The 72089-nt window shown below is 41.9% G+C and overlaps 1 long non-coding RNA gene across 1 annotated transcript; it reads left to right on the top strand.

Moving 5' to 3' along the window:
• Positions 1-34511: 34511 nt before the first annotated feature.
• LOC140908709 (uncharacterized) lies at positions 34512-69321 on the top strand. Its single transcript, XR_012157967.1, has 4 exons — positions 34512-34794; positions 46717-46932; positions 49147-49346; positions 68862-69321. It is a non-coding gene; the product is annotated as an uncharacterized lncRNA (long non-coding RNA).
• Positions 69322-72089: the final 2768 nt, after the last annotated feature.

Genomic DNA, 72089 nt, shown 5'->3' with positions numbered 1-72089 from the left:
ATGGCTCAGTAGACTGTGACCCTTGTTTCTAGAGAAAGAAGGGTTACATGGAGGGTCACAGTGAGCCTCTGAGGCTAGAGAAATCTGCCAGGAAACGCGGGACCCACGGAGGCAAGGACAGAGCTTTGTCACAACTGGTGTCAGAAGTTGGATTTCATTCACAGCGTGGCAGAAGAAAGAGGTTTAAAAAAAAGAGCACTGGGGTTTTGGATTTTTTTTTTTGGTTTTTGTTTGTTTGCTTTGTACCACAATGGAGGAGGTGGTAAGAGCTCTGGTAGAAGCCACGGCGGCCCAGCAGGAGGCCACCTGGGTTCAGGCAATGGCACAATAGGAGTCTATGCGGCTACAGCAGGAAACCAATCAATTATTGATGAGCCAGGCAACCCAAGATCGTGCTCTCTTGAGAGAGGTGGTGGACCAGCTGAAGCTCCTCACCACCCAGGCCCGGGGGTCCGACGGGACGCGAACCCTGAAGGCCACTGGTTGTCTGCCAAAGATGACGTCAGGAGATGACATAGAGGCATATCTCCTCTCATTCGAAAGGACTGCTCAGCGTGAGGCATGGCCCCAGTAGCAGTGGGCCAGCATTCTTGCCCCTTTTTTGTGTGGAGAGGCCCAGAAGGCCTACTTTGACTTGCCTGCCGCAGATGCCACTGACTATACCCGTCTGAAGGCAGAGATCCTAGCACGACCAGGGGTAACGGCAGGGGTAAGGGCCCAGAGGTTCCATGAGTGGAAATACCAGGAGAACAAACCCCCACCTCGTCGACCTCATACACCTTGCACAGAAGTGATTACAGCCCGAGGTGTGCAGGCCGGAGGAGATTTTGGAGACCCTGGTCATCGACCATTACATGCGGGGACTGCCGCCAGATCTCCGCAAATGGGTAGGCCAGAACGATCTGTCCATATACGACGAGATGATCGCACTGGTAGAAAGATGGATGACAGCCAGGGAAATGACCTGACTACCCAAGGTAGGCCCCTTACGAAGCAAGCACCCGACCCCAACCCTGGAAGGTTGGGCAGCCAAACCCCGGGGAGTCCTAGGTGGAAGAAGGGGGGGGGCCCGAAAACCAGCGGGGACCCCAGAAGGAAGGAATTAGCCTGAGTGGGGGGAACCCCGGGACTAAACCCTCTAACCCCTGGGTTGGGGAGCTGATTAAAAGCAATTATAGATGTCATGCATGTGGGGAGTGGGGACACATAGCAGCACAGTGTCCCAGCACCGAGGAGCCTATGCAAAGTAACTTGGGGGATTGGGAGGTCCCATGCTCCCTTATCCACCTCGCGGGGGTTGCATTAGCCCCGCATAATTACACCAGGCCAGTGAGGATAAATGGAGCAGAGATTACAGCGCTTGTGGACTCTGGGAGTGCTATCACCCTCATATCGGGTAAGCTGGTAAAAAGTAGTCAGCTGCTACAAGCCAAATGCGTAGCAGTGACATGCGTGCATGGGGCTGTGAGCCATTACCCCACCATCCCAGTGGAGATAGAGGTTCAGGGAAACCCCATTGAGGTGACCGTGGGCGTAGTTCCTAAACTTCCATATCCTGTAGTCATTGGGAGGGACTATCCAGGGTTTGATAATTTACTTCCCCCGGAGAGGTGGAGGGAGGTGGAGGAGTGCTGAGGACAGCGACTTGTCACCGGGGGAATGCCAACCCCCAACGTTCGCTGAGATTTCTCAGGATTTGTTCTCAGCCCCCCGAAAGACCAGGAAGACAAAAAAAGAGAGGAAGGCTGTGAAGGCCATGGGAACCCTGATCCTGACCCAGGGCCAGAAGACCTCCCTAGTAGGCAGATGGATGCGAGCAGCCAACAGAGAAACTTCCACCACAGAAGGTGAGCCAGAAGCTCCCCCAGCCATGACGGCGGCGAGCTGTTGGAAGAAGCAGAAGCCAGCCCCTGGGAACTTGGGCAGGTTAGTCCCGGGAGAGAGACTTTTGGGCAGGGCCAGGCGGAGGACCCCAGATATGATAATGCCAGGAAAGAGGTGGCCGAGATCAATGGGACACCTGTGGATGGGAAGGTCCGGGGTCCGGGACCTTACTTTATAGTGAAGAAAGATCTCCTGAACCACGTGGTGCAAATGCAGGAGCAAGAGATACAACAACTTCTGGTGCCACGAAAACATCAAAACGGATAGCCATGGATCTGGTAGGGCCCCAAGAGAACACAGCTTGGGGCCACCAATATGTGCTTGTTGTACTGGACTATGCAACCCGGTACCCAGAAGCTGTTCCCCTGCGCAACACAGCTTACAAGACAATAGCTAAGGAGCTAGTACAGATCTTTGCCCAGGTTGGGCTACCCAAGGAGATATTGACTGATCAAGGGACACCTTTCATGTCCAAGTTGATGAAAGATCTCTGTTCATTGCTCCATGTACAAGCCCCTACGGACCTCTGTATACCACCCGCAAACAGATGGCCCTGTGGAAAGGTTCAATAGGACCCTCAAGGCCATGATCAGGAAAGTGGTGAGCTGGGATGGGAAAGATTGGGATACCCTATTGCCTTACCTCATGTTCGCCATCCGGGAGGTTCCGCAAGCCTCCATGGGTTTCTCTCCATTCGAACTACTATATGGGCGCCACCCTCGGGGCATATTGGATATAGCCAGAGAAGCCTGGGAAGAGGAGCCAAATTCCAGAAGGAACATAGTTGAGCATGTACTGCAGATGAGAGATCGGATAGCCTGAGTTACGCCCATTGTATGGGAGCACTTGGAGAGAGCACAGGAGACCCAACGAACCCATTATAACCACCAAGCAAAGCTTCGACGGTTCCAACCAGGGGATCGGGTGATGGTACTGGTGCCCATAGCAGAAAGTAAACTGTTGGCCCAGTGGCAGGGACCCTATGAAATAATCGAAGCCTTGGGAGAGGTGAACTATAAGGTGCGGCAGCCAGGTCACGGAAATGAGAGCAAATTTACCACATCAATCTTCTAAAACCTTGGCAAGATCGAGAGGCATGCTTAGTCATGCAGGAGACCCTTCCCCAGGAGGATACTTACACGAGCAAGTGAGCATATCATCTGACTTGACGCCGATCCAAAAGATCGAGGCAGCCGACATGATTAATCGCAACCGAGATGTGTTCTCTACAAAACCAGGGCGGACGACTGAGACCTATCACCATATCCACACGATCCCTGGAGCCAAGGTAACATTGAGACCCTACCAAATCCCAGCAGCCAAAAGAGAAGAAATCAAGGCCGAAGTAAAGAAAGTGTTAAAATGAGGGGTTATTGAAGAATCTTGCAGTCAGTGATCCAGTCCAATTGTTCTAGTGCCTAAACCTGACGGTACCACGAGATTCGGTAATGACTTTCGCCGACTGAATGAAATATCCCAGTTTGATGCATAGCCCATACCACGCATTGATGAACTGGTTGACCGACTGGGTAGTGCCCGATTCTTGACTACACTGGATCTGACAAAAGGGTGCTGGCAGATTCCTCTGACCAAAGAAGCTGAAGAAAAGACAGCATTCTCCACTCCGGATGGGCTATTCCTGTACACCGTCCTCCCTTTTGTGCTATATGGGACCCCAGCCACATTCCAGCGCCTCGTGGATAAGCTGCTGCGCCCCCATACTAGTTATGCAGCTGCATACCTAGATGATGTCATCATCTATACGCCAGACTGGGGAACTCACTTGGAGAAAGTTGAGGCAGTACTGCGCACCTTAAGGCTGGCTGGCCTCACTGCTAATCCAGCCAAATGCGCCATAGGGCTAGCAGAGGCTACGTACCTGGGATATATTGTGGGAAGGGGCATAGTGAAGCCCCAAATGAATAAGCTAGAGGGAATTCAAAACTGGCCCCGGCCGACCCGAAAGAAGCAGGTCCGTGTGTTCCTAGGCGTGGTAGGCTACTACCGACGGTTTATTCCCCACTTCACAGCTAGGGCAAGTCCCCTAATGGACCTGGTGAAGGCCCGAGGTCCATACATGGTAAAGTGGACAGACACAGCAGAGGGGGCATTTACATACCTTCGGATGGTCCTCTGCAATGACCCTGTACTCATAGCCCCAGACTTTCACAGGGAATTTATTTTACAAACAGACGCTTCCGAGGTGGGTTTGGGAGCAGTTCTGTCGCAAAGGTGGGAGAAGAGGAACACCCGATCCTCTACCTAAGCAGAAAGCTTCTCCCAAGAGAACAGAAATACGCAGTAGTCGAGAGAGAATGCCTTGCTATCAAATGGGGTATGGAGACACTGTGTTATTACCTCTTAGGCCGGCGATTTACTCTTGTGACAGACCATGCACCCCTCCAGTGGATGCAGCGGAATAAGGAAAAGAATGCAAGGGTCACCAGGTGGTTCTTATCCCTCCAACCATTCCAGTTCCGCATACGACACAGGGCTGGATGCCACCATGGCAACGCTGATGGTCTGTCACGAGCATACTGCCTGGCGTCCCAAGTTGCCCAACTCTATGGTGTTGATCAGAGGGGGGGGGATATGTGACAGGGCAAGGCCAGATGGCTATAGTAAAGTAGTGGGAGATAGATATATTAGCTCCAGGCTAAACAAATCCCTGGTACCAGGTTAAGTGAAATGGAAGCTGCTCCAGGTCAATTAAGACAGCTGGGGCCAATTAAGAACTTTCCAGAAGGCAGGGAGAATGCTAGGTTGATTGGGGCACCTGAAGCCAATCAGGAGCTGACTGAAACTAGTTAAAAGCGTCCCAGTCAGTCAGGTGGGGGTGCATGTCAGGAGCTGTGGAAGGAGGTTGTGCTGTTGAAGAGGCTGAGTAGTACACACCGTATCAGGCACAAGGAAGGAGGCCCTGAGGTAAGGGTGAAGTGGAGCTTGTGGAAGTGGGGGAAGTAGCCCAGGGAATTGTACATATCATGTTTCTAAAAGGTCAGCTACCATAGCTGATACTATTAGGGTCCCTGGGCTGGAGCCCAGAGTAGAGGGTGGGCCTGGGCTCCCCCCCTCCCCTTTTGCCTCCTGATTAATCACTGAGACTGGGAGACATCAGAGACTGTGCAAGGAAGACTAACTTCTCCTCACCTCCCTTGCTGGCTTATGATGAAAATGGCTCAGTAGACTGTGACCCTTGTCTCTAGAGAAAGAAGGGTTACGTGGAGGGTCACAGTGAGCCTCTGAGGCTAGCGAAATCTGCCAGGAAATGCGGGACCCACGGAGGCAAGGACAGAGCTTTGTCACAATTGTTACATTTTATTCTTTAAGAGGATGGGGGTGATGACAGAACAAGTAGTAACAGATGACAGAACAAGGAGTAATGGTCTCAAGTTGCAGTGGGGGAGGTTTAGGTTGGATATTAGTAAAAACTTTTTCACTAGGAGGGTGGTGAAACACGGGAATGCGTTACCTAGGGAGGTGGTGGAATCTCCTTCCTTAGAAGTTTTTAAGGTCAGGCTTGACAAAGCCCTGGCTGGGATGATTTTGTTGGGGATTGGTCCTGCTTTGAGCAGGGGGTTTGACTAGATGACCTCCTGAGGTCCCTTCCAACCCTGATATTCTATGATTCTATGATGGAGAGAGAAGAAAAAAAGCAACAAAAATATTTTGTGAGTGCAAGTGAATTCACACCATAGCAGGAGCTGTGCAGATGTCAGATGATTGCATTCCTGTAAATTGTGCCACCTCCTGTAATTTATGCACTATTTTCATCAGTGTCACAAATTGTGCATTGTTTTATCACTAATCTAGATCTTGGTGCAAATTCACTTGAAAAGCTTCATGACCTTTGAACAAAGCTTTCAGTTAATCTGGGCTGAGTTTCAAATTCCTAACAAAACCTTAAACCAGGCAAGATTCACATGGTATTTGTTTTGCAATGAACATTTTGTATATCCATCCATCATAAAATCATTATGCTTACTGCCAGCTGCAGAGATCTGTGGGTCTGATCCTTCTGTGATTGACGTCAATGGCAAAACTACCTTTAATTAGCCATCAGGCCCTAAATAACATATTTCTTTCTTTTCAAGATAACAAAAATAAAATAAAAAGAGTTGAACTTGACTTTTCTCATTTGTATGCTCCGTTGTATAGTATGGGGGAGGAAAGGTGAGCTAATGGATTCTCATTCCAATGCACTGTCTACTGGTCCATTCTTTTTCTCTACATTGTGTATCATAATGTACAAAGGAGAAAAGAAAAGGAGTACTTGTGGCACCTTAGAGACTAACAAATTTATTTGAGCATAAGCTTTCGTGAGCTACAGCATCCGATGAAGTAAGCTGTAGCTCACAAAACCTTATGCTCAAATAAATTTGTTAGTTTCTAAGGTGCCACAAGTACTCCTTTTCTCTTTGCGAATACAGACTAACACGGCTGCTACTCTGAAAAGGAGAAAAGGTGAGTTCATCTCTCTCTTGGCTTGAAAGAAAGAAAGAAAGAAAGAAAGAAAGAAAGAAAGAAAGAAAGAAAGAAAGAAAGAAAGAAAGAAAGAAAGAGTGTTATTTATGGTCTGATCACGTACCACAAAAATCAATGAGAGTTTCACTTTTGACGTCAGTGACACTAGGATCAGACCCTAAAATCCACGTAGTTAGCAGTAAGTGAAAAGATTTTATGATGTATGTATTGGCATGTGACTGATACTGAAATAAACTTCTATATTCACCACCTGAAATATGTTATAAGGAACCCAACTTTCAAACAGTCAAACACAGTTTGCTAAGTTTAACAAATACTTTAAGCTGTCAGACTGAACCAATAACTTTGACTCTGACCAGAGTGGTATAAAGCAGGCTTGAAATGTAGCAGCAGCATGAGTATTTCCTGGAGCAATATCCCTGGAGCAGCATCCCTGGAGCATCAGCATGAGTATTCAAAGTGAAAGCTGAAGTACAGCAAGATGGTATAATTGAGAAGTATTTTCATAGAATCATAGAATATCAGGGTTGGAAGGGACCTCAGGAGGTCATCTAGTCCAACCCCCTGCTCAAAAGCAGGACCCATCCCCAATTAAATCATCCCAGCCAGGGCTTTGTCAAGCCTGACCTTAAAAACTTCTAAGGAAGGAGATTCCACCACCTCCCTAGGCAACGCATTCCAGTGTTTCACCACCCTCCTAGTGAAAAAGTTTTTCCTAATATCCAACCTAAACCTCCCCCACTGCAACTTGAGACCATTACTCCTCGTTCTGTCATCTGCTACCATTGAGAACAGTCTAGAGCCATCCTCTTTGGAACCCCCTTTCAGGTAGTTGAAAGCAGCTATCAAATCCCCCCTCATTCTTCTCTTCTGCAGGCTAAACAATCCCAGCTCCCTCAGCCTCTCCTCATAAGTCATGTGTTCCAGACCCCTAATCATTTTTGTTGCCCTTCGCTGGACTCTCTCCAATTTATCCACATCCTTCTTGTAGTGTGGGGCCCAAAACTGGACACAGTACTCCAGATGAGGCCTCACCAATGTCGAATAGAGGGGGACGATCACGTCCCTCGATCTGCTCGCTATGCCCCTACTTATACATCCCAAAATGCCATTGGCCTTCTTGGCAACAAGGGCACACTGCTGGCTCATTTCCAGCTTTTTGTCCACTGTCACCCCTAGGTCCTTTTCCGCAGAACTGCTGCCTAGCCATTCGGTCCCTAGTCTGTAGCTGTGCATTGGGTTCTTCCGTCCTAAGTGCAGGACCCTGCACTTATCCTTATTGAACCTCATCAGATTTCTTTTGGCCCAATCCTCCAATTTGTCTAGGTCCCTCTGTATCCTATCCCTGCCCTCCAGCGTATCTACCACTCCTCCCAGTTTAGTATCATCCGCAAATTTGCTGAGAGTGCAATCCACACCATCCTCATGCATCCTTCATGAATTCCATCATGTGACATTTTTCTCAGAGACATTTTCATTTAATTAAGGCTATGGGAATCAGTGATAGAACACAATGAGTCATCAGGGTTAAGAGCATCCTAAGGGAAAAGCTGGCAACATCAGAGAATCAGCATGAGCAGACTGTGTTGCAGTAATTCTCTGGTGTAATGCCGTGTACCCTACTTGTTCCATGGTGCAGATGGTTTCTTTTCTGAATATCATGAAAAAGGAATCTGTCTGCATTAAGTCAGGCACAATTTTCCTACAAGGTAATAAAAACCAGCATCACTGCCTTATGTCTGTGTTTAAAATATACACACAGGCTTGGTCAATAAGCCCAATAGACACTACTGTTTGGACATGTATCTTGGAAATATTTTTTTATATGTTAATGCATATATAAACAGGAATTAATTCAGGGAAATTCTATGGACTGTGTTATATTGGCGGTCAGACTAGATGATCATAATGGTCCCCTCTGGCTTTATAATCTATGAATCTATGAAAATGAGCTTCTGATTGCACTGACTAGAGCAATGCATAGTACAGGCAGGCTTGTCAAGCCTACCAATATAAATATGTGTCTGACCCCCAATCCTGAGGAACAATATCCATGCACACTGAATCCATCATTCTAGTAACAGGTTGCTTCTGATTAAATCTGGCAGCTCTTCTGAACAGCATGCTAAATTTACAGTCTGAACAAAGGTGTACTAGGTTTTCATCTGAAAAAAAAACCCATCGCTGTTCAACTTGTAATCTGAAACAGACTTTAACTTGGCGTAAGGTAAATTTGAATTTTATAATAAATTATCTTGGTTTTCATCCCAACTTCATAGCAAACTAAGCCCAAACTTTTTTGAGATTTGAAAAAGAAAGTGACTTAAAAAAAGGGTTCTGGGTTTCAGCTAGTTTTTCTGACCTGATCAAAACTAGGAAGTACTGGAAATCTCATGTGATATCCTAGAATCGAGATTTCCAGTCCAAAATGATTCAGATAGGTTTCATAAGCTTTTGATTCATCCATTGATAATTTTAACCCATTGTTTCAAAGGTGAAATCTAATGCCCAGTTCTTGAACACAGTCCTGATTCAGTTTAGTCCTGGCCACCTGGGCCATCCAAACTATGCTATAACTGTGATTAACACATCAGAGGACAGGGGTGATGGAGAGAGAAGAAAAAAAGCAACAGAGTTTTTAATTTTCTGCTATGCTGAAGCCCAGTTGTTAATTTCATTTGGACAGAGCAGTTAGGCTGTTGACTATGGATTTTTGCATTCACTGGGCAACCTAGAACTTGTTAAGCCCCACTTGTCTATTTTTTTCACCAGAATTCACTGATATGTTGAAAGGCATATTCATGACACTATGTAAACAGCGTAAAGATCTGATCTGTGTCCCTGGTGAGGCCATTCAACGCTAAATTCATATTGGGAGTAGAATCTATCTGTCTATCTAAGGGAAGCAAGGATGCTAAATGAGTAGGCAGAGATAAAGAGGAGAATTAATTCAGGAGAGATTAAATAAATACCTACAGGAAAGAAGGATGAGGACTGGCTGATTGTGTAGAACTTGTCAGACAGAACAAGGATAGACACCAAAGAGACCCTTGGCCTTGGCCAAAAAGAGCTCATTAATAGAGCTGGGTAAAATTTTTTGGTCAAAACTATTTTTGGTAAAAGATACAAATTGAGTGACATCAAAATGTTGCCCAAATTCATTCCAGTTTGCTGAATTGTTCCAGTAAAAGAACCCCAAAAATCCTACTACAAATGTTTAAAATGTCAAAACATTTCATTTTGACATTTTTCTAAATGAAAACTTTTGATTTTTTGATACAAAATAACTTTTCATTTCAAAATTTCCTTTAATTTTATTAAAAAGGAATCAAAACCTTTAAACATAGTCAAAATTGAAGTGAAATGTTTCAGTTTTGTCAAAACAAAATGCTTCATTTGACCCCAAATAATTTTTTTCAGCTTTTCAATTCACTGAAAATGTTCTTAAAATCATTTTGGTTCAATCTGAAACAATTTTTTGATCTCTCTCTCTCTTTTTTTTTTACTTTCCAACAAAGAACAACAAAAACATCCTTTATTTGCATAGACCTAGCCCTTGTTGATAGCGCTTTCATCGGGGTTATCTGTCTAATTACTTCCTCAGAGCCAGTAATTATGATATGTCATTTTGCCAATGAAGGAAGCATATCAGGAATTAAAAAAAAATTGTGCCTTTTTCCTCACGTCGCTCTTGCACTGTAAATAAGCAAAGAGAGTTAGAATGCGTTCTGTTACTATTTTTCTCCCTCATTAGCGCATTAGTTTCTGCAGATGGCAATTTCAATTTCAAGGCTACAGTATGGAACGATATCGCCTCCCATTTTTTAAATTAATTTGACATCATTAGCAAGACTAAACAAACACATTTTAGTAATCTGGTAGGAAAATGCTACAAAATGAGTGACACTTAACATTATTTTCACATGGGAAGAAACTTGATCTGTAATTTTCACTTTTACCTTCACAGTACAAATTCGATTCAGATGGTAGGATCTATTTGGTAGGTACATCTAGCTGTGGTTCAGAAGAACTCTCCAAGGTGATAACAGAGTGCTACATTAATACAAAGTGCTTAGATGGAAATGTATGTAGCACCATTTGGCTTCAGTTAGCACTCAAGTTAATGCTTCATGTTATTACCTGTCATTTGAGTCCTGCTTGTGGCCTTGAGAGCCAAACACAAAGTTAACTTCTGCTCACAGCAATAGTGTAACTGCCAATGTCTGTTTAGGTTGTAGTACTTTCATTTGCACAACTAAAACTCTAACGGCCAATATATCATAAAGGAAAAAAATGTATTTTCTATTCATCCATTATACTTTACAGAGATTTTCATTACTGTTAGTTTCCACATTTTCCATGGAGTGTGCTTGAGTGGTTGTAAAATTATATACTTATGAACTGTTAAGCAGACAAAACCATGATTTTATAAAAACATAATATTATCAAATATCCTTTATGGAACTTATGGCATATATTCAGTTTATGTAACTTGGTGTCTCTTTTAAATAAAAAAGTTTGGTATTTTTTTCAGTTATGGAATGTGTATACAGAAAGGGTGTAGCTGGAGCAATTGCCTTTGCTGTCCTGTTTTTTAAAAGGGTACATCAGAAGCCACTTAAAAGACAGTTTACTTACAACAATGTTCTGACCAAGCTAATGTCATTTTGGTGAAATAAAGTGCAATGTAAGCATGACATCAAACATGATGCACTAGCATATAGTAATTTTATTAATACATCACTCTACATATTGAAATATTGGATCAAATTCATTCTGGCTCAGCATGAGGGGATGGACTAGATGACCTCTTGAGGTCCCTTTGAGCCCCACATTTCTGTGATTCTATTATTATTTTATTATTATTATTGTTTGTTATTTACTCTTTGTATTACCACAGACCTCAGGTCAGAGACCAGGACTCCATTGTGCTTCGCACTTTACATACACACAACAAAAAGACAGTCCTCAGTGAATTCAACATTTACAGTAAGAATGGATTTGTCCCATTAAATTTAAAATTAAATTTGAAAACAAAATATTAAGGAACTTTAATGAGTAAATGTAACAGAATAAGCCATGTATTAATTGAATGAATTCTTGTGGTTAGTTCTATTCTTCACTGTAGTGATGGTGACTTTGACATGTTCATATTTTTATATTATCACACCATTCCTACTCTTGTTTGCATCACACAAAAGGATTAATGGATCAAGTCCCTGAAGAAGGAGTTTTCCAGCATGGCTGGTAAATAAAGTAGACAAGACAATTAGTGTTTTGGTCTTGACTGGCTGATATATGTGTCCAACGTAGCTAGACTATCATCTGTGTACTCTTAACCATTTTCAGCTAGTTCTGTTATCACTTCTTAAGATAACAAAAGTAAAACAAAGTGTGATACTGTCTTCCCTGTTCAAGATCAGATGCTTCTGCTTACATTCAATCTGCTACACACATCTTATATTTTAAGATCTGAACCTGTGAGGTGCTGAGCACTCATAGCAAGAAGCCCTAAAACAGGGATATGCTTTACTTTCTGCAATTTCTTTTGTTTAGAATGGACTCCAAAAGTACTATTTAAACAGTATGGCTGGAGACCCTGCATGCTTTCCTTTCTGTTGACGGGAGAGCCAGAAGAGGGTGAGACGCTTCTGTAAAGCCCTTTTATCTTCAGGAACATCACTTCTGCATGTTGCTTCATGGCTGCTCACAACACATCACTGATGTCTGTAAAATGTGGTTCTTTTCCATCATCAGGGTCTGACTGTACTCACCCCAGTATGGAATGATAAGCAAAAGAACTTCCTGAACAAATGTAAATATAAAAATGTAATATTGATGAGATGTTTAAGATCATGAAATGAGTCACAGATCTAACACAATTCTTTTCTTCCAGGCACTTTGAAAGAGTCACAAGTGCAGAGTGTCATGGGGTTTGCTATGACCATTTTCTAACTGATGTTGATTTAAAATGAATCAATTAATGTTTGCAATAGAACATTGACATACAACAGCTATTGGAAATACAAGGGAAATACAAGGAAATACAAGGGAAGTACCGGAGCTCAACAGGTGCTCAGTACTTCCTAGGATTTGGCCCAGTGAGCTGAACTTCTGACTATACTCTGTGTTTTAGCTAGACCTTTTATTTTCTTGCCTTGCAGTTTAAATGCTCTATGCTTGAATTCCATAGCAGTTGCATAATCCACCACGATACAATTTTGCAGTAGCTCAGTGTTTCAAACGTCCCAGACATAGATGGATCTGGCTTTGACTCCCCACAGATCATATAGATTTGGCCGTTTGCTTTTTTGGCTGCTGCATGTTTAAATTCTGACAAGTTTAATTATACAAATCAGAGGTGGAAGAAAAAATGCTTGTCTTCATACTTTACTTGATTTCTGTTCTCTGAGCTGTAATATTCTCTTTCTTTCGTTCAATTAACTTTTCTTGTTTTTGAAAGAAGTTCAAGGATATCTGTACTTGGCTATGGTGTCCCTTCAGGGGAGTATCAACTTTGATAAATTCTGTGGGGCCAGAAGAAAATGATATTCATCTGCCTGGATCTACCCCTGACCTGGATCCTCCCTCATCTCCACTTCCTCCTTCTGGTCAGACCCAATCCAAAGAGGCACCCCCCACCCCAGGAATATTATTATCTCTGCTATTAATATATTTTCATTGTTAATATATTTTTCTTGTTAACAATAAACCAAAATGTTGAATTAATACGTATGATTATAAGTGTGGATACTTGCCAGATTCGAATTGTTATTGAACTCACTGTGAGCACTGTAATTCTTCATGACACTGAAGTATTTCCCATACCACTGATGACTTGTTCAAGTGAAATACTGGCCCCATTGAAGTCAATGAAAAAATTCCCATTGACTTCACAGGGCCCAGAATTCACCCACAATGCTGCTGGTACACTTTGGGCCTAAGTACTTCCATTCATAGAGTGGCTACGAAGTTGGGCCATCTTTCTCTGAATCTTCTTTCATAAAGTATTATGGTTTCTTTGTTGATTTTTTTTTAATAAGCTGTACTTAAAGGCTAGTTTCTAAACCCCTCATTTCTCATTGGTGAGAAGTTCTAGAGAAGTGAAGGGGACTGCTCCTAGGAGAAAACTGCATGCCAGTGAGAATAAAGGATTTACAATCTGGCACTAAATGAAAAAGTATAAGGCAAAACTCACAGTGACTTCAGTGGGACCAGGATTAGACCAAAAATGCTGCATCTTACCCAATGTGTTCATTATATCCCCTGCACTGCACATTGGTATCTAAGAAGGAAACCTTTTGTTGGAACAAAAATGCCTTTTGAAAAAAACATTCTACTTGTTGTAAATGAAGCAGGTAATACAGTTGTTGTTTGTCTTCAATTTAATTAGGTTATGCAATATTTCTTTTCAAACTGTGAGGAAATGTGCTGCAGCCTTTTTTTGTCCTTTTACATGAAAAGCTGACGTTCACTTCCTCTGTTGGAAAATATGCAACACCAGCTGGACAGGCGAAAATGTGAAATACAAAGTGAAGTTATCTCAGTTAGCTATTCTCAAACTCCAAAAACACAGCATATCACTAAAAGACACATTTCCAATACATTACATTTTGTCTTCCAGGGAAGCAATTTGGCACATGCTTTTAGAATAATACAAATCAAATGTGTTGTATACGTACAATAACATTGTATGCTGGAGACCACCTTGAAACTAAGGCTACTAATTTGGAGCATTATGCGGCTATGTTATCCATCTAACTTGAATTATATTGTAAATACAAGAGATGGAAACAATGTATTGGGTAATTCTTTCCCATCTCCCAAGGGATCATGCGGGATTTTTATAATGTATTCTAGGTTGTTTAGAACAATCCAGTTTTTAAGTGACTTAACTCATATGTAACTAAAACATTGTCCAGCTGTGACTTCCATTCTGTACATTTTTTATTCCTGCCACCCTATAAACTAGAATCCTCTGGATTCAGCTTTCAGGAGTTTTTTCAGTTTTTAGTAAAAATCATAAGCTGCAACACCGATTGTTCTCTGCCCCAGCTATTTCCCCCTTTCACTCTGTGATCTCTGCACCCTCTGTCCAGGGGTACAAGTAACTTAAGGGACTTACCGGTATGCAGCAAGGTGTGGGGGGTGGCTCAACCAGAAGGGGCGTGGCCTCAGATGGAAGGGGCGGGGTTCCGGCAGCAATTTAAAGGGTTCGGGGCTCTGGCTGCTGGAGCGGTAGCGGTAGCAGCAGCTGGGAGCCCCGGGCCCTTTAAATCACTGCCGGAGCCCCGGGGCTCCCGGCCGCCGCTGGTACGGTCAGCTGTGTACTGGCTCTTACCAGGACACCATACTGGACCGTACTGGCTTACTTTCACCTCTGCCTCTGTCATTGCTCGCTCTCAACCTTATCACTGATTCACTGCCACTGACAGTGGTCTCTGCCTCCCACTGGGTAGGCATAATTGCCTACCGATGTGCCTTGTAGTGTGCTACATGCATGTCTACATGGACTGTAAGCTTATCACCAGACAATAACATGGTGTGTAGTTAATGGGTTTAGCAGGGTCCTGTTCATTATAAGGATTATTTTCCTAACTTTGAAATGAAAGATGTTTTTGGCCTGAAAATTGACATGCTTATTCTCAGAGGAAAGGAGAGAATTTTTTTTAACCACTTGAGGGAAACTGACCTGCCATTCTGGAGTTAAAGCTAGTTAATAGACCGTCTCAGGATGAGATAGGTAGATGACGTGCCCAAGGTCACACAGCGAGTCTCTGTTGAAAATGGGGGTTAGAATCCGGGGCTCCTGACTCCCAGACTAATGTCTAATCCACTAGAGCGAAGTATGGGGCGCCCACAGGAGCTGTGCTGGCATGGGGTGCTCAGACAAGGCACCAAATCCCTGTGTTCCCTGGCCATGTCCACTTCCTGGCCAGTGTTACCCATTTTGTGGACAGAGCCTGCATTGTCTGGTATATTTAACCCTCACAAGTCAAGCCATGGTATGTTCCTTCCGCTTTATCTTCGTGATGAAATATGCAGAACCAGAACAAGCACACAAAAGCAAGGGGCATTTTTCACAGTACAGCTATTATTCTAATTACAAGTTTCACCATTAACGTCAATGGGAGCAGGATCACCTCCTAATAAGTTAGAGTATGTCATACTCACTCTAGCTCTGCTGCAGCTATTGCGCTAAAAATAGCAATGTGGCTGCAGCAGCATGGGCAGCAGCATGGGCTGGCCTCCAAAGAACAATCTTGCCCAATCCCCTAGGTACATACTTGAGGGGCTAGCCTGAGCCACTGTTCATGCCGCCTTGGCCACCTTGCTATTTTTAGGCACTCTCTAAGGCATGTATGTCTACCCATGCTGGGAATTACATCTTGCAGCTGCTGCGCAGATGTACCTTTAGGCCCTGTCTTCTGGAAAGTCTCACTAGTGTAGCACATGCAGATGTGCTACAATGGCACAAAGTGGGGCTAACACCATATTGCAGTTTAACCTAGGATAATATGAACAGCTGAATCCTGTAAATTGTACCGGTGTGAACCTTGCTTTGTGCCAGTGCAACAAGTCTACACTGGAGGTAGCTACATTGATGTAGCAACACCAATGAGAATTTCTTTAATGGAAACTGGACCTTAGGTACAGAGAGATAAGTGACTTTCCAAGGTCACACAGCAGGTCAGTGGAATAGCCAGGGGTAGATCCTAGGACTTTGGACACTCAATCCTCTATGCTACCCACTAAGTCAGGGATCGGAAACTTTTGGCACGTGGCCCATCAGGGAAATGCACTGGTGGGCTGGAACTGTTTGTTTACTTGCAGGGTCTGCAGGTTCGGCCGATTGCAGCTTCCACTGGCCACGGTTTGCCGTTCCAGGCCGATAGGGGGTGCGGGAAGCGGCACGGGCTGAGGGATGTGCTGGCTGCCGATTTCCGCAGCCCCCATTGGCCTGGAACGGTGAACCGTGGCCAGTGGGAGCTGCAAATGGCTGAAACTGCAGATGCTGCAAGTAAACAAACCGTCCCGGCCCGCCAGCGGATTTCCCTGATGGGCTGCATGCCAAAGGTTGCTGATCCCTGCAGTAGGTCATACTGCTTCTCAAGTGTTTGGAATATGCCAACCCAAATATAGTTTGGCCTTAAGAAGGGGGAAATGAAAAATTCCCTCCAATACAATGCATTTGAGATGAAGGCATCCGATTGTATTGTTTTCTCTAAATATATTTCTTTATTAGATATGATATTTGAATAGGTTTCAGAGTAGCAGCCGTGTTAGTCTGTATTCACAAAAAGAAAAGGAGTACTTGTGGCACCTTAGAGAGTAACCAATTTATTTGAGCATAAGCATCAGATGAAGTGAGCTGTAGCTCACGAAAGCTTATGCTCAAATAAATTGGTTAGTCTCTAAGGTGCCACAAGTACTCCTTTTCTTTTTGCGATATTTGAATAGATTGACAGATCGTAACCACACACTAATATTTTCCTCTAAAAGGGATATACATCTTAAGATATTTGGCACCAAGAAACTAACCCCAGTGTAACAGAACACATCATATGTTTTACAATCCTCTCTTGCTATTTTCTAATCCATCGTGGTCTAATTTTATGGTTTATGTAGACTTGTTCATTCTGACCTTATGAGTCCTTTTGTAGAGTTCTCTCTCTCTCTCTCTCTCTGTGTGTGTTTGCATTTGTTCTGGTACACTAAGTCTGCAGGAATTTGCCACATCCTGTCTGTACATATGTATCTTAGACCGATTTGTTTTTCTTTAACATTCTGTCCCTGTAGAAAGGAGAGTCCTGCCCCTAAAAGCTCCTCACATCTTTCTTCACAAGGACTTAAATTAAAAAAAAATATCATAGGAACATAGACATTGTCCTACTGGATTAAAGAGCTGGTTCACTTCGTCCAATATTCCATGTGACCAGTAACAGATGCTTAAGAACAGGGTAGAGCATGGAACATTTCTACCTAATCCTGTCAGAAGTGGTTGGTTTATGAATTTGAAATAGGAGAGTCTATAACACTAATAATTTTAGCTTATTTAATGTAATTGTGTTTGTTTGTTATCTGTATTGAGGGCCCACTGGGTGAAGTGCTGTGTGAGCACACAAAAAAAGATGGTGCCTATCCTGAAGAGTTTTCTTGCCAATAAGAAAAAAATGTCTTCGTCTGTAACACTTCCGTCAAGTATCTTACAGGTCTCTTATTGCCACTGTACTGAGCATTGCTATTAGAAACAGTAATTTTGCATAAGTTTCTCTGGTTATCCCACCACACAGTATTTAGACTTATTAAACTGCATAAAAGCAGAGCAGCACGCTAATGGAAAAGCATTTCCTTTCCAGCCAAACTCCAATTCTGAGAGGTGCTGAATGTTTCCTTCATGTTCTGAGCACCCTCATGTTCTATTACGTGAAAGATCAGGCCCTTATCGACAACACGGGGAAACATGCAAGGACAGATCTACCGTGCCCTTTCCAAGTGGTTTGCACTGCTCAAGTAGGATAAAGCAGTCAGAAAGCTGCCCTACGAGGAAACTGGGGATTCTCTTTGTGTAGGGAAAGCCCACATACATGTCTTTCCACTACCTGCTCCTGGCCTCCTAGCCTAAATTAGAGCAACCTTTAGGCTGTTCTAACTTGCATGAGGGCTGATCCCAGCATTGGTATGGCAAAAGTGTAATCATACTTGTAACTTTGCAACATCTCTCTTGTGATTTCTTGATCTTTCGTACTATTTTTCTCATCTAGTAAGGTATGCTTTCAGTTGAAAATCATTTTTAAAAAGTAGGAGAGAAGAAATATATTCAAGATGGGTATGGAATGAAGACACACGGCAGTTTTCATTCCAGTACTCAAAATTTCATGTGATACACACTTCATTTTTGGCAACACTATAGACATTTCTGAAAAAGATTGGGGGGAAATAATGTGGATATATGGATGTGTGGTTAAAATAAAGGAGCGTAAATATTATTTTGAAACCATAAATTGTGATGCATATGTTATGTATATGCAGTAAAATGGGTCTTTGACAAAATCTGTGTAGGAAGGATGCACTGGTAGTCTTGTTACCTAATTGTTTGATTTATCATCAAAAATGATATATTTTGAGCACTATTTAAAATACTACCTTCCTTGTAATTATATGATATGGATGGATGCTAATGTAAAATGATAGATAGATAGATTAGATTATCCTGTCACACTGTTGTAAGACTGGAGTAACTCCATTGACGTCAGGATTATTCTGGTTTTATGACAGTGTGAGATCAGAATCTGGCCCAATATTTTCGTAATGCCTTTCTGAAAGACCTAAAGACAGAATTTTGGCCAACTTCAACGAAGAATTAAACTGAAGTGCTGGAAGAGGAATATAATACTTGTATATAATGTGCCCTGATAGCCTTGTTCCACTTAGATTTCATTCTCGGTATAAGTGTCTCCTTTGAGGATTTGTAGATAGTTTTCTATGGAGTAAAGCATGATGAATCTTCTTCCTTTCACTTTTACAGCATGTCTCAGCTTCACTCAGAGTTGCCAGAAACAAAGGAATTTACAAATATTTTGGCAAACACATGTACTGTGATCAGAGAAACCTTTAGAGTCTGATAGATTCAAAAGGCAGTTAAATTAATCTCAGAAATTTTCCCTCCAAAATTGCCAGGAGATGCAAAGGAACATGGTTTTAATAATTACATTCTTAATATAGGATTTTATATATTGAACAAACCCACGCCAAGTTTCAGCAGATGCCTTTAGTTTTCTCTTAACAATTTCCTGCTGGTTTTTCATGCATGGTGCTAGAAATTAAACATACAACAAATACAAAAAGAGACTTTAATCCCGCAGCATTTTCATGACTGTTTTCAGTTACACCACCCAAAATAATGGTAATCTTTGGCCCTTTTCCTCCTACTCCTGGTGGTTGAATGACTTTCCTTGTGACCCTCATGTGAGCATCATGGGGCTGGGAAATCTTAGCTGTTGCTTCAACTGAGTGCTTCAGGATAGGTAGTGTCTCTCACACAATGTCAGAAGGTTGGTTTTCCTTTTTCGAAAAAACATATTGCGGTGACTTTACTTCAGTACAATCTTAGACTCAAATAACTTAATATTAGTAGTCTCATTAATAACAGGTCTCCATTTGTCCTTTCTTCTAGCCTAACAAATGTGTCACTCTGAAGGAGCGTATCAGTCTAAATCCAGTTCATTGTCTGCCTTTCTTGACAATTCCCCTTAACTTTATTCTGCTAAGGTAAGTGCTTTATAAGCCCTACTCATAAGTGCACAGAAGCCAATGGGATTTGATTGCATCCTGCTAATCGACTGATCAGCCAATACCCTCACTTTTCCAATGCCACAGCCACTGGCCCAGAAGGAGGCTGGGCTCCCATGAGAACAGGGGCAGAAGTGGGAGATAATCGTTAAAGGGGGGTCTTTGTTTTTCTTTTACATGCTTTTAGCCCAGAGAAGCCCACCTCTGACGCTAGTTGGCGAGGGGAAATTCATTATAGTGAATTCCCCGTCCCCCCCGCACTGCTAAAGCAAACTAAACATCAGATAATAAGTTTTCCATAGGATTAAATTATGTAGATATATGATTTTTTAAGCTAACCCCAAATTCTTGGTGAATATTCAACTAGCTACAATTCTATCTGACATTTTCTATGCTTATTGCATGAGAGTGATTGGCATTTACATATTTCAAAATGTGGTTTTAGACATGCATGCTAAACTACTTTGAAACTAGGACTGTGTGGGCTTTGAAGTGACTGCATCTAACCAATATAGTTCAGAAAGTTGTCCTCAAGGGAGAAAAGTTCAGCGCTGACCTTTAGAGCAAGTGATTAGCAGTATAATAGCCTGGCAGTGTGTCCTGAAACACCCCAGTCTAGTATGTAGCTATTCTGGGAAAGGCTGAAGTAAGTTCTGCTGACTCATTATGGCAAGTGGAGTGTTAATCTTATCCAGACACAAATGAGGAAGGTTCTAGGGTGTGAGCGGAGCAGTCCTGAGATAAGAACTCTAAGAGCATCCAAATCTGGGGGGAAAGATTAACATTATGTTATCTTATTGTGTGTTACCTTGTTAATAGAGCCCCAGTGAGCTGTAGCTCATGAAAGCTTATGCTCAAATAAATTGGTTAGTCTCTAAGGTGCCACAAGTACTCCTTTTCTTTTTGCGAATACAGACTAACACGGCTGTTACTCTGAAACCAGAAAAGGAATGAGATTTTGATACTGCCACAAATGTGGATCTGATTTTAGAGCAGGTTGGGAAAGATGTCAAATTCCCTGCAGATGTTCTCAATTTTGACATTCCTCCCAGGCCTGAATGTTACTGTTTTTCTGATGAGGACAATGGTGTTTACAGATTTGCTGACTTAGAGGAATTGGCAGGCATACAGGAAGTAGAAGACAGGAAGAACAGCTTCTTTGCCCATCATATTTTAAGCCACAAAATGGAATAGAATATACTGACAACCAAAGCAAAGCACATCCAAAATTATGTGACAGTTGTACTGTAATCACTTTTAACCTAAGACTAATGAGAGTTTCACCCAAATTTTCAAAGGCTGTTGCCTATGTTACACTCACACATTTGTTCACATTCCCATTGTGGATACAAAACCAATATTTTTCCTGAAAAATAGGTAACTTATGATGATTATTTATTACAAGTGAAGTTACCTATTTTGCATATGCAACTATAAGTTTTCATGCGTATCGTTTGCCCAGGCATTTGCATGTGCAAAATTGGCAATTGCACTTGAAAACAGGTACCTATGTGCATAATTACATATTTTTGAATTAACTTCTTGGTGTGAGCATGCGATGGAAATGCAGGAATATTTTGTGTTTGCAACATAGATGTCAATCTTGAAAAATGTGGCCTTTGTTTCTCAGTTCTTGAAATTTCAGTGGAGTCCTAATAACAAATGCACTCAAGCCTGCTTAACACCAACAGCAACTTTTTGAGTCTGGATTTTACAAGATGTTATCTGACCTTCCTCAATTATAGAAAAAAACAGTCCTCCTCCCAGTTCTTTTAATATGTCTGCTTATGAAACTCCTGTTTCCTAGCTGTACACAAAACCACTGGACACCAACACTTTGAAAACAATATAATAAACTGAAAAACCTGAAAACAATTGTGCTGCATGGTGTCGTTTGCAACAATTCATACTGTGCAGCTTAGAACATGGAATAAATATTAAGTTAGCTCCTTTTTGGTTGCAAATTGATCTTAAGTTTCTTTTAATGCCATCAAACTATTTCTGCAAGTTGCTGCTCAGTACTATGTGTAAGAAGTTCTCCATCTGGGCATGTATGATTCTAAACTAACATAAAGATTAATTAAACAGGAGAAAGAATAGTAGCATCAAAAGATTCACAGAGATTTCATTAGTAAGTAAGTAAAGAATAGCTGTTGTCAGTACTAACCATTATGTTGTGATATTTGCTGTGGCTGCAAATATAAATTAGTTTTATGTTTGAACAACTAATGTGCCTCTTACGTAAGAATACGTTAGTGCATAAGTACATTACGGACAACATCTTCAAAGTAAGAACAGTTGGTACACAAATGCTTATTGCATCCATAAATCTTGCAATTGGATGCATAAATCAGACAATTGCAATTGCAAATGGGTATAGTATACCATACAAAAATGCCTAGATTTCACAGTCATAAGGGATCAATACGTATAACAGAGGCCGCAGAATTTTACCCAGTAATTCCTGCATCTATCCTAAAAACTGGGGTTGAACTAGAGCATGTGTTTTAGAAAAATATACAGGTCTTGATGTAAAGATTTGAAGTGATGAGAATTGACCACATCCTTTAGTAATCTGTTCCAACGGTTAATTATATTCAGTGTTCAAAATTTTCATCCTGTATGCTAACATAATTGTTACTAATATTTAATACGTTATATCATTTGTGGTAACTTAGAATCTTGGAAGTTATTAGTGGTAACTAATTTTAAATACAGATTAAAGAAGTTTGCAATGTGTGGGAGCCAGGAGTTCCCTCATTGTATTCAAAAATGTATTAGAACTTGATGTTTTTCTATTATGCTGACTAGTTAAATACTAAACACTTAGCATCCTGGTGTGTGGGGATTTTATAACCTGTAAATCAGATTTTCACATAATTTTAAAAGCAAGCATAAAGATACAGCTGTTCCATCTAGTGTAAGTAAAATAGGCATCACCCATTCTCTGTGACTATAGACAGAGATACTTGAACTCAGTGGAAGCTTCTGAAGAGAAAGTAGAAAGAATTGTGCAAGTCTGAAGAGACAGAACAAAAAGCGGAGAAACAAGGCCTGATATTAATTTGTGTAATTATCTTTAGAACATTGTTTAATTAAAACATCTGTTAAAAATTTTGAAGACTAGTTTATTGGGGAAAATGTATCACAGTGACATAGACAATTTTCCAATGAATCAATTGCTAACTACTACAGAATGTGTTATTATTTTTAATGGAAATATAGCACAAATAAAAGAGAGTCTTTCCAGGACAGTGTCTTTTAAAACAGTACAGATAAGGAAGGGAAAGCTTTCATCTCAGCCAACAATAACCTATGGAACTGGTGCTAAGCGATCAGCCAAATCAAGGTGTTTTCAATTTGAAGCAAAGCAACGCTAACCTGCAAATAAAATGAACAGGTAATGACACATGATGTGGAATTTCAAAAGGTTTGAATAACCACATCCTCCAGAAAAGCTTACAACTTTTCAGATTCTCACCAATATCCCTATGTTCATGGTTTTTTATATTAGATTGAGGGCTAAATTTTCAAAAGCAACGAAGTGACTTTGGAGGCTAAACACCATTTTCAAAAGTGACTTTGGAAAGTCAGTAGGAATCAGGCTCCTCAGGGCCAGATTTTCCAAGTTAGGTGCCTAAAAATGCAGATAGGCACCTGGTGGATTGATTTCAATGGGAGTCAGGCTCCTAACCTGAGCAAGCACTTTTGAAAATCCTATTAGAGCTCAGATCCTCAAAGGTATTTAGAGGCCTAACCACCACTGAAATCAATGGACCTTTGTGACTATCTGCATCTTTTTGGTGTTTAAATATTTTGAAAATCTGACTCTCGGTGCCTAACTCTGTTTTGAAAATGGGACTTAGGCTTCTAAGTTTCTTAGGCACTTTTGAAAATTGTACCCAAAATGTACTAATATGTGGAAGTCAATGAAATCAAATGAAAGTCAAACAATTCTAGGTTTCTATAGTAATAGGCTCAGTAAGGGGCCTGATGCAAAGTGCACTGAAATCACTGGAAAACTTCAACTGACTTCAGTGGGCTGCTTTGAATTGTAATTATTGCTCAGTTTCCTAAGAACAAGGCTTTCATATGTGCCTGCATCCAGTTTGGTATTCTATTATACTATTTGAAGTAACAATCCCTACTGTACCCTGTCCTCAACACTTGTCTTTTCAGTCTGCTGCAACAGAAGAGTGCAGAGGTGGACCCAGGTCAAATGGTTTTCAAAAGTGAAGTTTCCTGTGCTGTGCAGCATCATTCTATTTGTGACTGCATTTATCCCAAGGAACTTTATTTGTCTGAACTATTTGCACTGGTAAATGGAAAGAAACCCATTCTATGGAAGAGTTTAATTGTGCCCTAACTATTATCATAATTCAAGAAGTATGGGGAAAAAGGAGTATTTGTCAGTCCACTCAAGAAAGGCTGTGATGGGGCGTCCACCCCACACAAAACTTAAAGGGGTTAAGGTGGCTAGGTGGTCCAATTAACTCCCCAGGCTGCACCTGGAGAAGGAGCCAGGGAGCAGAGATTAATCAAAGGAGGCTCTGCTGGATGGGAACAAGAGCAGCCTGTATAAAGCCCAGTAGCTGAGGGGAACTAGGGGGCTGCGGGAAGTAGTCTGCAGGGAGAAGGGAGGTGTGTTGGGGCTATCGAGGCAAGTAGCCTACAGTTACTCCTTGGGAAGAGGGAGCTTGGGCTGGCAAACCCAGAGAGCAGGGAGAGACAGAAAGATAGGAATGCTCAGGGGAATAGCAGCAAGCTATGGTATAGGGCAGACCTTGGCTGCTGATGAAAGAGCCCCTGAGATGGAACCCAGAGTAAAAGGCTGGCCCAGGTTCCCCTACCAGCCACTGGGGAAGTTGCACAACGGAGAGTGGACTTCCTGGGACAGTTGGCCCTGAAAGACTGTGATACCCCAGAAGGGGGGAACACGCATGGTGACCTGGACGTAGCGCCAAGCCATGAAGAAGCAGCCCCTGGAAGGAGCTAATTCCTAGAGAGGCCAGGTGGTGGCACCCCTAGCCGTGAGCAGACCATGTGACTCAAGTAGACAGTTGAAATCCTTATAATAGCTTCATGTAGCCAGTATATGAGACTAAAATATTCATGTAGAGAAAAAGGAAATGAATACAGTAACTCTGATGGTTTACAATATTATCTTTTGCTTCTTTCTTTATGTTATTTAAACGGAAGAGGAAGGGCAGAAATGTTAATATTAATGGTGATAGTGCAACTAAGTTGCTGTGGGATATGATCAGAAATAAGGCACATGGAAGTGATGGAATCTCATGAAAGAAGGTGGAGAATCCAAACCCTTTACTATGTACATCTTGGAAGACTGTGTCGGAGCAGTGACCTCAGTCATCTTGCTATATAAGAAAGGGGATAAAGCGAGCCTGAAAAACTAGCATCTACTATATACAAGCTGTATGTCAAGGGGTTAACAATGGGAAGTCTGAAATTAGACCTCAGCCAGTTGTGGGGCCACACAGGGACCAAGATATGCAAATGGATAGTGTATCTTACAATCACTCACTGTGAATAAGTATTTGATATCCATAACATAGAACATAGACGCACTGGTGTATAATTTATTCATTTGGATTGAAATTTACAAAATGCCCGTTATCCATGACTCATAGTGACTTTGCACTGTTTATCAAATGCTTTAACACACCCTTTTTATGCTAAGTTCTGAATGGAAAAGGCAAGAATACCTGGCAAGATGTACAAAAAGCTAGAGTCTCTGGCTGACCATGCCAACTCGGATTCCAGGAGATAAGGGCGGACCAAGAACATTCCCAAATTACAAACATCTTGAATAAAAGGAGGACAGATCCTTCAGTAAAAGGATCAGAGACTATTCCTGTAATTGTTTTCAAGATCCTTCTCACTAGCTTCACCTCCATTTTGTCCATACTGAGTTATTTACTCTCTAAATCCTAATCTTTGCCAGACGCTAGCATCTGGGTCTGGTAAAAAATGATACATACTTATAGCTACATACTGATGGCATGGAAGCCCAAATCATCATACTGTCTTCCCTCGTGGACTCACATACATGCTGGATGGGAGGGCTGAGATGTTAGGCCCTTGCAGAGCCTCTAACAAGACCACAATCAATGGTATATTGATGGAGAATGTCTGTGTTGATTTAGGGCTTGTCTATAGAGTGCATTAGTCCTCACCAAAGGACTGTAAATTCTAGTGTGCTCCTGCATGTTAGGCAATAATGGCCTGTGTGGACCTTGCTGGTGCAAGCTAAAAGTTCTCTAGTGCATGTGAATGTAGTCCCGTTTCCAGTGGTACTATGTAAACACTCGCTGTGGAAATTTCCGTGTGTGCCAGCAAGCTCCACATGAGCCAGTTAGTACATGACACACTGGTGTGTGCCAGAAATTATCCCACTCTGTTATGGACTAACACACGGTGTCAATGAGCCCTTTGTAAATGACAAAAAGGTTTACTCATGTCATGTTAAGAAAGAACCATATATATTCCTGAAAACAATGTCTGATTTTTTTCTGCCATGGATCAATGGGCACATTGTATTTATATCCCAGTCTCTCTTTCCACTTTGTATCATACATTTTGTGAAAATGCAAATGAAAGGTTTTTTTTTTTTGAGCTCAGTATTCCCCATATAAAGGAGATAGTGCAGGGGTGGGCAAACTACTGCCCAGGGGCCGCATCTGGCCCTTCAGACATTTTAATCTGGCCCTTGAGCTCCTGCCAGGGAGCGGGGTCTAGGTCTTTCCACCCTCTGCACGGCTCCCAGAAGCAGCAGCCTGTTCCCCCTCCGGCTCCTACACGTAGGGGCAGCCACAGGTCTCTGTATGCTGCCCCTGCCCCAAGCGTCACCCCTGCAGCTCCCACTGGCCAGGAAAAAAGGCTGATGGAAGCTGTGGAAGAGGCAGTGCGCAGAGCCGCCTGGCCGTGCCTCCACGTAGGAGCCAGAGAAGAGACATGCCACTGCTTCTGGGAGCTGCTTGAAGTAAGAGCCATCCGGAGCCTGTGCCCCTGACCCCCTCCAGCGCCCCAACATCCTGCCTCAGCCCTGATCCCCTTCCTGCCCTCTGAACCCCTCAGTCCCACCCTCCTGCACCCCAGAGCCTGCCCTGCCAGTTGCAGCCCTCACCGCCCTGCCCCACCCCTGAGATAGTGTCTACTTCCATCTTGTTTCCATTTAAAGCCACCAAATTGTTCATGGGGTTTGTCCATGTCAGAGAACAAATGAGATGGGATGCCATCATACATCCCAGGATCATACCAAATGATTACCACCTGTTTTCATTTTTTCTTGTAAGACTCTAGCTTCTTTATAGGGTCACTGAGTAAATGCATTAAAGCAGTTAATGATGTTCCTCAACACTTCATTGAGGAAGAAGTATAGAGTCACTGGCAAAAAAGAGGTTTGTTTCTGCATCATGTTGCTTTTGCTTGAATTGCCAACTACCCATTTCTTCAGATATGTTTTCATTTGTTGTATTAATGTTTTGGTTTTTATATGGTATATTTTTATGTTGCTGTAATAAATTGTTTGATATACTTATACTGTTAGCAAATCCGAATTGCAATATATTGTCAAAGTCAAGCCAGAACTATTGTAAAGCACAGATAATGCAGCAATTTCTATGTTTATACAAAGTAAGAAATTATGGAAACTTATCATCTGAACGGAGAAGACTTAATATTTTTTCAGATATCTACACAGCCAGGTGGCAGGAATGGGAATATGAAGTCAAAAATTGGGAATTTCAGATCCATGGTTAAATTTTCAATGGCACTTAGGCTTCTAAGTGCTAAAGTCACTTTTCAAAATGGGCCATAGCCTTCTAAGTTACTTCAGCACTTTTTGAAAATTTTATCCCCAGATTTAAAAGTATCAACCCAAGTTTGTCTCTATATCATAACTATTCTTGAACTAACAACAGAAACTGTACCCAAGGTTGGAGGAAAAAGTTACTTTAATCAAAAATGATTTTAAGGTTCCAGATATGGACACTACTTTTCTGTTTTCTATTAAAATACAAATTCCTGTTAAAGATCAAAAAAGCTAGTCTATTACAGCTAGTCTATTAAGCGATTTGTATTTGCTCACCAAATATAATTATAAAGTGAGGGACAAGGATAGTATACAGTGAAATTTATATGAAGAATTGTTGTTAAGTTCAGTTATATGAATTGTCTGATCCAGTGCTTATCTTTAATATCGTCTATTTTTGTTTGTTTGTGTGTTTGTTTGATCTCATTTCCAGAAAGTAGGTAAATGGCTTTCTTTACTCTTTGATATCTTTAAACAAGTTTAATGTGTTATTTATTATTCCTCTGAGTGTGTAATAAATTTGAGGAAATTCACAATAGGGAATTTACAATAGTTGTTTCCTGAACTATTTAGTCTGCACAGTATTAGATTAAATTGCTTCTTTAATAGTGAATTTTCTAGAGAAAAATTATATATTTTAATTTTTAAATTTTGTTTTTATCACCTATTAAATAATTCAAAACTCCATGAATAAAACTAGAGAACACCAAACTGCCACACCTATAAAACTGAGGAAATTCTGAAATAAGACCATTGGCCCATGAAATACATACTTTTCCTTCTTCAGGGCCTAATACCTGGTGCAGTAAAAAAAGATGACAAAGAAATAGTGGTACTACTGGTAAATCAATTGGGGATCTTTAAAACATTCAGCTACCATATATGAGTCAGATCTCCTGCAACAGTATGTTCTGTGGGTTATCTATGCAAACAGACATTTTACCTTTTATTTCCTTTACTAGACATATTCCTTTTATATTCTTTACCTGACATTATTTCAAGTCATCCCATTCTCATTTTATGAGAAAGCAAACAGTTTTCACTGTATTATTCATTTAACTAACTATTCTTACTAACATTCTCATTACCCACCGCTCGTACCTCACATTAACACCCCCACTGCATCTATTATTTTTCTTTCATCTGCATATGTAATATAAAATAGAAGTACTGATAAATGATACTGCAATGTGGTTGTATCCAAAATGATTCAGTATGGTTCTTCAAGCCACTTTAGATGAACCATCAATTTCATTAAACTTATATTTTGGTCAAAATGTTTTCAGAGTCCAATTTCTCTCTGGGTCACTGACGTAAACGTTAAGAAATAAACTGGGCAGAGAATGTTCCAAGTGAATAACAGTAACCAACTTGAAAAAAACATCTTAAAGTATTTCATCTTCCTTAGATGAAGTATGTTTGTTGTAATTGGCCTGCTTTAGAGGGAGAGCAGTAGAAGGATCCAAAATAAAGACACAAGGTAAATTAGGCAGAAATGTATTGGTTATGACAACACTGAATAAAAAGACTTTTTCCAGGGTGTGCAGAATCCACACATCAACAGTATACATTTTGGTTCAGATACTGTATGTTGGAGAACCTTTTTTTTTTGTATAAATGAGAAGGGCATTAAAAGTGGACCAAATCCTTAACCTGCTTGGCAGGGGTATAACCTGCTTGGCTTATAACAGTAACAAATTGCAACACTTCCCTGAGCGACCTCAGCTGTGTTGCTTGGCTGTTTGAGAAGTTGGAATCAGGACTCTGCCTATTCACCCTAAGGTCAACTGGAAACTTAAATGCAGTTTCCAACTGACCTTTCGGGGGGTAGTGCCAGGTAGAGTGCATCACTTAAGGTGTCAAAGGCATGGGTGATTGTAGCAGATTCTACATGTTTTTTTGCCAGGTGTAAGATGAAAAGAAGAAGTTCAAAAGCTGTTGGAATTCTAACAAGACTCCCAAACTGGAAAACAGAGGTGTATATCCTCCACCAAAGAGGCTGACATAGTGTCCTCCTTTTCTTCTAATTATATTCCCCAATGTGCAAGTGTCACCTTTATCTTCCCTAGACTGAACCCTGACCAACTTGTCCTCGCCAAAGCTTCAGTCCCATTCAAACCCTGGGTGAGTTGTTCAGCTGTTCCAGGTGGCTCAGAATGGATGGAACTATAGAGATGGGTGTCAGCCCAGTGAGGTTATGTCAGCTTTTACCTCCTTGTTAAATCGTTTAGCAGACTCATATATACTCTGAACAGAAGGAATGAGATGAAGGACCCTTGCAGTCCCTAGTGCAAGGAAGTCTTTGGAGCAGACAATACATTTCCTAGTATTGCCTTCTGGAACCTCTCAGAAAAAAAAGATAGGAGCCACTTAGGTTACTCCATTAAACCCTTCTAGAGGCTGCAGAAATACCAGCAAAACCTGATGTTCAACGGTAATAGAGATATATCTAAAAGAATCAGCATCAATATCTTTACTCATCAACATCAGGAAATCAGTGACTAATGTAGCTGGTGAAATGTCTGTACCATCCCCAAGGTCATGCCTGAAGCCAAACCAACCTGCCACAAATTGCTAGCGTTACCTCAGCACGACCTTCTCAAACACCTTTTCCAAGTCAATGAGATTATAAACAGGGAAACAATGATGCTGTCTGTGTCAGGAGATTGTGTTTTCAATAACGGCCTAACACTGCCTGCTTAAAACAAGCTAGCGCTAACCTTATCCTCCCCAATGGAGGTACTAATAATCCCCGCCTAGAAGCAGTCCCAGCTGGCCTTTAAATATTGTGTAGTTTACACAGCATGTTTCATAGAAGAAACACAATCATGAAGTCATCCATGTTTCTCTTCTCAGGCACTTGCTAAATCTGTATTAGTTGTTTGTAAATGTGTGATTAAATTTCTCTTGTGTTTAGAGTGGAAAATAAATAATTTCACTAAGTATGAACTCATTGTTTTTTCTTGCCCATTACCTTTAGGATTGGGCCGGGGGAAAGTGAGGACTCTAAGCTCTTTAGAGTCAAGCTTTGTGAGACTAAAGCTTTGTAGTAAATGGAAGGTCTTTTTCAATTTATTTTTATTTGGTTTTGTAAATACATCTTGGACCATTTTCAGTTGTTTATCAACAGAGGAATATTTCTGGTATCCTTCCAGTTAATATTAACCAGTGAAATATAAAAGACTTTCTGGCAAAGAAAACTCAACTAAAATCACATGGCCTTTTAATTCTAATATAAAAATAGAATAAATATGACTTCTGTTGTTGAAGAAAATTTATTTTTTTGACTTTTACATAATATTATACAGACTGTGAACAATATGATTGTTTTATAACAGCATTATACAATATAGAGCCATCATTCACAGGCACCATTCAAGAAAAGGATTAGAAAAGCTAATGCTGAATAAAACATCACTTACAAACAGAAATAAACCATTCATGATCGAGTCTTAGAATGGAGATGTCCTGGTGGAAAATGTGCTTCGCAGGATTAAAATTTAAAAAATTATACTGGGTTGGAGCTTCAGATGTGTTCCAGTACAGTGGAATGGCACCGGGAAGTTACTAAATGAAACTGACAAATGTCCAAAGTAGATTGAATTTTCGAATTAATTGAACGCCCAGCGAAGCTGTGACACAATTGAAGTACAATCTCCTTTAAAGCAGAATGTGCATAAAAAGCTGAACACTTTTCTGGCTCTCTTGGTTCACCAGTTACTGTAAAAATGCACATCACACCTTTTCTAGGATAATAATGTCATAATATAGCACCTGTTGTTCAAGCACTTTTTATCTTGGGATTTCAAAATGCTTTGCAAATATGAATTGCAGCCCTCCTATGATGAAGGTAACTATTACTCATTCAGCAACTGGTAAATTGAGACACAGAGAGATCTGGTGGCTTGACAAATGCACACAATGAGACAATAGCGAAGTTGGGAATAGAACACAGGAATCCACAGATCTAATCACTATAGTCTTGTGACAAGACAACACACTAACTGTATCTGAAGCAAACTCTCTGAAATGTTGAAACCCTTGGAGTTAATCAGAAGTGCAGCCTAGTCATTCTAGTTAATATCACCTCCTACATTAGGAAATGACAACACACTTCCAAAAATTCCACATTTTTAGAAACTATGTTGTTATTCCTGAAATTTTTGTTTTCATGGATGTTTTCATGCTTATCAGAGAGGGAACTTTGTCATTGTACCAGTCTGTAAAGCTTAGAGTGTATCAATATTATGCAAATTAATTAATAAATTAGTAATGAATGGCAAAATTATTTAGAAATGTATGGTGAAATTTTCAAGCAACAGTTCCTGGAGCACTGCATCTTTTTTTTCAATTGTCTGTGGTATCACAGGATAGGAAAAACAAAATGAAGAAAGGAGAGAAAACAATAAGAAGGAATAATGGAAGAAAGATTTGGTTGGAAACTGAACTATGTGAGATGACTTAAAATGCATATCCCTTCCCTTAGTTCACTATTTGTTCAGTACTTGATCTGTACTTACAGCAGATGGCTATCTACAGATACAGTACATGTAGCCTAGTGACTAGAGTATTGGACTGAGATTAAGAAGACCTGGGTGTTATTCCTAGTTCTACCATTAGCGTACTGAGTGCCTTCAGGGAAGTCATTTCCCCATTAATAAAAAAGGGGATAAAGATGCCAGTCTCCTTTGTAAAGTGCTGAGGGAAAAGAGCTAAGTATTATTATATGACACTTTTATACATACTTGTACATTAATGACATCAAGATTTGGGGATCCCTAGCAGACATCCCACAAAAGTAAAGAGATAAGGTGAACTCCTAGTTTTTAGAATTTCTTAATCAGTTTAATAAAAAATACTGAAAAGTATGATTTCTAAATATGTACTCAGTTTAGGGAAGAAAATCAAGGGCTGCTTTGTGGGATTAAGATAAGAAACCTGATGTTGAATCATTTCTCGGAAGCCTCTTCTAACTTGTTTCCAGTGGAACTGCACAAATAAGAAAACTGGGACAGTCTTGCTTGTTAGCTAGGCCTGCCACCACATTACTTTTTGCAGAAACCATTGCCATCTGGAAAATGAATGATTCAGCTGCAGTGGAACAAGCACATCATCTGTATGAAACAGGAGAACAAGGAATAAAACCTCTGAATAAACAGTGAATATTTGTGGAGGTATTCTAGCTAGTTACAAAGCTGGATCAAAGGGTCCAAAGGGTTGTGATCCTGATCACCACGTGACCTGCATTTCAGCATCATGAGTCAGGATCTATGTTTATATGCATTATGCCCACAGCACTTGGAGAATGATAATGAATAACAAATAGATGACAGCATATAAAACCATGCATAACCTATCCAGTGAAAGCACAAAGGGGACATGTCATTTCAGTGCCTCCCAATTTGGGAAACTATGGTACATTGCCATGCTCCAAGATAACCTCTAAATTTTCAAAGTTCGGCACATAATTTTAGTTCCATAGGACCTAACCTGGATGTCATTATTAAGTTTTTACTTAATCCTTACTCTGGCCAACATCCCAGTGACTGAGTGAGAACTGAGAAAGGGCCTCAGGTTTTGGCCCACTATTAACGGCAGTGGGATTTGGGTACTAGGGTACCATTTCGAAAATCTATGCATAAAGGCTGTCTTTTCAGTATGTTTATGTTCACTTTGCAGGATATCAGTGAGTAGTCTAATGGCTCATATCACCTTCTTTCTGGATGAAATTCATCCCTCTGGAGAGGGCCAGTGTAAAATGATGGATCACTTAAGTTCTACATAAGCATTCGAGTTATGGAAGGTTTGCAATATTTGACACTCAAATGGCAAATATAAATCCTAGATTTTTACTTTTTCAATAATGGTAATTGTCTGCCCCAATCTGATTTCTTTGAACTGCTCAGACAATGGTCAGAGAGCAGAAACTTCCATATCTCCCCTTTTGAGATACCCCAATGTAGGGAGTCCCTGGGCAGATGCAGAGTCAGAGGAGACAGCTGCCCTGGGAATCAACAACAAAATGGCCATTATAACAAAGACAGAGCTTTAAAATCAGTGTAATATTTCTGCAGTGGAACGGTTTCCATGTTAACTGTTCCTCAGAATTTACAGTTAAGCCTAAGCACATCTAACAGATTGCAGATGAAACTATGCATCTGAATGGCAGTATTTAGTCAGCATAATACAAAAAACACTTTTCTTCAGTGCTTCTGGCTTGCCTATAGAAAGTTGGACAGACATCACAGCTGGCACTTACATTATTGTGTTTTTTTAGAAGGAAGTAACATTTTTGTGGGTTCTTTTTTAACCAGGGAAGGACAGAAGGAGAGTTGGCTGGACTTACCCTATATAGTTTGCAACTTATTTGGCTGCCAGAGTACAAATGCTAATTTTAATAAAGTAACTGGCTAAAACTGGGTTGATGAGCATGCCTGGGAATTTCATGGCAATATAAGTCTTTCCGCGAATAAAGTACCGAACAATTTTGGGTACTTTACTGCCTATAGACACTCCCAAAGGAGTGAAAAATACAATAAAAATGAGACTCCTTTCAGAAAGTCTTCCAGCAGGACATATTAGTGCTGTTTGTACATCTGATTTATTGAAAATTCAATCTGGAAATGTTTACTCTATTCAGTTTGCCTATGCAGAAGTCTCCACGCTATCCCTTTATGCGTGCACCCATACACTACAGGTATGTGAAATTTGTGCAGATACTCAGTATAAAGTCTGGAGCTTTAACAACAACGTTTTTGCATCAATGAGAGGGTTTAAAGTAACATACGATAAACTCATCTGTATTTACTTACACTTCTCCACTTTGTCTCGCCACCATTCTCCACTCATAACAAAAGAAACATGTAAAGCATTTTTTTAAAAATAACCGGTCTTGCGTATGAGCATACCTCTGGGCCTGGGCCCAGCCCCATTAAATACTTTGAGAATCATGTCTCTTTAAGAGCTAGTCTACTACTCAGGGCTCTCTCTCTCCCTCCCTCTCTCCGGTTTCACTTTCGATTTGAGCTCTGTCTCCTAGTTAGACATGCCGGAACAGGCTGGGTGTTAATTTCCATAAAGTATATGTTTCTCATACTCTGGTTTTGGACTCCTTCATCAGAACTCTAAAAAGAACAAGACATGGTACCAGAAAAGGCTGAACGTAAGTGGCTGGATCATATGGAGTGAACACTGAGAACGAGAAAATGGAACAACCAAAGGCTCCAGTGGAGCTGAATGTCTCCCGTCAGGTGGCAGACAACTGGAGGAGGTTCGAGCAGCAGTTCAGACTTTACTTGTGGGTGAGCGGCGCCATTGAGAAGCCAGTACAGTGAGGGATGAGGCGTTGGATGTCTATAATAGTCTGCAGTTGAGCCAAGCAGAGCAGGCTGATGATGAGACAGTGTAACCCATATACCTCCTGGGTGTAGTGTTCTGTCCCATCTAGTGGCTTCAAAACCACTTAGAGAGAGAGAGATTAATGAGTTTGCTCTACAGCCTGCACTAAGAGCCATGTGGGTTTTAGCTCAGGTTGTAGAAGCTCATGTGCTAAGCTCCAGAGGTCCCAGGTTTGATTTTGCCTGCCGACAACCGGGGTCTGTTGGCATTACAACAGTGCTCTGAAAGTTTGAGGAGTACTGCACTCCAAATAAAAATGAGACATTTGAGAGATATCAATTTCATATGAGGTCACAAAAAGAGGGAGGCTCATCTGAGGAATTTGTAAAGGATCTCAAACCGCTCAGCAATCATGTAGTTTTGGATGACTCACAGGGTATGTCTACACTGCAGTGTAAGCCCAGGGTCAGTAGAACTTGAATTAGGAGACCTTGGGGTAGGTAAGCTAGGATTTGAGCGTCTACACTCATTTGTAACCCCAGGTTAGGAATAGTTGAACTCTGGGTCCCAACGTGGGGTTCCATTGTCTACACTGCATTATGCAGGCCTGAGCCCAACCCCTCATATTCCAGGCTTCCTAGTACCTTCCCAAAATGCGGCTGCTCTAGTCCCTTGTTCATCATGTGGTGTGGGAAAACTCATCTGTCCACCAAACTTGACTGTCCAGAGAACAAATAACATCACCCTGTGGGATGCTTTTGGCAGCTGCCTAGAGCATGAGTACAATGGGGCCGCATCTACACTGCAGAGCAATAGTGCTTGAACCCACACCTGAGTTGACTCAGGCTCAGACCCACCATCCCCATGGGATTCTGAGATCTTGGGTGAAATTTGAAATTTGTGTGTAGACAGAAGGGGGATTAGGCTTCAGACTGAGTTTGAACCCAGAACTGCAGTGTAGACATATCTACAGGATCCCTAATTTGAGACCAGATAGTGCTGGGGATCAAAGACTCACATCCCAGAAAAAGATTGCTGGAGGATATTTATCTCAAGCTAGAGAAGGCAATCAGCATCTGCCAAGTAACTGACTCTCCAGACCAGCCTGAAGCTTTTGGAGGGAATGCAAGGCACTAAAACTGTGAACAGGAAAACAAATCCTCAGAGAAAAGAGAAGAGACAGAACAGAAATCCCTGGGAGAAAGCTGAGAAACACAATCAGAAAGAGTATGAAGAGGACAGTATAAAGAGCTGTGTACGCTATGGTAACAGACAAAGGCACCGGCTTTCTCTGGGCCGAGGGGGTGCTCAACCCCTAGGGTTGCCAGGTATCTGCTTTTTGACTGTAACGCCTGGTCGAAAAGGGACCCTGGCGGCTCTGGTCAGCATTGCCGACGGGGCTGTTAAAAGTCTGTTCGGCTGTGCTGCGAATCTAAGGCAGGCTAGTCCCTACTTGTCCTGGCACTGCGCTGTGCCCCAGAAGTGGCCAGCAGGTCTGGCTCCTATGTGGACAGGCCACAGGGCTCGACGTGCTGCCCATGCCCCGAGCACAACTCCCATTGGCCGGGAATCACAGCCAGTGGGAGCTGAGGGGACGGTGCCTGTGGGCGAGAGCAGCATGCAGGGCCTCCTGGGCCTGGCCCCCGGCCTAGGAGCCGGACCTGCTGGCCACTTCCAAGGCACAGCCTGGAGCTAGGACAGGCAGGGAACCTGCTATAGCCCCTCTATGCCACTGACTGGGAGCTACCCTAGGTAAGCCCACACCCCAACCCGAGCCCCAGCCACCTGACCCAGACCTGAGCCCCCCTCAAACCTGATGCCCCATCCTGTACCCTGCACCCCTCATCTCTAGCCTCACCCCAGAGCCTGCATCCTAGCCCAGAGCCTGTACCCCTTCCAAATCCCTCCTCCATGCCTCAACCCACAGGCCAAATCCCTCACCCCCCAGCCTGGAGCCCCCTCCTACAACCCAAAGCCCTCATCCACAGCCACACCCCCAGTCACAACCCCCTCCTGCACTCTGAACCCCTCATTTCTGTCCCTACCCCAGAGCCTGAATCCCCAGTTAGAGCCCTCACCCCTCCCGCACCCCAATCTCTCCCCCAGCCCAGTGAAAGTGAGTGAGGGTGGGGGAGAGCAAGCCACTGGGGGAGGGGGAATGTAGTGAGCGGAGGGCAGAGTCTGGGGAAGGGGAAGGGGGTGGGGCCTCAGGAAAGGGGCAGGGCTAGGGTGTTCAGTTTTGTGTGATTAGAAAGTTGGCAACCCTATCAACACCCCCGCTCCACCCCAGGCCTCGCCCCCACCCACCTCCTACCCCCAAATCCCCACCTTGCCTCTTCTCACCCCAGCTCTGCCCCAGGCTCTGACCCGACCCCTTCCCTCAAGCCTCACCCCCACCCCACCTCTTCCCACCCAGTTCCCACTCCACCCCTCCCCTGAGCACACCCCATCCCTGCTCCTCCCACTCCCTCCCAGCATCTCCTGCATGCTGCAGAACAGCTGATTGCGGCAGGTGGGAGGTGCTGGGAGGGAGTGGGAAGAGTTGATCAACGGGGCCACCAGCAGGCAGGAGGCGCTGCTGGGGGAAGGGGGAGAGCTGGCTGCTGGTGGGTGCTAAGCACCCGCTAATTTTTTTGGCGCACCCATGGGGTCGGTGCCTATGGTAACAGCCATAGACTGCAGCAGTGTCACACCTTAGGACAATGTTGCAACAAGTGCAAGAAGTTAAATCATTCAAGAGTTTGCAGACAAGAGGAGCATGGGTCCAGAAAGAAACAAACTGTACATTTGCTGCACAGAGAGGAGAATCACAACAGTGCAAGCAAGAATGAAGAAAACCTTTTCAGAGAAATTTTGCAAGAAGTAACACCTTCAAATGACTGGACTATTACACTGGAAATAATTGGAATCCCTGTGACTTTTAAATTGGACAGTAGAGCACAAGCCAGTGTTATACCAGACTCTATAAATGATTTGGAGGGGAAAAAAAAACACGCAAAAAACAAAAAAAACAAATAATTCACAGCAACCAGATAAAGCTTAGAACTTACAGTGGGGAGCTGATTCCTACTGTTGGTGAATTTGACCTGGGGGTAAAGATAAAAGATAACAATGAAAATATTACATTTGTTATTATGCGTTGGAAGCATATACCTATAGTAGGGTATAAGACATGTCAGGTATTAGACCTTATTCAGAAAGTATGTGCCATAGAAGGGCAGGAGCAGATAAAAATTGAAGATAAATTTCAGTATGTCTTTCGGGGATTGGGAAACTGACCACAGAGTATAAAAATGAGCTGTCAGACCCCAATAGTTCCACGATATGTGCTCCTAGGAATGTTCCTCTGGCTCTAAAAACTCCCCCAAAAAACAAAAAAAGGAACTAGATAAATTGGTTGCTTGAGGCATTATTGAGAGAGTGAAGGAACTCACAGAGTGGGTCCATTCTCTAGTTATCATGCACAACAAACAAACAAACAAACCAAACAAACAAACAAAACAACTCATCACCTATGCTTAGACCCAAAGGCACTCAATGAATATATAAAAAGGGAACATTTCCCATTCCCACAGGGAAAAACATGTTGGAGAAATGGCACAGACTAAAAATTTCTCCACATTAGATGCATCAGCTGGGTTTTGGCAAGTTCCACTAGAAAATGCTAGCACATAGAATCATAGAAGATTAGGGTTGGAAGAGACATCAGGAGGTCATCTAGTCCAACCCCCTGCTCAAAGCAGGACCAACACCAACTAAATCATCCCAGCCACAGCATTGTCAAGCCAGGCCTTAAAAACCTCTAAGGATGGAGATTCCACCACTTCCCTAGGTAACCCATTCCAGTGCTTCACCACCCTCCTAGTGAAATAGTGTTTCCTAATACCCAACCTAGACCTCCCCCACTGCAACTTGAGACTGTTGCTCCTTGTTCTGTCATCTACCACCACTGAGAACACCCTAGCTCCATCCTCTTTGAACCCCCCTTCAAGTAGTTGAAGGCTTCTATCAAATCCCCCCTCACTCTTCTCTTCTGTGGACTAAATAAGCCCAGCTCCCTCAGCCTCTCCTCATAAGTCATGTGCCCCAGCCCCCTAATCATTTTTGTGATCCGATGAAGTGAGCTGTAGCTCACGAAAGCTTATGCTCAAATAAATTTGTTAGTCTCTGAGGTGCTACTCTGAAAACTAATATTTTTTGTTATCCTCTGCTGGACTCTCTCCAATTTGTCCACATCCTTTCTGTAGTGGGGGGCCAAAACTGAACACAATACTCCTGTTGTGGCCTCACTAGTGCTGAATAGAGGGGAATAAGCACTTCCCTCAATCTGCTGGCAACACTCCTATTAATGCAGCCCAATATGCCATTAGCTTAATTGGTTAGTCTCTGAGGTGCCACAAGTACTCCTTTTCTTTTTGCGAATACAGACTAACACAGCTGCTACTCTGAAAAGGGCACACTGTTGACTCATGTCCAGCTTCTTGTCCACTGTAATCCCCAGGTCCTTTTCTGCAGAACTGCCACTTAACCAATCAGTCCCCAGCATGTAGCAGTGCATAGGATTCTCCCATCCTATGTGCAGGACTCTACATCTGTCCTTGTTGAACCTCATCAGATTTCTTTTGGCCCAATCCTCCAATTTGTCTAGGTCACTCTGGACCCTAACCCTACCCTCCAGTGTATCTACCTCTTCCCCTGGCCTAGTATCATCTGTGAACTTGCCAAGGGTGCAATCCATCCTATCATCCAAATCATTAATGAAGATATTGAACAAAACCGGCCCCAGGACCAACCCTTGGGGCACTCCACTTGATACCAGCTGCCAACTAGACATCAAGCCATTGATCACTACCCCTTGAGCCCAATGATCTAGCCAGCTTTCTATCCACCTTGTAGTCCATTCATCCAGCCCATACTTCTTTAACTTGCTGACAAGAATATTGTGGGAGACCATATCAAAAGCTTTGCTAAAGTCAAGGTATATCATGTCCACCGCTTTCCCCATATCTATAGAGCCAGTAATCTCATCTTAGAAGGCAATCAGGTTGGTCAGGCATGACTTGCACTTAGTGAATCCATGTTCACTGTGTCCTGTTCACCTTCCTCTCCTCCAAGTGCTTCAAAATGGATTCCTTGAGGACCTGCTCCATGATTTTTCTAGAGACTGAGGTGACGCTGATTGGCCTGTAGTTCCCCGGATTCTCCTTCTTCCCTTTTTTAAAGATGGGCACTATATTTGCCTTTTTCCAATCATCCAGGACCTCCCCTGATCGCCACAAATTTTCAAAGATAATGGCCAGTGGCTCTGCAATCATATCAGCCAACTCCCTCAGCACCCTCGGATGCATTAGATCCAGCCCCATGGACTTGTGTATGTTCAGCTTTTCTAAATAGTCCTTAAGCTGTTCTTGTGTATGTCCAGCTTTTCTAAATAGTCCTTAAGCTGTTCTTTCACCAATGAGGGCTGCTCACCTCCCCCCCTAACTATGCTGCCCAGTGCAGCAGTCTGGGAACTGACCTTGTCTGTGAAGACTGAGGCAAAAAAAACATTGAGTACTTAAGGTTTTTCCATATTACCTGTCACTAGGTTGCCTCCCCCATTCAGTAAGTGTCCCATACTTTCCCTAATCTTATTGTTGCTAACATACCTGTAGAAACCCTTCTTTTTACCCTTCACATCCCTTGCTAGCTCCAACTCCAATTGTGTTTTGGCCTTCCTGATTACACCCCTGCATGCTTGAGCAATATTTTTATACTCCTCCCTAGTCATCTGTCCAAGTTTCCACTTCTTCTAAACTTCCTTTTTGTGTTTAAGCTTACCAAAGATTTCTCTGTTAAGCCAAGCTGGTTGCCTGCCATATTTGCTAATCTTTCTGCACATCAGGATGGTTTGTTCCTGCACCCTCAATAAGACTTCTTTAAGATAGAGCCAGGCCCTCCTGGATTCCTTTCCCCTCATATTAGCCTCCCAGGGGATCCTCCCCATCAGTTCCCTGAGGGAGTCAAAGTCTGCTTTTCTGAAGTCCATGGTCTGTATTCTGCTGTTCTCCTTTCTTCCTTTTGTCAGGATCCTGAACTAGACCATCTCATGGTTACTGCTGCCCAGGTTACCACCCACTTCTACTTTCCCTACCAATTCTTCCCTGTTTGTGAGCAGCAGGTCAAGAGGAGCACAACCCCTAATTGGTTACTCCAGCACCTGCACCAGGAATTTGTCTCTAGCACTCTCTAAAATCTTCCTGGATTGTCTGTGCACTGCTGTATTATTCTCCCTGCAGATGTAAGGGTGATTGAAGTCTCCCATGAGTACCAGGGCCTATGATCTGTAAATTTCTGTTAGTTGTCCTAAGAAAGTCTTGTCTACCTCATTGCCCTGGTCAGGTGATCTATAGTAGACACCCACCACTACATCACCCCTGTTGCTCTCACCTTTAAACTTAACCCAAAGACACTCAACAGGCTTTTCTCCAGTTTCATACTGGAGATCTGAGCAATCATACTATTCACTTACATACAGTGCAACTCCTCCACCTTTTCTCCCCCTCCTGTCCTTCCTGAAGAGTTTATACCCATCCATGACAGTGTTCCAGTCATGTGAGTTTCCCCACCAATTCTCTGTTATTCCAATCACATCATAGGTCCTTTAAAAGAAAAGGAGTATTTGTGGCACCTTAGTGACTAACAAATGTATTTGAGCATAAGGTTTCGTGAGCTACAGCTCACCAGGACTTCCAATTCTTCCTTCTTGTTTCCCAGGATTCTTGCGTTCCTGTACAGGCACCTAAGATAACTAGCAGATTGCCCTGCTTTCTCAGTATGAATCAGGAGGCCTCCCCGGTTGCACCCTCCTCCTTGTGTTTCCTCCCGGTGTCCCACTTCCCCCCTTACCTCAGGGCTTAAATCTCCATCCCCCGGTGAACCTAGTTTAAATCCCTCCTCACGAGGTTAGCCAGCCTGCCTGCGAAGATGCTCTTCCCTCTGTTAGGTGGTCCTGCACTTAGGACGGAAGAATCCAATGCACCGCTACAGACTAGGGACGGAATGGCTAGGCAGCAGTTCTGCGGAAAAGGACCTAGGGGTGACAGTGGGCGAGAAGTTGGATATGAGTCAGCAGTGTGCCCTTGTTGCCAAGAAGGCCAATGGCATTTTGGGATGTATAAGTAGGGGCATAGCGAACAGATCGAGGGACGTGATCGTTCCCCTCTATTCGACATTGGTGAGGCCTCATCTGGAGTACTGTGTCCAGTTTTGGGCCCCACACTACAAGAAGGATGTGGATAAATTGGAGAGAGTCCAGCGAAGGGCAACAAAAATGATTAGGGGTCTGGAACACATGACTTATGAGGAGAGGCTGAGGGAGCTGGGATTGTTTAGCCTGCAGAAGAGAAGAATGAGGGGGGATTTGATAGCTGCTTTCAACTACCTGAAAGGGGGTTCCAAAGAGGATGGCTCTAGACTGTTCTCAATGGTAGCAGATGACAGAACGAGGAGTAATGGTCTCAAGTTGCAGTGGGGGAGGTTTAGATTGGATATTAGGAAAAACTTTTTCACTAAGAGGGTGGTGAAACACTGGAATGCGTTACCTAGGGAGGTGGTAGAATCTCCTTCCTTAGAGGTTTTTAAGGTCAGGCTTGACAAAGCCCTGGCTGGAATGATTTATCTGGGAATTGGTCCTGCTTCGAGCAGGGGGTTGGACTAGATGACCTTCAGGGGTCCCTTCCAACCCTGATATTCTATGATTCTATGATTCTATGATTCCATCTCTTTGAAGCAATCCTTCTTCCTGGAACAACATCCCATGGTCGAAGAATCCAAAGCCCTCTCTCCAACACCATCTGTGCAACCACGCATTTACCTCCACAATTCGATGGTCCCTACCTGGGCCTTTTCCTTCAATAGGGAGGATGGACAAGAACACGACTTGCGCCTCAAACTCCTTTATCTTTCTCCCCAAAGCTCTGTAGTCTGCAGTGACTTGCTCAAGATTGTTCTTGGCAGTATCACTGGTGCCCACGTGGAGAAGTAGGAAGTGTTTGTGTATGTTTGTGTTGTTTAACATATCATACAGGAGATTCTGCTTTCACAAATTATGCTCAGCACCAGAAGTGTTTCACAGAATTGTACAACAAATATTTGATGGCATTGAAGGTACCAAAGTATTTATTAACAATGTTTTAATATGGGGATGTACAATGAAGTAACATGACCAGAGACTTCAGAGAGCTCTGTAAAGAGTTTGTTTTGCAGGGTGAAAATTAAAAAAACAACAAAAGTTTAAATTTAGAGTCAGGGAAATAACATATTTGGGCCTAATATTAACAGAGCAAGAGGTACATCTAGACCAAACAGGGTACAGGGGATTACCAATATACTATCTTGCACAGGTAAAGATGGAGTACAAAGTTTCATGGGTATGATAAACTTGGTGGGGAAGTTTATACCTAATATGGCTGCTAAAACCGGAAAGTAAGGAATATTATTGCATAAAAATGATCAATGGATTTGGGAGGCACATCACAATAAGAAATTTGAGAAACTAAAACAGTTAATAGAACAGGCTCCAGTACTTAGAGTCTATGACAGCAAACATCAGCCGAAACTGTCAAGAGATGCCTCTGGGGAGGGTCTTGGGACAGCACTTCTTCAAAAGTATAGTGAGTACTGGAGACATGTAGCATATGCTTCCAGAGCTTTAACTAACACTGAAGGTCAGTATGCACAAACTGAGAAAGAGGCTTTGGCTGTGGTACATGGATGCAAGAAGTTCCATATTTTCCTGTATGGGAGACCAGTATTACCAGAAACAGATCACAAGCCACTGGTGGCAATAGCAAAAAAAGGATTAGCAGACACTCCTCCTAGATTGCAGAGATTATTCTTTCAGTTGCAGCTATATGATCTAAAATTAAAATACAAGCCTGGGAAACATTTAATGGTGGCAGTCACTCTGACTAGAGTTTATGACAGAGCAATAATAGAATCAAGAATAGATTCAGACAGTGTGCATGTGAACCTGTTAAGAAAATGTGTCCAGTTTCAGATGAAATGTGGACTCTAGTTGCTGACACCACAGCACAAGATGTAACTTTACAAAAACTGAAACAAGCATTAATGCAGGGTGGCCTGTATGGAACATGTCCAGTCCTTATCACCACTTTGAAGGAAAATTGTCAATAAGAGAGGCGATATTGTTCAGGGGCACCAAACTTGTAGTTCCCCAAAATTACATCAGAATATGTTACCCAGGATACATGAAGGTCACATTGGTATTGAAAAATGCAAAAGAAGGGCTAGAAATGTTCTGTATTAGCCACAAATGAATATAGATATAGAAAAAAAACATGGTTTGTGAAAAGTGCCAAAAATATAGAACTAGCCAAACAACACAGCCTATGGTGGTAACTGAAGAAATGTTGGCACTCTGGTCCAAAGTAGGCATGGATCGGTTTACTTATGATGGCAAGAAATACATATTGGTTCTGGATTATTATTCTCACTTTCCAGAAATAACAAGATTTGAGAACTCTACTGAAAACATGTTGTTAAGACTATCAAATCTATCTTTGCCAGGCATAGCATACCAGAAGTGGTCATGTCAGACAATGGGCCACAATTTGATGGTTATGAGTTCCAATGTTTTTCAAGAGACGGTAGAGGCATCTAACACAGACAATCCGGCTTAGAATCATAGAATATCATAGAATCATAGAATATCAGGGTTGGAAGGGACCCCAGAAGGTCATCTAGTCCAACCCCTGCTCGAAGCAGGACCAATTCCCAGTTAAATCATCCCAGCCAGGGCTTTGTCAAGCCTGACCTTAAAAACCTCTAAGGAAGGAGATTCTACCACCTCCCTAGGTAACGCATTCCAGTGTTTCACCACCCTCCTAGTGAAAAAGTTTTTCCTAATATCCAATCTAAACCTCTCCCACTGCAACTTGAGACCATTACTCCTCGTTCTGTCATCTGCTACCATTGAGAACAGTCTAGAGCCATCCTCTTTGGAACCCCCTTTCAGGTAGTTGAAAGCAGCTATCAAATCCCCCCTCATTCTTCTCTTCTGCAGGCTAAACAATCCCAGCTCCCTCAGCCTCTCCTCATAAGTCATGTGTTCCAGACCCCTAATCATTTTTGTTGCCCTTCACTGGACTCTCTCCAATTTATCCACATCCTTCTTGTAGTGTGGGGCCCAAAACTGGACACAGTACTCCAGATGAGGCCTCACCAATGTCGAATAGAGGGGAACGATCACGTCCCTCGATCTGCTCGCTATGCCCCTACTTATACATCCCAAAATGCCATTGGCCTTCTTGGCAACAAGGGCACACTGCTGACTCATATCCAGCTTCTCGTCCACTGTCACCCCTAGGTCCTTTTCCGCAGAACTGCTGCCTAGCCATTCGGTCCCTAGTCTGTAGCTGTGCATTGGGTTCTTCCGTCCTAAGTGCAGGATTCTGCACTTATCCTTATTGAACCTCATCAGATTTCTTTTGGCCCAATCCTCCAATTTGTCTAGGTCCTTCTGTATCCTATCCCTCCCCTCCAGCGTATCTACCACTCCTCCCAGTTTAGTATCATCCTGCTTCATTGGCAGGTCCTCTAAAACATGGGTTTTCACCAGCAAACCTTTTATTTAACAGGGAGTTCAAAACAAGATTACCTAATTTTGTAGTAGCAGATGATAAACATAATAGTGACATGAATAATTATAGGATAAATAACAAATGTAAACAAAGACATTATTATGATAAGAGGTCACAGGAACTGATGTTTTTGCTACCACATGAGAGGGTTTGCCTGTATGATGGTAAAACATGGATACAAAAAGCAGTGGCCTCTCATGAGGTAACTCCTAGGTCATACAAAGGGGTCACTAATGAAAGTTGAATTTTAGACAGCATAGGAAGCACCTTCAACACATCACAGACGGAACGGAGGACAAGGAGACAGGGCCCAACTCTACAGTGTCTGAACCGGAGAGGGACATGGAAGAAACAGAAAAAAGATTAAACAAAGCAATGCAGACCCTAAGGTGTCAGAGGACACAGCAAAAACTTATTGAAAATTGTTAGAGTTTGCTGAGGTTTTCCCCATTGCAGAAGTACTGGTACTGGTTGTTAAAACTGGATGACGATAAAGCTGTGTGTATCATCACTTGGAAAGGGCAGAAGTGAGGGTCTTCAATAAAGAAACCTCTTTCTCATATACTAGTGTTCTTCAGAACACTAAAAAAGAACAATACAACTGTATGGGGCTCTGTGCAGGCGTAAGTGTCTGCCTACCGCAAACAGTTTGCAGATTCGGTGCCTAGATATTCAGTGGATTTTTGTTGCTCTACATAATATTTTTATGTTGCGGTAATCAGTAGAAAAAGTAGAATCAGGAAATGAAAAGGGAACAAGACAGTGTCATGGGAGAGGCACTGCATAATTACTGAGCCTGGAAGGATTAGTAACTCAGAATCAGGATGGGGAGGACTGAGAGCTGGTATAATGAAACATCAGAGTTTTAATCCCAGGTCTGCTATTGACTCTATCTCTGCCCTTGGGAAAGTTGCTCAACTTTCCTGCTTTAGTTTCCCTGTCTATAAAAGGGAGCAATACTTACCTACCAACCAGGGGTTTGTGAAGATTAAGTTACATTGAAAAGTGCTTTGAGGTCCTTGTTCTGTAAGTGTAAAATATTATGCAATTATTTATTTATTCATTTATTTATTTAGCAAAGACTTCATGTAACAGTTAGTATTAGCTAGGGGTGGGTGAACCGGGTAGGCCAAAAATAATAATAGCATTGAACCTTTGCTGAACCTCTAATTGATCCTCTGAGACTTGAAAAAAAATTGTTTAATGTTCTTTTGATAATTTTTCATTTTTATGTGCCTCTAGACTTCCCAGGTCCTGTGGACCACAAAAGCAGATGTGCTGAAATACAAGTACCACAAGAAGGTTGCATTTGCTGTGTGTCTGGCCTGAACAGAAGCCAAAGATATCAGAAATCCCATCAGAGTTCCTATTTGCACAAGATTTCCAGCCTATTTTTGCAGACCGGTTTGTCCTTCATTAATAGCAACACATTTCTTCTCTGACTCTAACCAAACTCTGGTAGGAAACAGCAGAACCCAAATATACTCTATGTGCTATCGAGTCCAAATCCTATAAGGCGCTGAGTCGGGCTCTGAGGAGAGAGGCAATTCCATTGTACAGAGGATTTCAATATTATGAAATTTGGTTTCATTCCAATTTGTAATGAAAATCAAAACTTGTGAAATGCTCAGCTGGGGGAATGGGCCTGGCAGGCTGCCCCAGAGCCATGGACTGCCAAGCCCAGGCAGCTGAGGAGCCAGGCAGATGAGTTGTCAGGAACTCATGCAGGCTTCAAAACCTACCTGGAAGGCTGGGTTCTGTCAGAAATCAACCTGATTTCCATTGGAACTTTGTCCACATCAAACTGTCTCTGAGAAAAAATTAAATGTCAACAAATTGGCATATTCAGATGAAAAAAATGTTTTGTCACAATTTCTTTGCCTACATCTAGTGCTGAGCACCTCCTGTGAGATGAAGAGGGCTCTTAGTTCCCCTCAAAATCACAGGCACCAGAAGGTGAGGGAATTTGTCCTTCTCTGAGTGTCCCCAAAGTTGATTCTTCTTTATTTAGATTAGAGGAACAATCCTAGTATCAAAAACAGCAAGACTCAGGTAAATACCCTGGCCAAAGAAACAATAGCATTTCTCCAGCTACACACATCAGCATGCAAAATAAGGGCCACTACAGGGGTGTCATGGCTGTGCCTGGATCCATGGGCAAAACGTGGGCTATATTCACTTGTGGGGATGGAAGATTGCTTCCAAAAATATGTTCTAATTCTCCGTATCTCTTCCTGTTACTTTGAACATTGGGACACATAAGCCTTCATTCAGCATCTAACTCTTGCAGCTGTTAGCCCTGCTGTGGAAAGTTGTTGTCATGACTATTAATTGCATATGAGTCTCACATACAGTATGTTAAAGAAAAAAATGACGGCTAGCTTTTGAAAGCATCAGAACCACTACAGTTATTTAACAGATCATTCCAACACTCCACAGCTAAGGGCAGGAAGTAAAAGAGAATACTGTTTCCAGTTGAAACTTTGGAGCTATCGAGGTAAGTAGAAAATAGTGACACAAATTAGAATTCATCCATGGGTTTACATCTCTTCCAGAAGTCAGCAACTGAACACAAAGCCCTGTTATGTCCTGAAGGGCATTTGTTCAGTACTGATTCAGAGGGCAGAATGTACTCTTAGATTTCCTTAGAGGACTCCATTCAAGTGCTAACCGGAACCAACCCTTCTGAACTTGTGAGATATGACAGGACACAGCTTGAGTGGTATGGCTGCACGATATTAATATAAATTGCAGGAGATACATACATATAATTTCTAGCATCATGAATTCCTTCTTCATTTTACTTTGACATCTTTTGCAGTACAGTCTCCAGAAGCTGGAGGGATATTTATGATTTGCTTGTAAAATCTGAAAAAAGAGTTTATTTATTAATTCTCACTACTTCCCCAAAACTACTTTAAAATCTGTTTGCCTAGACCCCACTGCCATTACCTGGCATACCTCTATTTTGACTAGATTGGATTACCGTAATTCTCAGTTGACTGTTATGCTAGATAGCTCCAACTATTTGCAAAAGCTGTAGCTAGCTGCTGTCTGAATACTCAGAGTCCAAGAATCATATCATTCCCATCTCATAAAACTTACATTGGCTTCAGATTCTTCAAGTAGATACTGTGCTGACTACTTTGCTGGATACTTCAGAACACCTCTACATCTCATCGTTTTGTATTGTCACTCAGGTTATCAGCTAGTGACACTTCTCAATCCTTGGCAATGTTGCTTTAAATTTCTAGAGCAACTTGCTCTAAATTCTGTACCATTTGCAATGTTCACCTAAATGACAGGGCGTTTAAATAATATTGAGGACTTTGCCTTAACATGATCATGAGATATAAACATGTGGGAAAATGGGTACAAATGGTTGATTCATGCTTTGAAAACCTGAGTGGCACTCTGAACTTGGAAGAAGACCCCCAAATCAGCACTTTTGGTACTGATTTTATGATGTTGTGACTTCATTGAAAACAATAAGGACACAATGGCATAAAACTGGTTTAATAGAGTGGTGAATGGGGTTCTAGATTTTTTCTTCATTCCTCATTTCCTAATTTTTTTTTCTCACAAGCGTATTTAAGTAATACAGTTGTGTGACCTGGTTTGTTTGATAAAGCTACAGTGGTTTTACTTACATTGTTTTTAAAAATGATTTAGTTAAACTGGTGCAAACTCAACATGGACAACAAGGCAGGAGGAGGAGGAGGAGCAAAGTGGGAGCGAGGGTGCTGAGGCGGAGGAAGACACCCCGGAATCCCTAGATGCATGCAGCCAGGAGCTGTTCTCAAGCCAGGAGGAGGGTAGCCAGTCGTGGAGGCCGGTGCTTGGGGAAGGACAAACACCAGAGGAGGTCCTCGGTAAGCAGCTTTAATTTTTGGAAGGAAGTTATTTCATGCTGACTCTTGGGGTGAGGAGGGTTAGGGCTGCATGCATGCCTAGACGCAGAATAGGACGTTGATGTGCTCTCTCACATCACTGTAAGCAGTCTCTGTGATCTCTTCAAAGGTCTCATCCAGAACTTGGGCAATGCGCTTGCGCAGGTTTCTTGGAAGAGCCATTGTGGTTCTTGTCCCAGTGAGGCTAACTTGTCTGGGCCACTGTGTCGTAAGGGGCGGGTGGACCATTGCTGTGCACAGGCAAGCTGCATATGGGCCAGGGCAGAAGCCGCATTGCCGTAGAAGACCCTCCCTTGCTTCCTACGTCACCCTCAGCAGTGAGATATCTTCCAGGACGAACTCCTGTGGAAAATGTGGAGACAGTGTTCAGTATAGGGTTCCCCTGCTGCTCTTGGCTCTCCCCAAGGCACAGAAACCCAGAGGACAGTACAGCCGTGAAACAATCAGTCACGCTTAACCCTGTGCTTACTCACCATTTTGGGGCTCCTGTGGGTTATCTGTGCTTGCTTTGGGACAGGCAAATTATACTATTGTGTAGACTGTGCTTGCTCTTAAGTACGGGGGAATCATTGCTCTGTCTGGTGTGAACAATGCTGCCTCTGTTAAGTGTTGCATTTTGCCTTTACTGATGCAACCTTGAAATCTCAGCCATCTGTGTTATCACCAGACCAAAGACTCCAAAGAATCAGAAAGAGGCCACGTAGAAGCAAGGAAGACATGTTGCATGAAGTAATGCAGCATTCAAGTATTGAAAATCAAAAAGTGCAGGAGTGGTGGGAGAGTGAAAGGAGGATCCGCCAGCAGAATGAGGAGCGCCGGCACAAAAGTGCGGTGCTCTGGCAGCAAAGCACGGATCAGCTGATAAGCATAATGGAACGCCAACGAACTCTATCCAGGCACTCGTAGCCATGCAGGCAGAGCACTACCATGCCCGCCCCACCCTGCGTCACTTGTCCCAAAACTTTTTCCCTTGTTCCCACATCACCTCTAACCCGCTTTCCCAGAGGCCCTTTAAATGGCCAAAAGCACACTCCACAGTCATTCTGCACCAGCTCAGCCTGTTGTTGAACCACTCCTTGCTGCTGTCAAGGTTCCCTGTGTAGGGTTTCATGAGCCATGGCATTAAAGGGTAAGCAGGGTTTCCAAGGATCACAATGGGCATTTTGACTTCCCCTACGGTGATCTTCTGATCTGGGAAAAAAGTCCTGGCTTGCAGCTTTCTGAACAGGCCAGTGTTCCAAAAGATGTGTGCGTCATGCACCTTTCTGGGCCAGCCTGCGTTAATGTCAATGAAACACCCAAAGTGATCCACAAGTGCCTGGAGAACCATAGAGAAATAACCCTTCCGATTAACGTATTCAGAGGCTAGGAGGGCTGGTGCCAGAATTGGAATATGCGTGCCATCTATCGCCCCTCCGCAGTTAGGGAAACACATTTGTGCAAAGCCATCCACAATGTCATGCATGTTACCCAGAGTTACGGTTCTTCTGAGCAGGATGCAATTAATGGCCCTGCAAACTTGCATCAACACGATTCCAACGGTCGACTTTCCCACTCCAAACTGGTTAGCGACTGATTGGTAGCTGTCTCGAGTTGCCAGCTTCCAGATTGCGATAGCCACCCACTTCTCCACCATCAGGGCAGCTCTCAATCTCGTGTCCTTGCGCCGCGGGGTGGGGGCGAGCTCCTCATGCAGTCCCATGAAAGTGGCTTTTATCATCCGAAAATTCTGCAGCCACTGCTTGTCATCCCAGACTTGCACGACAATGTGATCCCACCACTCGGTGCTTGTTTCCCGAGCCCAAAAGCAGCATTCCAAAGTAGTGAGCATGTCCATGAATGCCACAAGCAAACTCATGTCATATGCGTTACTCGAGTCGATATCATCATCGGAGCCCTCGCTGTCACTTTGGATCATAAGGAATAACTCGACTGCCAAACATGACGTGCTGGCAAGACTCGTCAGCATACTCCTCAGCAGTTCGGGCTCCATTCCCGCAGACCAAAAGGGAAGACAGAGCGTGCAGTACAAAAAAGTTGAAAGATGGTGCCAAATGTGGAAGCACAGGGATTGCTGGGATGCGAACCGATGCATCACGGGGCGTTGGGACAGGACCCAGAATGCCCCGAGCCCCCCACCCCCTTCACACAAGCCACAGTGCCAGAATGGGAAGAGGTGATCTGTGGGATAGCTGCCCATAATGCACCGCTCCCAATGCCGCTGCAAGTGCTGCAAATGTGGCCACACCAGTGCACTTGCAGCTGTCAGTGTGGACAGACTGCAGCACTTTCCCTACTGCGCTCTCCGAAGGCGGGTTTAACTCACAGAGCTCTACATCTGCAAGTGTAGCCATGCCCTTAGTGGTACAACTTTTGTCCCTTTCCCAATTTCTTTTGTTCCTTTTTCTGATGACAGAAACACAAAAGATCATGTGTATATCATGATTTTGATTACTCACAAATAAAAACAGCTGCGCTGAAACAAAATAACTACACTCCTCCACACCCAACTAATACATGCAATATATATAATAGATATGAAGTAAAATATATTTATATTTAAATCTTACCGATTTGGGCTTGAGATTCCTTGCAGCTAATTAAATATAGGTACTTGTACATCAGGAAAAGCTTTTTTGTAGTCTGTTGTATAACATTACGGGATATAGAAATAGTGAATGCTTTCAAACTATTTGGAGGCTTAGAAGTGGCAGGACACTAACTGAAGTCAGGAAAGTACAAGGTAGAGAGGGATTTTATGACAAACCTCTTTATCAAGAGAAAAACTGATGTGAGGAGCAGATGACCCAAGCTTGCAATGAAAGCTGCAACCATGAACAAAATCCAGAAGTCTGAGAAACTCAGAAGAAAAAAGCCAAACAGTAATGCGTACAAACACCAAATGACAGCCCTAGATGGGGTCCATGGAATCTTCCTGTACTAAAATGTTAGGTTGTCATCCCTTTTCCTGTCTATTCATATAGATTAATCTCCTCTGTGATATTAAGTCTATAATTTTGGCAACTTGGTGTATGATATCACTCAGAGGACTATAACCTCTTGGTTTAACAAGCAGAAGAGAGAGATGGGTTACAATTGCACAATCCCTGAATTATCAAGAATGATGTTTTTATGGATCTTTTTAAAGTAGCAGTTTAAGAGGGGGAAATGACCACAAATTTGACATGCTTCTAAAATCTTTTGAATCAAGACAGTTCATCCTTACAAAAAGATTTGTTTTTACTTTTGCTCCATCCAATAGCATGTTGAAGGATAATTAACTTTTTTGTTTGTTTTTATAACATATCATGGGACTTGATAACATATTTATCAAAAAAAGAAAACACATATTATGGTTTGGAACACATTGTATTCATGTTACCCCAAATTTTGTACCAAAAGGCACTCCAAGAATGGTTTTGCCTATGACCATAAACCAGTTGTCAATTTGCTCCATCCACATGGGTAGAAAGGGGGTGACTCGCCCTATAAGAATTGCCATGGTATTACCAGAGGCCTTCAACCCGGAGAGGACTCCCCAGAGCAGGCTAATCCTGCTAACCCTTGGAAGGACATGGATACAGCCTTCCCCTCAAAGGATTGACATACAAGCAACAGTTCTTCGAAAACAAAATACTGTTTATTAAAAAAAAATATCAATTACAACACACTTAATAGAATAACAAAGAATACACTATAGCACATAAGATAAAGTAAAGCAGTTACACTGTATTTAAAATCATATATTTAAAGCAGCGCTATAGAATAAAATACACAGAATACACAGGACACAGGAGACATGGACTATATAGCAGTTTCAATGTAATACTTAAGGTACATAGAGACCCTTTATGCCAGTGGTGGGCAACCTGCAGGCCGCATGTGACCCATCAGGGTAATCCGCTGGTGGGCCGCGAGATATTTTGCTGATGTTGACCATCCATAGGCACGGCTCCCTGCAGCTCCCAGTGGCTGCGGTTCACCGTTCCCGGCCAATGGGAGCTACACGAAGTGGTGGCCCACACATCTCTGAGGCCTGCCGCTTCTCGCAGCTCCCATTGGCCAGGAACAGTGAACCGCGGCCACTGGGAGCTGAGGGGGGCCAGGCCTGTGGATGAGCAACATCAGCAAAATATCTCGCAGCCTGCAATCAGCTTACCCTGATAAGCCGCATGCAGCCCATAGGCCGCAGGTTGCCCACCACTGCTTTATGTGCATGTACAAAAAGCTGCACTACAGCTACACAATCTTATCCTTATTACGATGGAACAGACTGAGCCTGTATACATTGGCCTAAGCAAGCATTACGATGCTATACGCTAAAGAGAGAGATGTTATAGTTTAACATAAACATTCTGTGAACAGCGGCCAAGAGGTGGGGTAGATCTCACTCAAACGCGGGCATCCAGCTTTATTTACAGGCAAACCCAGACACTCTGTGAAAAATAGACAGAAGGTAAAACTTACGCGTAGTTTCTTAAAATCCCGCTGCGTTGTCTTACAGGGTCCTTCTGCTCTGTCAGTCTGTTTGTTCAGGCTGCTGCCGATGTCTTTGCTGCTGCTTCCGCCACTGTTCACCTGCTGCCGCCATGGTTGTGAGGCTTGCTGCTGCTGTTTTAAGGTCTGCTGGCGCCCTGGTCTTGAGGCTTGTTTCTGCTGCTATCTTCAGACTTGCTGTTCTTCACAAACCCCCCCAAAATCCAAACCTAAGCCTGCTGGCTGCTGGTTTGATATACAAGTTTCAGTCTTCCCAGCTTGTCTCTGATTGGTTGCTTTTTCAATTCCAGCTCATTAGCATATTTGCTCAGCCAATTAGATTGAACATATTAGCAGAGACCCTGTTCCTGCCTATGTCCTCCCCTTCCTGTATAGATCCTCCCTTGGAAGTCATCATTTGCATAGGTCCTTCCCCGAATCTCCCCTTGAGGTGAATTTGATCTGTTTCCTCCATTCTGATGTCTTTCACAGAGAATCTATTGTGACCACCATTTTCAATTTTTAGCTATAAACTATTATTTAATTATCACTCATTGAAAGCCTTAATTTTAAAACTAACTACAGTTTTATGCAAGCCAAAGCATTATGACATTGTCACTACCATTGTTATGCCAATCTGGAGAGGTGCAATTTTACGATGTTTCAACTCCTTATTCAGTTTTTTTCTGTCAGTCTCTATCAAGGTGCTGCAACATTTTTCAAAACAGCTAAAAGCAAAGTCTCCCATTACATTCAGATCAGCCAGATGGGAGAGATGATCAAAGTCATTTCAGCTGGCTCGACATGTCATCTTGACTAGTGATTTGTTTTAAGTTGAGAACATATCTTCCAGTGTGGCATTCAAGAAGGAGTAGCGATGAAGTACTAATTTCTTAGCGAGCACAGCAGCTGGCTGGTATACAATTGCACCATCCTTGAAATCCAGCATATGGCATAATAATAGTGAAAAGGACCTAAGTTGTGCTTTGGAAACATACATGGTATTTTCTTATACTTTACATTATCAAAGATGCTGCTGTACATGGAAACCTAGTTTTTGTGTGACTAACTTACACCATAGGGTTCTCTGAGCAATTTCCTTTTAATATTTTTCCATTGAGAAAATTCAACACTTCAAATGTGAAACAGTTGGAAGGGTAAATAAACAAACACATTCAGTACCATAAAAAACTGTCTGGATGGCCTCAAGTATACATAAATGTTAAAAGCCATAGAACTGTGTTATAAACAGAAAAAAATACTTTTCACAAAATCTAAGCTGTTGGATGAGGGAGAGGAAAAAATGTAAAATGAGTATATCAGATTCAAAAACTGATCTTAGCAAACCTATTCTTATAAACCAAAAGCTGTCAGAGTTGGAAATGAAATTTGCAAAAGGAATGGAAATGAATGCTTTAAAATTCAAAAGGTATTGGTAAAATGAGAAAACAACTGGAAAAGAATATGAGAAACTCTTACATGGTTAAACCAACATTTATCTGTGTTAACTTCTAGCTGTTCTTTTCACTGAAAATAAATATATTGTGTCTACTGGATGGAAAATAGGCTTGGTAGGTGAATAAATATAACCATATGTGTTCAAAAACTGTTGCAAAAAAAGCAAGTGCAATTTTAGGTTGCATTAACTGAGGCACAGCATGCAAGTCACGGGACGTGATAATACCCTCTGCTCGGCACTGGTTAGGCCTTACTTGGAGTACTGTGTCCAATTTTGGTCACTGCTGTACAGAAAGAACGTAGAGAAACTGGAAATCTAGAGGTGAGCAACAAAGATATTCAAAGGGCTGGATTGCAAGCCATGTGAACAAAGGCTGAAGGTAGTGGGTATGTATAGTTTGGAAAGGAGGAGATTAAGGGGGGGATATGATAGCAGTCTTTAAATATTTGAAAGGCTGCCATCAGAAAGATGGAGAAAAGTTGTTCTCTCTTGCCACAGAGGGCAGGACAAGAGTCAATGGGTTCAAACTACATCATAGCAAATTTAGATTAAATCTTAGGAAAAACTTCCCAAGGACAATCAAATGTCAAGAAGACAGTCATATAAACATTCATGTGTTAGGAAAAGGAATGCAAGGTTGTGTTATCAGAGCAAAGAATCTAAAACCCTCCCCCACCTTTCTTTTCAAAGAAAAACATGAGTTTAAGCCCACACAAAGAATTTGAGTAATGTCCTTATTGAAAATGATTTCTTCTGTAAACACCCTAAAGTCTTAATTCTTTGTACACCAAAACATTTATGGTGGGAAAGATTTTACAGAAGATATTGGTTACTTCCAAACGCATGGTACCACTTAAAGATGAAAACCTTTGTGTTTCTCAAACGTTTAAAATGGCATAAGTTTCTTTTAAATATATATTTGCAAGTATTTTGTATTTAAATGCAAGCTTTCATATAATTACTGCCTGATATCATAGTTATTTACATATAGAATATTTATATTAATGCAGTGCTCAAACAATTCTAACCCCACTCAGGAAGACAAGAAAAAATATTTTTCCAGACATTGGTAAACTGGGCATAAGCAAACAGTATGTGTTTTAATATAGCTAAATATAAATGTCTACATCTAGGAACAAAGAATGCAGGCCATTTTTACAGGATGGTGGACTCTATTGTGGGAGGCAGTAACTCTGAAAAAGATTTGGAGGTTGTGGTGGATAATCAGCTGAACATGAGGTGCTAGTGTGATGCTGAGGCCAAAAGAGTTAAGGCTATCTGGGGATGCATAAACAGGGGAATCTTGAGTAAGAGTAGAGAGGATATTTTACCTCTGCATTGGCACTGGTGTGACTGCTGCTGGAATAGTATGTCCACTTCTGGTGCCCACAATTCAAGAAAGGGGTTGATATGTTGGAGAGGGTTCAGAGGAGAGCCACAAGAACGGTTGAAGGATTAGAAAACATGCCGTATAGTGCTAGACTTAAGGAGCGCAACGTATTTAGCTGAACAAACAGAAGGTTAAGGGGTGACTTGATTACAGTCTATAATTCAGTGTAACGGCAAAATGTGTAACATGATCCAATGGCTGGAAGTTAAAGCTAGATGAATTCAGACTGCAAATAATGTGTAAATTTTTAACAGTGAGAGTAATTAATCATTTGCACAACTTACCAAGGGTCATGGTAATTCTCCAACACTGACAATTTTTAAATCAAGATTGAATGTTTTTCTCAAAGCTATGCTCTAGGACTTATTTTTGGGAAGCTCTATGGCTCTATGGAGGTCAGACTAGATGATCACAATGGTCCCTTCTATCAATCTATGAAGCTAAAAAAATAATTTACACTAATACTCACACTCAGTTTGCATAGATTTTTTAAAAGAAAATTACTAAAACATGGTATAATAATAATTTATTATTATTAATGAACAAGAAGAAATTTTAAAAGATAGTAATGAAACTTTACTCAGGCAGATCTTTTTCATTAAAATCAGGTACCTCCTGAAGGAGAATATTTTTCTGAGAAACTTTTAAGAGACACATCCGTCATAAACATACAGCTAAGGGTAGCATAAAATCCCTTCTTTACCTGTAAAGGGTTAATCAGTTCCTCATTGGCACCTGACCAGAAGGACCAATGGGGAAAGAAGATACTTTCAAATCTGCGGGGGAAAAGGTTTTTGTTTGTGCTCTTTGTTGTTCTCTCCAAGACAAAGAGAGAGACGAAGTAAGTAATCTAGCTCCTACTGAATGATACATCTAAAATTGCAGAAATGGTAAGTAATAGCAAGGAAATGCATTAGAGTATCTTTTGTTTTAGCTTGTGAATTTTCCCTGTGCTAAGAGGAAGGTTTATTCCTGTCTTTTGTCATTTTAAAGTTTTGTCTGGGGGGAAATCCTCTGTGTTTTAAATCTTATTACCCTGTAAAATTACCTTCCATCCTGATTTTACAGAGGTGCTTCTTTTTCTTTTTTCTTTATAATAAAAGTTCAGTTTTTAAGAATCTGATTGAGGTTTTAGTGTCCTAAAAACCCAAGGGTCTGGTCTGTGCTCACCTTGTTTACTCTCAAGCCTCCCCAGGAAAGGGGATGAATGAGCTTGGGGGGATTTTTTGGGGAAACAGGAACTCCAAGTGGTCCTTTCCCTAAATCTTTGTTTATCTTACTTGGTGGTGGCAGCGATACCATCCAAGAACAAGGAAGAATTTGTGTCTTGGGGAAGTTTTTAACCTAAGCTGGTAGAAATAAGCTTAGGGGGTCTTTCATGTGGATCCCCACATCTGTACCCTAGAGTTCAGAGTGGGGAGAGAATCCTGACAACATCAATGATTTGTGTCTGATGGAACATTCTGGTTTTACAGTATGGCTTTGTTTTAAACCAAAATACAACAAAAGCTTTTATCTTATAGGAGCTTTAAGAACTACTTGTATGAACAACTTTTTTACCTTGATTTCACTGAGACTTCTAATGTGCTTAATGTTAGGCATGTGCTAACAGTATCTTGCTGAATCAGGGGTTTAATCTCCACTGGAGTCAGCATCCACCACCATGGTATATAAGAGACCCTATATGTATATTGACTGTGGTATCTCAGATATCATTTTGTAGTAAATGTTACTTAGCACTTTTTAATGTAACACTTCACTAGACCACAATCTTATTTCTTATGTCAGAACTATTGCAGATGAGAACTAGGAATATACAGATAAGTACACTACAAAGCAATCTATTTGTGAGTAAAAATGAAATAGACTCTGTTTCTCATGCAAAGACTGACTGGCAGTACATCCAGTATTCACTTCACTTGCTTAGATTGAATAAGACCTAAGTTTGCTTTCCAGTCTCCAATCATACGGCCAGATCCTTAGGTTCTCAGTTAGGAGCCTGATCTACACCCTCCTGTGGGAAAACCATGGACAGGGCTAAATGGCAAGAAAATGCCTCACAGCACAGCTCCATTGGAGCCATGCTATTAGGCCTTCTACAATCTCCAGCCTTTCCTTAAAGAGGTGAATGTTGGTAGGCTATATTACATTTCTGGGGGAGCCTGTGTGTCTGCCTTGTAGCTTGCTCCTTAAATGAAACCTGCCAGACCTGCTGCTAGATGCAGGGGAAGAGAAGAATGTTGGCTCAGAGACAGCTGACATCCTTTCTGTGAGAGAAAGAAGGAGATCCACAAGTACAGGAGGCTCCCTCTATTACATTGAAGGGGATCGACTGAGCCCATACTTTCTATTCAGTCTTCACTCTGTCTGTTTCCCATAAAGGTCAGGGAAGGTTTGTCTGAGTAAGATCCTCAGAATTCAGCCCATTGTTTACTGTAAACATCCAAGTCTAGGACAGGAAGATCATCTGTTCTTCCTGGTAGGCCTCCCTAGCACAAATCTTCTCAATTGACCCCTGGTGCATCCTCATGGACAGGTCAGAGATCACCATGCCTTTAAAATTAGAGGAGGAAATTGCCAGTGGGCTCAACTCCAGTTAAACTTATCTAGCTCCATGTTCATGGGTATGTCTATTGAAGCCAATCAGTACAACATAACATAACGTGCTGCTGAGGCTTTTTTGGCTGGAAAATCAATTCTACATATACAGTAGGAGATCATTTTGCTAACATTGTGAATGTGAAAAGACGAGCCGTCTGGTTCTGTTCCTACAAACATTTGTGCAAATGCTTTCCCCTGTAACAAAAATAGTCTTTATTACACCAGTTCAATTTTGATACTGCGACTACCACAATATGTTCAGTAATGATAGCCTTTTCCCACGTAGCATCTTCATTTTGAAGAAAGATAAACAAGAACAAATATTAATTTATAATGAATAGTGTATACACTACTACTGCGTAACTGACAAATGCATGAAAAATTTCTGATTCCTTTGGGCCATGTTACCATTCTGCACACTACATGGAATTTCCTCCAGGTTTTTTTATATAAAAGCAGAAAAAATATATACCAATAATGTAAAATGAAATCTCCAGTTACAAGTATAAAGGCTATGTCTTAGAAGAGTCACTGGATTAAGAACCAAGAGCACGTCAAGCTCAGGGTCAAAATCTATGATACAATAAAGATTGGTCAGTTGTTTTTAATAATATAATCAAAACTTCCTCATGGATCTATTGACACCTGGGATGCTGACTGCCTGAAATCAAATCTGATACTAGAACTATTGAGAGCAATGAAGGTTTTATTGATTTAAAATGAGGTTACTAGCCTCCTTTGGCTGTTCCTGGGGATGTGTTTATCGTTTTTTAAAAAATATTTTCATTACAATTCCAAATTTTAGCAGCATGTAACAGAAAAAAGGAAAATACAAATAAAAATACAAAACAGCTTTCTATTAACCCACAGAATACATGTAATTTTCTGGCTTAGCTGGCAACTAGATCATTGTGTTTGATTCAAAGCTGGGAAGTTGTTAGCAATTAATATCATTTTATAATGCATTGTGTTGCTTTCACCAGCAAAGAAAAAACAAGCAGTTTAAATTTGGAGGAAATTCTCTTAAATGTACTTCTTGTCTTGAGGTGAGGAAAGTCTTGATTCTGCTATGACATACTGGACCAAATTCAGAAGTGAATCTGGAAAGAATCTGAATTGCTGTAATTTATACCTTTTTTCTGCCAGCCTATCTGTATGATATACCAATTTAGACTGCTAGACTCCGTTAGACATACTGACTTGTTAGACTCACATCCTCACTTACTACTCCTTACACATCACCTCTGAATTTTGCTCACTGGGCCATATTCAAAGGTGATTCTAAGTGGGTCTTGAAGGATTGAAATTAGTGTAATTTACTCCTTCTTTCAGCCTAAATTATTGTACCATATTATATTCCCTCCGGGATCCCTTTAGACTAACTTAGATTCATTTACATACTCATTTAGACTTCTCAGTCATTACCCAATATTTAAATTATCTTTACAGGTCACTTCAGAATTTGACCCACTAACTGTCATCTCTACTCTTATAAAAAGTACCATATGATAGTTAGTAACTGCAAATGATAATGGACTCAGTTTTGTATGTCATCTGAAAGATGGAACATCCAAAAATTGCAGTGCCCCTCATGTATAGTTATCATGGAGAGTTTATCCCTTGTTTCAGAGGGAAGACTGTGACCTATTGAGACACCATTATCATTTCCTGTGACATATAAGGGTTCCTGGAACTCTCTCATTAAATTATTATCTAGGCTCAAACCTGTTTAGTTTATGAGATGAAACTGCAGCTAGTAGTTCACCTTCAACTAGTACATATTTAGTCTCTCTAATTTAAATGATTTCTATCATATTGAATCTTAAACAGAGATTATGGAAAATGTTATTCAGTGCTAAAGAAATTAGTCTCACATATTTTAAGATTCCTGCTCTCTTACTTCTCTTGTGTCCCTAATGTTGGATCTTTGCACCACTTATGAAATGCAGCCTTAGCAAGCTGAGAAGACTTTGGGGAATTTTATTAGTTTTAGGTTATTCCATTTCAATCTGTTTTCTAAGTCAACATTTTCCTTGGTGTACTCTATATCAAGCCAAAATTCTTGTTAGTTTTCGGCAGAAGAATGATGTCAGCCATTTGGCTTTTGGATTAATTTTCAGTGGACTTAAGCCATTGGTGGACATGGGAAAATTATTTGGAAAGATGATGCATTTCTCCACAAATCTTATCCAGATTTTCATATTTCTAATGCTTAATTGAGCATGTTGGGGACGAATGTGGGAAACTGAGTCAGAAGTCCACCCAACTTAGGTTTAATCAATTTTCTCCTTTATTTGTAAATTTTCAGACAGAATTATTATCACATAGTTTCTGAAGATATATTTATGCCACACAATAAGCAGATAAGACAGAACAGACAGAGGCCTACATTACCAAGTTCCAGGGTACCGGGAAACCCTCCTCCACTTCATGATGGTTGCCTCAGTCTCTGTTCTCTGATCTGGACCTTCAGTCTCATTCCTTCAGTTTCTGGTGCAGTAGTTCTCTGATATGGGCCTTATTCACTTGCTTTTTTATATTTTTTTCCACGTTACATATTCATTTGTTTTCCTCGAGTCAATGTTAAACATTGTGTCTTACATAACCCATACAGTATGCATGCACAAGCTTCGATTTAAAAAACTTTTGCTGTTTACACTATTTTCATGTTATTGTGTTTCCATGTCATCTTGTTCTTTTTTCCCCCAGCCTAGGGACTTTTAGCAGTGCATATATGTATTTATTATACTAATTAACATCCTTTTATCTAATGTTTCCAGTGAAGTAACAAAACATCATTTTTGTCCTGTCAGCAATAAGCATCATCTAAACAAGTCTCTGATAGAGAAGAATTGGCAAGGCAACACTCATGCCAGGCAAAAACTAGGCCAAGGCCTTGGCATAAGTGATACTTCATCCAAACTAATTCACTATCCATAATTATAAATTGTTAAAGCATAACTAACAAAACTCTTATTTTCACCATTTAGCAAGTCTTCATATTTATATTTCAGTATCATTATTCAACATATACGTATCATCATAACCTTTAATTTTTATTTGAACAGGTAAGCTATGGGGATCTCAATCCCCTCTAATGTCAGTGTTTCTTATCTTCTTCAGACATGGGTTTTCATGGGACATTTGCTCAAAGTTCTAGAATCATGTTTGTAAATCATAGAATCATAGAATATCAGGGTTGGAAGGGACCCCAGAAGGTCATCTAGTCCAACCCCCTGCTCGAAGCAGGACCAATTCCCAGTTAAATCATCCCAGCCAGGGCTTTGTCAAGCCTGACCTTAAAAACCTCGAAGGAAGGAGATTCTACCACCTCCCTAGGTAACGCATTCCAGTGTTTCACCACCCTCTTAGTGAAAAAGTTTTTCCTAATATCCAATCTAAACCTCCCCCACTGCAACTTGAGACCATTACTCCTCGTTCTGTCATCTGCTACCATTGAGAACAGTCTAGAGCCATCCTCTTTGGAACCCCCTTTCAGGTAGTTGAAAGCAGCTATCAAATCCCCCCTCATTCTTCTCTTCTGCAGGCTAAACAATCCCAGCTCCCTCAGCCTCTCCTCATAAGTCATGTGTTCCAGACCCCTAATCATTTTTGTTGCCCTTCGCTGGACTCTCTCCAATTTATCCACATCCTTCTTGTAGTGTGGGGCCCAAAACTGGACACAGTACTCCAGATGAGGCCTCACCAATGTCGAATAGAGGGGAACGATCACGTCCCTCGATCTGCTCGCTATGCCCCTACTTATACATCCCAAAATGCCATTGGCCTTCTTGGCAACAAGGGCACACTGCTGACTCATATCCAGCTTCTCGTCCACTGTCACCCCTAGGTCCTTTTCCGCAGAACTGCTGCCTAGCCATTCGGTCCCTAGTCTGTAGCGGTGCATTGGATTCTTCCATCCTAAGTGCAGGACCCTGCACTTATCCTTATTGAGCCTCATCAGATTTCTTTTGGCCCAATCCTCCAATTTGTCTAGGTCCTTCTGTATCCTAGTATCCTATCCCTCCCCTCCAGCGTATCTACCACTCCTCCCAGTTTAGTATCATCCGCAAATTTGCTGAGAGTACAATCCACACCATCCTCCAGATCATTTATGAAGATATTGAACAAAACCGGCCCCAGGACCGACCCTTGGGGCACTCCACTTGATACCGGCTGCCAACTAGACATGAAGCCATTGATCACTACCCGTTGAGCCCGACAATCTAGCCAGCTTTCTACCCACCTTATAGTGCATTCATCCAGTCCATACTTCCTTAACTTGCTGACAAGAATACTGTGGGAGACTGTGTCAAAAGCTTTGCTAAAGTCAATAAACAATACATCCACTGCTTTCCCTTCATCCACAGAACCAGTAATCTCATCATAAAAGGCGATTAGATTAGTCAGGCATGACCTTCCCTTGGTGAATCCATGCTGGCTGTTCCTGATCACTTTCCTCTCATGCAAGTGCTTCAGGATTGATTCTTTGAGGACCTGCTCCATGATTTTTCCAGGGACTGAGGTGAGGCTGACTGGCCTGTAGTTCCCAGGATCCTCCTTCTTCCCTTTTTTAACGATTGGCACTACATTAGCCTTTTTCCAGTCATCCGGGACTTCCCCCGTTCGCCACGAGTTTTCAAAGATAATGGCCAATGGCTCTGCAATCACAGCCGCCAATTCCTTCAGCACTCTCGGATGCAACTCGTCCGGCCCCATGGACTTGTGCACGTCCAGCTTTTCTAAATAGTCCCTAACCACCTCTATCTCCACAGAGGGCTGGCCATCTCTTCCCCATTTTGTGATGCCCAGCGCAGCAGTCTGGGAGCTGACCTTGTTAGTGAAAACAGAGGCAAAAAAAGCATTGAGTACATTAGCTTTTTCCACATCCTCTGTCACTAGGTTGCCTCCTTCATTCAGTAAGGGGCCCACACTTTTCTTGGCTTTCTTCTTGTTGCCAACATACCTGAAGAAACCCTTCTTGTTACTCTTGACATCTCTTGCTAGCTGCAGCTCCAGGTGCGATTTGTCATTAAAAAAGCTTTGTCAGTAATATTGTGTATTGCATTTTGAGGGGTGCTTTCTTAAGGCCTTAATAACCAATTGTTCCCCAGTAAACATATCTCTTCACATTGATTTTCTTGCTTGTGCAGATCAATATTTTCTGCTTTGTGGCGCAGTCTGTCAGCTGTTTGCTAAATATGGTATTTTTTTTTGGCAGAGAGCTCCTTTTTCAGATATATTTGTTGAAAGAGGTTCCTTGATTTCTGAAGTCTCAGTATCTGGCATTACTGTTCAGTAAGTCTGATTTCAATCGTTAGATAAACTGGAAGAAATATTAAGAGAAAAAGTCTACAGATCCAAATTCTGCCTGAGGGTACTAGTCTGCAGCTCCCACTGAACTCAATGGAAGTTGCATACTGAGATCTAAGGATATGTTCTTGCAAAAACTTAGGCATGTGTTTAATGTCTAAAATTAAGCATGTGCATAAGTATTCACAGAACTGAGGCTGAAGGATATTAATGGTGTATAGAACATGGGGATGACTGTAATAGTTTTATGAATATGTGACATAGCTATCAAGATAGTAGCCCTAGGGTGACCAGATGTCCCGATTTTATAGGGACAGTCCTGATTTTGGGGTCTTTTTCTTATATAGGCTCCTATTACCTCCCATCCCCGTCCCGATTTTTCACATTTGCTGTCTGGTCACCCTACCTGGCCCAGAGGTGAGGGTACTTGGGTTAAGTGGAACCTACCTAAACTTGAAGGAAAGGCTAATGTTTAGATAAGATCAGATGCATTATAGGCTTTTTTGTTTTAACCTTTTTGTCTGATTGCTATGTACCTTTGGGTGAATAAATGATATGTTTGTTTTGAAGACGCTGTTGTGAGTCACTTTAATCAGCGGCAAGTCACAGGCTCCCAGATAGAAGCTCCTTCCAGGTTGGGCCTGTAGAGATATCACAGTTGGCAAACACAGGGGGTACAACTCAGGGATCCAGTTTAAGAGGGGTAGAACAGCAGGGTTGTACCCAGAGACTGATAAAAGTAGTGAAGTCTTTCACCTGAGGCATGAACTAGAGAGAGACTACAAAGGGATCTAAGGTATCTCTTGCCCTTTAACTGTGACAAACGGAACCATAAGTCATAAGCAGCAAGTGTTTATCCAGAACAAATAATGCCAAACTTACTTTTTATGTTTATGTTTTATGTTTAAAAACAGAACTGCTAAATTAGTGGATGAAAACAACTGATAATGTGGAGAAAGCTTATATGTTTGGATTTTAGTACCTTATTGAACATGATGCCTCATTAAATTTTATTTTCAAAATTAATTTGGCTTAGACATTAACTCTGTCACCCCCAAAAATATTTTATCTCTGTCTGATTCCTTTCACAACACCTGTCTCGAACTCTCTTGAGCCTTTCATCATATTTTTGTCTGTTATTTCCCCACACCAGTATGTCATCTATGTAACCTGAACACCTCGCAGACATTCAAATGCCAATTGGATCACTCTGTGATACACGTCAGGAGCTGAACAGATGCCAAAAGGAAGTCTGGCAAAACTGTACCTGCCAAATGGTGTGCTGAACATACGAAGTGTAGAACTTTTGTCCTTCAGCTTTATTTACCAAAATCCACTACTGGCATCTAAGACAGGGAAAACTGAAGCTTTTCTTAGAATCATAGAATCCATAGTAATGGAAGGGACCTCGAGAGGTCATCTAGTCCAGTACCCTGGACTCGTGGCAGGACTAAGTATTTGATAATTTGCTGGTGATTTCTTTTACTCTAGGCAATTGAAAATGTTTCCTTCATATTGCTTTATTCACGTCTTTTGGATCCAAGCATATTCTTATTTCATCTCAATGTGGTTTGTCTACAATTATTATAGAATTGACCCATTTTTTAGGTTCTTGCACTTTTGATATTATTTGTAACTATTCTGTATAATGCAATTCTTTTTTCTACTTTGTCCCTGAATGCCACTGGAACTTTATGAGGCACATGTATTACTTACTGGTGGTACTTGTGAGTTCATCTCTATGGCATGCTTACCTGGCAAGCACCCAGGGCCAGCTGTATGTTGTTTGCTGCCCCAAGCAAAAAATTTGCCGCCCCAAGCTCCGAGAGCACAAAAAAGAAAAAAAAAAGAGGCTGGCCGGAACGCCGCCCCTGGAATTGCGCCGCCCCAAGCACGTGCTTGCTTTGCTGGTGCCAAGAGCCGGTCTTACAAGCACCTTAAACTTTCTAAGACATCTTTATATTCCTGGTTTTCCTTCACCATACTGACTCTGCACTGTAAGCCCAATATGGCTTGCAAATCAAATTCTTCCACCTGAAATTCCAGCAGTGCTTTCTTATTCTGATACTCAGAGTCCAACTTGCCTTTACCAGATATTTGCAGTTTTTTCCCTGAGTAAGTTGTCAGCCAGATACTTGAGCTATGAAGTGGTTCTGTCCTTTACAAACATCATATTGGCCTGTGCCCCAGAATCCATTTTAAAATACATGGTTTTCTGATTATTAATGAGCAATTCCACAATCCATTTGTCCTTGGGAGGCTTAGTACCACGGGTGAAAGTAACTCCAGACACTTACCAGTATGGGGCCGGGGCTGGCTCTGGCTCTCGGAAGGGGCGGGTCCTCGGGCAGAAGGGGCGGGCTGAGCGGTCAGCATCCCACAGCCAGCCCTTCGAGGTTGCCTGGCCCGTGCCGCCCAGTGCTCCAGTGGTGATTTAAAGGGCCCTGGGTCCTTTTAAATTGCCGGCCCCGGGACAGCTGCTCCCTTTACCCCCCCTCCCGTGGGGGGGCAAAAGGAGCAGAGAACGTTAAAGCGCTGCAGGGTCCTTTGCCGTGGCCGTGCTTTAACATTGCTGCGCCTCCCCCCACCACTTGGTGGCCCTGCTGGTAGGGCCGCCGATGGGGGGGGTGCAAAAACGTTAAAGTGCTGCCACCGACAGGAGGCAAAAGACGCAGGTATGTTAAGGCGCAGCGTAGGGGCTGGTGCGGGTTCTTACTGGTATGCCGTACCGGCCCACTTTCACCCTGCTTAGTACCCAGCTTACCAAAGAACAGAGCTTGTGATTATTCATCTGCTCCCCTGAGGGTAAACATTTGTTTGCCATAGGACTTCTCCTTTCCAGAGTTGCACATTTTGGTAAAATGATTGCATTTGCCACATCTTCAGCATTCTTGCCTATATGCAGGACAGTTGTTTACGGCATGGCTACGTCAACATTTATAACAATCTTTATTTGCCTCTTCTCTTTTTTCACATCTTTTGATCACAGGCTTTCATTAGCAGCCGGATGCCCGCCAGTCCATGACAGCATGTCTGGGTACTTACTAAAGGCGGACACACGCTGCAGTGTGTGCATGTATTTTTACGGTTTGCCCAGCCCTTTCTACTATTTTGCAGGAATTTCATCTGCACGACATATGTCCACAGCACGTTCAAAGATAAAACTAGTCTCCCTCAACAACCTAGCTTGCACTGAGTCTGACACAATACCACACACAAGGTGGTCTTTAATGAGCATTCTCCAAAATTGTACTGCCAGTTTTAAATCAGTCACGTATTGGTCTATACTTTCCCCATCTGTCTGACTTCTGGTGAAAAATTTGTACCTCCCACATGACATATCTTCATGGACCACAGTATGCCTCAAACTTTATTCTTTAAAAATTGTATATTTTCTTTATCTGCTGAATCAAACTGAAAAGCGTTAAATACCATTCTTGCTTCTTCACCTGCCACATAAAGAAATAATACTATTTGCAGACATTCACTTTTTTTTGTCTGCACCTCTTGCAGTGCTATGCAGCTCAAATCCTTGCTTCTACTTTGGGTAGTGTCTGCTGCATTTCCTTCAAATACTAAATTTCTTGGGGGCTTTACTTGGTCCATTTTATTTGTTTTAAACCTGCCGCCCGTTAATTTCATTTGGTGGCCCCTAGTTCTTATATTATGAGAACAAATAAATAACTTTTCCTTATTCATTTTCTCCACACCACTCATGACTTTATATACCTCTAGCACAGCTCCCCTTAGTCTCCTCTTTTCCAAGCTGAAAAGTCCTAGCCTCTTTAATCTCTCCTCGTATGGGACCCTTTCCAAACCCCTAATCATTTTAGTTGCCCTGTATATGAGGGAAACCACTTCAAGCCAGGAGGTGCTGCCACATCCCCAGCATCCCTAGTTCCAAGCACCTATGGAAACAAAAATCAAAAGGGACCAGTGCTACTACATGAGGTCCCAAACACATCCTGGCAGAAACTTGGCATGGACCTGTTTGAGTTTCAAAGTGCAGATTATCTTATTCTGGTTGCTTTATTATCCAAAATACTTAGAAAGCTGCTTGCTTTAGGTAACAAGTGTGTATGTCATCATTAGACACCACAAGTCTATATTTGCAAGGTATGACATACCTGAAGAACTCATTAGAGACAATGGACCACAATTTTGCTCCAGTGTCTTTAATACTTTTGCAAAGCAATGAGACTTTATTCACTAAACATGAAAACTGTTGTTCCCGCAGTTGAACAGAATGGCAGACCACTGGCACACCACTAGAAAATGGAGAGACTGCATTTGTCAAAAAGGAGCATGGAAACCTGTAAAGATGATTGACCAATACACTGCTCTAAGATCTTATCTCATTGATACAATGGAAGGAGACGTCTATAGAAGAAACAGAAAGGATTTGATGAGCAGAAAAAGAATTGTACAGGAGGCGAATGAAAACCTGGAACAATCAGAAACGGTCTCAACATCCAGCTCAGAAATGTAAACAATCTGAGACCAATCTACTGAGTCTCAACCGGTCAGTTTGAATACAGAAAAATAAAATAGGACAGTGATACTCCTGTTACTACCCGTAAGGGTGAGTGATAAGAAAACCCGCTAGATACAGAGACTAATTTTTCTAGACCCTTTAAGGATTGAGATTAGAGTTCTGGATACTAAATTAAATTGATAGAGCTAAATAAAACAGTTAAAAACAGAGATGTAATGATAGCAGGAACTTTGGAGTAGGAACCAAAGTTATCCATAGTGTGGTATGGCACAAATCATCATGTAGTGAGCCTTATCAGCAGAAGCACATTGCTTGCACTGCACTTGGAGCCCGACAGGCAGACCTGCATTAGTTGTGCAGTTCTCAGCAACAAGTGAAGTGTTTACTGTTACTTAAAAAGTCTCCAGTATCTGTTCTTACGGTATAATAGCAAGCTGGCAACAGCTTTTGCAGGTCACTTGTCATAGCACCATGGACTTCAATGCAGCTCCTACAACTTCCACTTCCTAAGGATCTGCCCCTTTCATTCACTAATTATTGCTAAGATTGTTTTGACAAGTTAAGAAAAAGCAGAGTGATCACATTCTCTGTATTGCTCTTGTATGCCATATTTTTGCTAGAAGAATTAATAAGCAGTAAACAAACAACAGGACGGACTGATGTAGGCTATGTATGTTTTAGTGGTACAATCATAGTGTAGTTAAAATACTTTCTGTCTCACCTGAAAAGAAGGCTTACAGGGGTAACTGAAAAGAATATGGAAAATTATTGCTAAGATTTCTTTTTTCATCTTCTTTTAGCCATTTAATGTAAGGGTAGAATATTTTTGGATGAATGCACAGAGGGACTCACTAATTGCTGTCTAGAGGAACAACACTATTTCTTTGATTAGGAGTAAAATTAGTCTTGGTACAAGTAGTGACCACTTGTGATAAGTTTGATCACTGAGACTGGTTTCGTATACAAACATAGCTTTCTTCACTGGTACCTTCCCACCCCAACATACCATCCCTCGCTCTCCATTTGTCTGTTTATTCACCTGCGTCATCTTGTCCTAAACATAGCCTGTCAGCTGTCTGGAGAAGGAACTGTCTTTGTTTTAGTGGTTTGTACTGTGGTTAGCATAGTTGGACTCTGATCCCTGAGGATGATAATTATTGATCCCCTTTATATGCTTTCTTTGGCAAACTCACATAATGCGGAATGTGATTTAACATCTTTGTGAGCTGGTTGATTGCTGCGGCGTATTACATGGCAAGCAAACAATGAGCTCACAAAGAAATTCAATTATGGTGAATATGAATAAAGTAGAATGAAATCTGCACCCACAGAAAACAAATGAAGCAGAGTGAAACAGAAAACTACGCTGTGCAACTACGTAGTATTGGTGTAAAGAGAACTAATTTAGTTATGGTTAATAGATCTGATCCGAAGTCCAACTGGAGTCAATGGAATCCTTTTCATTGACTGGCTTCTGGATCGTGTACAGGTCTACTCAGTAGCTGATTCTGCCATTAATAATACAGCCAGATTTTCCACTACACCCCACTAGCTTAAAAACATTTGGTGACAGCTAAAAAAGTAATGGTGAGCCAATAATAAACACAGCTGCCAGCAACACATGGGTAAAACAAACCAAGAAAAAAACAGTGTGTGTGTGTGAGAGAGAGAGATAGAGAGAGAAAGAGAGCGAGAGAAAGAGAACAAGGCTTTATTATGATGGAAAGTTTTACATAAACTTTCAGCACATCAAAAGAATTATCTGTCATGACCTCTGAAGTCTAAGGTGAAGTCAAAAATTTTAATTGAACACAGAGGTAAATCAAAAGACATCTAATATGGCACTGATTCTATTAAAATGTCATTTAATCAGCCCTGGAAATGTTAGCTTCCTTGTACAAAATGATGAAGCCTTCTCCTTTTTGTAATCTATGCGGGGAAAATAATCCCATCTTGTATGTATCATTTTTGAAAGGTATGTTCAAGTATTTCCAATAAATGCACTGACTCAGCAGAACAGCATATTATCTGAACAGCAATTGTAAACTAAGAGCTAATTAAAGACATGAAATCAATGGCCAGATATTTGTCTCCAGTAAGTGTTTATGAAACTATGTGGTTTGGGTAACAGGAACCAGCAAATGTGTTCATACAAAGTGTAACATTGAAATCAGTCTGAAAAGTAAACTAGACCTGTTGAGTTAAACAGGTCAAATCTGCTGTATCACTTTGGATTTATCTGTAAACTCCACTGGATTTTATTGGCAGCTTTCCTCGTTTTTCAATTAAGCTTTTTACAAGATCACATATACATATGATACACTGCCAGCTAGAAATGAGCCAGACCAGATAAGTGACTTTTAAATATGGGAGAGAGATGGGGTACATTTCAGTTGGTGGAAGATACTATTTACCACCCACAGGCCAGTCATGTTGTCCAGAGCAACAAGGCTGTTCCCTGTGCATCCCCCCAAAAGTGGCATTTTTTACTCAGGGTAACCAAGCTTCGTCAACCTCAGAACGATCTCCCCTTCTGGGCTTGGGTAGCTCTGGAGGGGATTTCCTTTCACTCTGCCTAAAGTGCTGAGGCACTGAAGTTCAACATACACAACCTGACACTAACAATGTCTGCGTCAAGGCACTCTGACCCAAACACCACTAGGGGGTTTGGAAGCATACATCTGGAAATTTAAAGGGACAGATCATCACCTGATGTTAATTGATGAGGATCTGGCCCATAAAATTTGACATGGAAAATACAGTATTCCGGTGCCTTTTTTTGGCACTACATTATTGTATCAAAAGTAAATATCTGTTTTGAATACCACAAAGTTTCTCTATGGTCAAATGGGGATAGTCTAACTGATGTCTTATAAGGATTTTTTGTCCATTCTTTTCTGCTGATCTTGACACAGATATTTATACCTTTGTAACCTCCATATTGGATTACTTCAATGTCCTGTAATGAGA

Source organism: Lepidochelys kempii, chromosome 3 (assembly GCF_965140265.1).
Source record: "Lepidochelys kempii isolate rLepKem1 chromosome 3, rLepKem1.hap2, whole genome shotgun sequence".
NCBI classification, from domain to species: Eukaryota; Metazoa; Chordata; order Testudines; family Cheloniidae; genus Lepidochelys; species Lepidochelys kempii.
Note: the sequence above shows the minus strand (reverse complement) of the source record. Positions and strands in the feature narration are given on the sequence as shown.